At 43.0% G+C, this 71,463-nt stretch overlaps 2 protein-coding genes across 4 annotated transcripts; both read left to right on the top strand.

The window, feature by feature from the left end:
* Positions 1–11,549: 11,549 nt before the first annotated feature.
* Positions 11,550–38,142, top strand: RNPC3 (RNA binding region (RNP1, RRM) containing 3). 3 transcript variants are annotated; one of them, XR_010727463.1, is made up of 16 exons: positions 11,550–12,035; positions 13,737–13,784; positions 15,839–15,957; positions 16,796–16,879; positions 17,270–17,381; positions 18,495–18,563; positions 20,795–20,937; positions 23,127–23,255; positions 24,514–24,662; positions 27,556–27,717; positions 28,751–28,845; positions 28,950–29,008; positions 30,690–30,822; positions 31,522–31,593; positions 34,067–34,140; positions 35,163–38,142. XR_010727463.1 is itself a non-coding variant. In XM_066246498.1 (15 exons), the coding sequence occupies exons 1-14, from the start codon at positions 11,844–11,846 to the stop codon at positions 31,579–31,581; spliced, it is 1,554 nt and encodes a 517-aa protein (XP_066102595.1). In that variant the 5' UTR covers positions 11,550–11,843; the 3' UTR covers positions 31,582–31,593; positions 32,494–33,548. The 3 variants fall into 3 exon arrangements, 2 of the variants coding, with proteins under 2 accessions (XP_066102595.1, XP_066102594.1); XM_066246498.1 differs by lacking the exons at positions 34,067–34,140; positions 35,163–38,142 and adding an exon at positions 32,494–33,548; XM_066246497.1 differs by lacking the exon at positions 35,163–38,142 and having other exon boundaries at positions 11,551–12,035; positions 34,067–34,260.
* A 6,865-nt stretch (positions 38,143–45,007) lies between these two features.
* On the top strand, positions 45,008–56,366 carry LOC136315223 (pancreatic alpha-amylase). The gene is made up of 11 exons (XM_066246655.1): positions 45,008–45,160; positions 47,042–47,253; positions 47,606–47,752; positions 48,825–49,022; positions 49,911–50,141; positions 50,913–51,046; positions 52,001–52,123; positions 52,211–52,310; positions 54,664–54,782; positions 54,888–55,013; positions 56,137–56,366. The coding sequence occupies exons 2-11, from the start codon at positions 47,086–47,088 to the stop codon at positions 56,336–56,338; spliced, it is 1,548 nt and encodes a 515-aa protein (XP_066102752.1). The 5' UTR covers positions 45,008–45,160; positions 47,042–47,085; the 3' UTR covers positions 56,339–56,366.
* Positions 56,367–71,463: the final 15,097 nt, after the last annotated feature.

The following is a 71,463-nucleotide window of genomic DNA, read 5'->3' as shown; positions in this document are numbered from 1 at the left end:
TCAGATGGGCAGAGCATCGCCCCCTGGTGGGCATGCCAGGTGGATCCTGGTCGGGTGCATGCGGGAGTTTGTCTGACTGCCTCCCTGTTTCCAACTTCAGAAAAATACAAAAAAAAAAAAAGAGGCAGGTAATTTTTCATTTCCTTAGCATGCGCAATGACTCTGGATGTTTAGCAGAATTTTTTAACGGGGAACACCATAAATGAGGTGCTGTTCAGACTTTCCTTGATTTCTGCTTAGTGCAAGTAAAGACCTTCAACAATTAGCTTCCCCGCTCTTCCATTATTAAAATGTTCTGGAGGCTCAGGACTGGTACCTCTCACTCCAATTCTTCTCGACTGCATCTAATCTGCTAAGAAGAACGAGTGCAGTTGGATGAGTTGGTGAGGATTTTTGGCTTCCTCGCTCTCAGCGTTCGATAAACGAGGCTGCTAGCAACAGTCTTAAATGGAAACATTCGACGTGAAAATCTGACGCATGATTGCTTAATGAAATATGCAAATCCCAACTTGACTGGATATGTCAAATTTAACTACAAGATCCAGCTTTCAACAAAATTTAAATGTTACAGCAACACAGTAATAACCAAACGTTATTTAATTATGCCAGAGTTGATCCTTCGTTCATTACAATGATAGTAGCTAATATTCGCTGAGCTCTTACAGGCACTTGACATATATTATTTCATTAAACCCTCAAAGAAATTGTTGAGCTTGATCTTCTAATTATCTCATGGATGAGGTTCAGAGAAGTGCTTTCTCACGATCATAGGATGAGAGTGTTTCCTCACCCGTGTATGCCTAGCTGCAGCTTAGTATGATATCTTAAACATAAAGCTGCTTCTCTTCAATTATCAGATTTTTCAGGAAACAATAATCTAGACCAGGGGTCCCCAAACTTTTTACACAGGGGGCCAGTTCACTGTCCCTCAGACCGTTGGAGGGCTGTACTATAAAAAAAAACTATGAACAAATCCCTATGCACACTGCACATATCTTATTTTAAAGTAAAAAAACAAAATGGGAACAAATACAATATTTAAAATAAAGAACAAGTAAATTTAAATCAACAAACTGACCAGTATTTCAATGAGAACTATGCTCCTCTCACTGACCACCAATGAAAGAGGTGCCCCTTCCAGAAGTGCAGCAGGGGCCGGTTAAATGGCCTCAGGGGGCCACATGCGGCCCGCGGGCTGTAGTTTGGGGACCCCTGATCTAGACTGTGTTCCTAGAAATTATAATGCCCTTAATTATCCTACTAACATATTCATTGGCTACTAATTGAGCAGTTAGAATGTACACCCTCGGATTTGGAGACGGAGACAGACATGGAAAGGGAGAGGTGGGCCACAGCCCGCGTGCACCTGTTAGCCTAACGGGCTTTTCACCTGCACCGGCCAGTGAGTGGCTGACAGCGGCAGCGGCTGCCGACCTTCCTCTTCAGATTTGTGTTTCTTTACTGTCTGCTTGGAAACTGCACAATGCAGGCTTTCGAATTGCTCATAAACTAAAAATAGGTATGTGAATATAGAACTAAAGACCTCACCTAGGAAAAATCTAAATGCATGAGTTAGCTTTTTTTTTTTTGGTATTTTTCCGAAGTGAGAACTGGTGGAGCAGAAGCAGACAGACTCCCGCATGCACCTGACTGGGATCCACCCTGCATGGCCACCAGGGGGCGATGCTTTGCCCATCTGGGCCGTTGCTCCATTGCAACCAGAGCCATTCTAGCACCTCAGGCCGAGGCCATGGAGCCGTCCTCAGTGCTGGAGGCCAACTTTGCTCCAATGGAGCCTTGGCTGCGGGAGGGGAAGAGAGAGACAGAGAGGAAGGGGGGGGGGGTGGAGAAGCAGATGGGCACTTCTCCTGTGTGCCCTGGCTGGGAATTGAATCCAGGACTTCCACACACCAGTTGATGCTCTAACACTGAGCCAACTGGCCAGGGCCTTGAGTTAGAATTCTTTTGGTTGCTACTGGCAGGGAATGCAGCCAAGTCAGATGTCACAAGGAGGAGGGATCCAGGCTAACGCAAAGGTAGATCCGTCCTCAGGACAGAAACAAAGCTGCTCCATGATCAATTTTCAGGCTCTGCTGGTTTCGGAGGCCCTGGTCGTAGGCCACGCTCCCTAATTAATAAAACGCCTGTCTGTTTCCAAGACCCTCACTGTCATACCATCAGGTCTAGTGTCGCAGGGAGGGACTGTCCTGCCAGTCACGCACATGTCCTGTACGGCACGTTAATTGGACTGTCTTCTGCTCATTCCTGACACACGCTTGGTAGCCCGGGCTGTGACGGCTTCAACCAATGAGTCTATCCCTGAAGGAAAGAAGGGTCACTCGATTCAAGTCTCGTGATTGAGAAATGGCCAAGTTGCATGTTAGAGACTTTTGCTAATATTTTTTTGATAGGAGGGTAGGCTTTACATGACATGAAACAGGGTTCCAGTCTGCTAAAACGATCTGAAAATAGTTAAGAGTTCTTAAAATGTCATAGATAGAAGCAAAAGAAACCATTAAGCCAGCCTTTCCTTGTTGCTAGAAGTGGAGAAAAATGACTGTATTGTGCCTTTTGATTATAAGAAGGTAAGAGAAAGATTCTCTTTTGGAACAAGCGGTTTACAAAAGTGAGGAGTTAGTTGTTTTGTGGGATATTGTAAATGCTTCCTTTGCTGTGAGTGGAGTAGCATTAGCGTTGATTGTTTCCTTTATAAAAACCGATCTTTGCTCATTCTGGGATAAGACAATATCTCTTTCATTTGCTAATGAGTATAGAGCTTCCACAATAAATATGTATTACTTCAGAAAAATAGTAATGTATTATTCATTTCAACTAAACTATAGTTTTGGTTTCTTTTAATGTTAGTTCTTAGGGTGCCTAACTCAGATATTTGTGAGACTGTAAATACATTTGCAGTTTTTCTTGGAGGATGTCTCTGCACTACAACAGCTCTACTCAGGACTCCTCTCTCAAGTTGAATATAAAATAATTCTCTGAGTCAGGATTGAAGGACAAGTTTGTAATGGGGCAGAGGAATTAGAGAGGAAGTGAAGTTTACACAGGTCTCAGAATTCACACTACACCTTCCCGTGATACAATAAATTGCTGAACATTCTTTCCCAGTTTGAATCGTTTAACCCGAGAAAGACTCTCAGGACGCCTGAACCTCTCCCAACACTGCTCATGACAGCAAAGGCTGGGCTAGCTTGAGAAAAGTTAGTATTAACAAATGATTTCTATTCCTTTTATTTTCAGGCATTCTAACCAAGTACAGAATTAAATAATAGATAATTACCTTTCTTATTAAGCAAAGAATAGGAAAGAAAAACATTTTTCTTCAGAAATGAAAAAAAAAACAAGTTCTTTACTTTTAGTCAATAATCTATATCATATCAAGGCACAGAGTGAAAAAGAATAGAAAGAAATACATTGCTGTTATTCTAAATCTACTTTTTTAGTAGTTAATTTTCTCAGGGGACCAGGGAACATGCAGATACTAGTACTTTCAGCCTTTTGTCTAGTGCATTTCCACCAATGAAATCAAAGTTCGTTTTGCATCTCATTTGCATAATTGAACAACTTTCTTTGACTTGTCGTTTGGTTTTCTGATGTTCTTGTTTGATAGAAAATCAAATGCTTCTCTTTTTATCGCTTCATATTCATTTTGAAATATCCCCTAATTTTTGTGAGTAGTATAGACTTCCTAAATATTATTATAATGTAAACTATTATCACTGTCTTAAAGTTCTATTATTCATTTTTACGTATCCACATTTTGGGTGTATTTTGGTAAATTAAGTTTACCAAAGCATATATACACATTTATTCAATTTTAATTCATCAATATTTATAAAATTTTCAAAATTCAAAACATTTTATCATTTAGAGATTATCTGATTTGTAGACATTTCACCATTTTCCTTTCTTTCTTTTATACCAAGTGCCTGCTGGTAATTCTGCTAAGAACGGTAAAGTCAGACGGGCACATGGCATTGAACCTAATACTTTCTTTTCCCAAAATGGTATCTTGGGAGTCGGAAGAGAATAAAGACGACCTGTTGGTGACACCAACATGAGGGACCAATAATTGGAAGAAAAGAACAACGTTCTTGCTTGAGAAGAAAGGGCAGAAGATACAGAGTAAGTAATTCCTGTTCCAGCCAAAATCATAATAGATGCTGGAACCAGCAGGTCCAGGGTTTGAGGTTGAAAGAAGGAGAAAAAACTCTTGTTGATGATAAATACTGTAAGAAACCATTCTAAACATTGTTGTTGTTGTTTTAATAGAAAATTGTGACTAATGTAACAAGCTGTTAGAATGGCGGAGGGGCTAAAATGTATCGTCTGAGAAAGACCAGGGCGGACCTCCCTACCGTCGCCCATGCGCTCTGGGCTCCGGGCCTGAGAGGCGTGTCCGCTGGGCAGCCTGCACCCTCCTGCTCGGTCCTGCACTGAGCCCTCAGGACAGACAGGAACAAAGCCGCCACCACCCTCCTGGGGCCCCTGACCCAGTCTACGAGCCAGCAAACATGTTTTTCTGGAGGCCCTGACTTGTGATTCGTGCCCACAAGGACCACACGGAATCGGAGAACCTGGAATTTCGAAATCGAACATTAACAAGCAGCTTGAGCTAGGTGGAAGTTTGGACGTTGAAGAGGTCTCAGCTCTGCGCAAATATGTGTTTGCGCATCCTTCTTCAGCGCGCCCCGTTTGGAAAACCGCGCTGACGGGAGAAGGGAAAACTCCATCTGCTGGTCCTCAAGCGACTAGAAGGGAATGAGAACTTGCAGGAAACGGAAGAGCTGAGACTGAAGCATGTCCAGTTTCAGGCCCCTTGCTGGCTTTAGTGTCACTGTTTCCAAGACTTGGTCTCTACTAAACAAAGTGTCAAGGCCAGGCGTGCACAGAAGGTGAACCCAGCCAGGCTCGGCCCGCCCCTCGCCCTTACGGGGCCCTTTCGGCCCCAGATGCGCAGGTCACAAATTCATCTGTGAGTTGGACATGTAGCAGGCCTCCTGATGGAATAGCAGCTCTGCTCAGTCAGTGTCTCTGTGTGTGGCTAATTAAAAATATTTTTAAATTAAATACAAAACAAATTAAATAAGGACATAAATAAAGAAACTAAAAGATGAGCTGGTCAGAAAGATGTGGCACACAGTGCCATGAAGTAGAATAAAGCAGAGGCCATTTTACTTTGTGATTAAACTTTCATCTTCCTATTACTCTACCAGCCTGAAAAACATACATTGGAGGAATTCACCCATCTTCAATTTCTGAGAGCTTAATGCCACATCTGCCTTGCCTAGGACAAGGCTGCCATCTAGTGTCCATGACTGATAACTGCAGAATATGGGGCTGCGTTCAGTGCATACACAGCATGCGTTATTACCTTAAGTCAGACTTAAACCATTCTTTTCTGTTGTTGTTGTTCAACAACAATGTATTGAGTTCCTATTACAAACTGAGGTCTATAAATACAATGGTGGGTGGGGAATAATATGGTTCCTAAAAACCTAGTGGGGAAAGACACACATTACTCAAATTATCACCAATTAAATGAAAAAATAACAAAGAGAGAACCATTCTGTGCCATTTATATCAGTTCATTTGATGCTCATAACAAGCCTGTGAGGAAGACGGCATCTTCATTTTACAGATCAGGAAAGTTGTCAGAGAGGTTAAGGAACTTCCCCGACGTCACACAGCAGAACAGGAATATAAACCCAGGAAGTTTCACTCCCAAAGCTGTGCTTTTAAACCACCGCTGAACGTAAAACTGACACTTTGCTGTACGCAAGCAAGATTAATAGAAGATTGGACAACATTCTCTCATTTGACAAATACCTCCTAGAATGTGCCAGGTACTATTGCAAAGAAGCAATTACCATTAATTCACGTGGGAAAAATTTTTGAACATTCCCAGATCCTCAAACTACTCAACCAAATCACACACCAAATAACACAGAGTACCTAAAATATAAAGTAGCAGCAGCAGTGATAACACTACACAGCCGATCTCGAGCAGAAGTAGTATTAGCACAGCGAGGGTTCACTTACCGGCATGCACTGCGTCTTTGCGCAGCAAAGGCTAACGCGCTCGTGTTGCTTTTCACAGACGTGCAAATCCTCCTCTGACTTCTTTCAGGTAGCGGGAACAGGCTCCCAGGTGAGTCTTCTGTACAGTGAAGCGGGCGTGGAGCGGCCTTTGGAAAAGCAGGGGACGCCTGTGAACAGAAGGACATGGAGAGGTAGCTGGGGAGGGAAGTGGGAACGAGAGGTTCTCTTTATTATTATTTACTTGGTGTGTGTGTTTTAAACAAGATAAATAACAGCATACAGGATGGGAGGAAAGTAAGTTTACAGTTGTGAGTATGCAAAACAGTTTATTCTTGTTTTACTATTTATTAATCATTGTGTTATTTTCCATACAAACAACTGTAACCCCACTTTCGCTCTGCCCGGTATTTATACGCTGATGAGAACGCTCAATATAGCATCCATAGGAAGACAATCTCTTCACGAGTGAGAGGGTGAGTTCATCAAAGAGCTCAGATGAAGGACTGACTACTGATGGGAAAGAAGTCCTCAATTATTTAACATGGGATTAAGAAACAGGGTTCTCATCTAAGAGTCAAGGTGGAAAGAAGGTTCAAGGTTAGAGGAGAGGGGAGGATTTATGGAGCCAAAGAGTTAGGTGGCGTCAGGCCAGAGAGAAAGCTAGCTAGAATAGCAGACAGATGGTGTGCTTTGAAAACCAGGAGAAGATGATGTTTCAAAGAGAAAGGGGTCAATTGTTGCGGCTTAGATGTTAAAATGGGAGCTGAAAGAGCCCACTGGAGTTAGCCCCCGGAGGTCACTGCTGATCCTAACAAGAACCACTCTATGGGTTGATGGGACCAGAAGCCAGGTAAGAAGTGCTTTGGAGTGAGTACAAGGTGAAGAAATGAGCGCAATCTACGTCTCTCTCTAGAAGTCTGGCTGAGGAGGGACAGGAGACTGCTTTGGTAAGGAGTCATGAAAAGAACTCATACAATCAATAGCTAAAAGCAATCCAATTTCACAAAGGGCAGAAGATCTGAATAGACATTTTTTCCGAAGAAGATGTACAGATGTACAACAGGTACAATGAAAGATGCTCAACATCGCTAATCATCAAATCAAAACCACCATGAGGTATCACCTCACACCTGTTAGAATGGCTGTTATTAAAAAGACAAGAAATATCAAATGTTGCAAGGATGTGGAGGAAAAGGAGTCCTGTGCACTGTTGGTGGGAACATAAATTGGTATAGCTAGTTTGGAAAACAGTATGGAGGGTTCTCAAAAAATTAAAAATAGAATGGTAACTATCATATGATCCAGTAACTCCACTTCTGGGGACTTATTGAAAGGAAACAGTCACTATCTTGAAAAAAATATCTGCACCCTCATGTTCACAGCAGTATTATTGACACTAGGCCAGATATGGAAACAACCTAAGTGTCCATCATTTGATGAATGAAGAAAGAAAATGTGGCATATATACAGTGGAATATTATTCTGCCCTGAAGAAGAAGAATATCTTGCCATTAGCAACAATATGGATAGAGTCAATATCCATAGACCTCAAGGGCAATGTGCTAAGTGAAAACAGTCAAACCGAGAAAGACAAATACTGTATGATCTTACTAATATGTGGAATCTAACCCCCCCAAAAAAACCCAACCCCAAAACAACCCTCCCCAGAAAGACACAAGCTCACAGATATAGAGAACAGATTAGTGGTCGTCAGAAATGGGTGAATGTGCTTATAAAATCCCAGTTATAAACTTAAATATTAAGTCCCAGGACTGTAACGTACAGCATGGTGACTCTAGTTAATAATACTATGTTGCAAATTTGAAAGTTGCTGAGAGAGTAGTACTGAAAGTTCTTATCATAAGAAAAAAAATTCTTTTGTAACTACATGAGGCGAAAGATGTTAACTACCCCTATTATGGTGATCATTTCACAGTGATACAAATATTGACTTATTATGTTGCACACCTGAAACTAATACAATGTGATAGGTCATGTCAATTATTCCTTAATTTAAGGAAAAAAAATAAGTCAGGAGGAGGGAAAAAAGGAAATAAACTGCTTCTTATATTTTTGTTCTCCAAGTCCTTCCCTGCCTAGGTCCCAATATTTTTCCTGGTTTCATGGGAAAAGAATATGGAGTTTGGAGATAGAAGGGAACGTGTAATGAATGTCCAAATAGACACAGATCCGAGTGAGAAAAACTAGAGACACAATGCAAAGGAAAAGCCAAAGGAAATAAAAGAGCTGCTCTTCTCTGGAAAAGTCCTCAGTGAATCAGGGGGTCTGATGAAGATGAATCCCAGAAAATGATATTAGCAAAAGCCTCCATCAGCAGATAGAAGCAGAGAGAATCAGAGCAAGATGAAGAAACCAAAATTGGTCGATAAAGTAAGATACTGCCAACCTCCATTAACTTCCCCTCAGTCCCAACCCTTCACAGGGAGAAAATACCAAAAAGAAGGTAGAGTCACAGTTCTCACACTGTGTGCTGAGGTATCCCAGATGCCTCAGCCACCTCAAGGGAGTGTTAGGGACTAAAGTTTGTGATGGAAACACAACAATACTCAGTCTGCCGGACACTACATGAACTACTAGTCTGAGCTGTTGAGTCTGAGCTGTTGCTCGATTTCAAAACCAGATCCTGAGTACGCTGAGCTCAGGATGAGAGCACCCTGAGCTGCGAAGGTTTGGGAACCTCTGGGCTTCACACAGGAAAGGGACAGGGGGAGGGGCAGCCCAGAACAGACCACACCCACTTCCACTCATTCACCTCAAGCCTGACACCAGGAAGGGTGAGAACTGAGACCTTAAGGGAGTTTCAAGTTGACATCTCAAACCAACTTGGACTATTCACAACTGGAAGCGACCAAGAAATTATGAAAGCTGCCAGAGCTATTGTCCAGAGAAGGATAAGCGGATTTAATTGAGTGCAGCTAAAAGCAATTAAGTGGAAAGAAAATAAAATTGTCGTGTTACTATCCCACTGAGTTGTGATATCTCAGTTATAGTAGATAAGGATCATTAAATGTGTCTTCATGACCTATGTAGCAATTCTTGACCATAGGAGGCAGTGGTGAATATTAAAGTTAATCCATCCATGCATTCATTCATTGAACAGAGATTTATATAATGACGCTTCCAACCATAAGAGACACAGGGAAAAGCCTACAAAGGACAGTGGATGGACACGGCATGCCTGTGCCAAGCTCAGTCTATCTTTCTACCCTGTTTCTATTTTATTTTATTTTATCTTTACCAAAGCACTCATTATGCTCCAAAAGGAAACATTTATTTACTTCTCTACATGTTTTGGTCTGTCTTTACTCCTAGAATGAAGAGCCAAGAGGGGAAGGGGTTAATCGTGTTGTTGTTCCTCCTCTCCTCAATTCTCAACATTGGCATGCTCAAGGATAAATATTGGGACCTGGCCTCCACCTACGGTCTCTCAACCCTTCGATATAACTTTTACATGTGTTGTTGCTACATATGTACTCAGTGTTGGTCATTGCTCCACAATGACATGCTTACACATTCAACTGCCTGCTTGAAAGAGGAATACTGAATAAGTACTTTAAATTTAATATGTGTCCCCCCTCCCTACCCTCCACCAGTCTCTAGTTACACTTTTCTCCTGTTCAGTAAATGACGTCATCATCCACCTAGATGGTAGACTGTTTGGAGGCACAAGTTAAAAGCCCAAAACTTATCCTTAATTACTTTTCTTTATCTGCAAGTCTGGTAATTCTATTTCCCCAATACATCTCAATTCTACTTCCTTCTTCGCACGGCTGCTGTTAACAAACTACTTCAAGCTGTATCTTTTGCCTGGGCTATCGTAGTAGCCCAACTGGTCTTCCTGCTTCTACTCTATTTTACATACTGCCACCACCAAAGACAAATTTTCATGTTGAAAATTTAGTCATCACACACACACACATACACCTGCAGTGCTTCTAAAAAACGAAAATGTCAAGTTTCCAATTGCTCTTCAGACAATCAAGACTCCACACAAACCTGTAGGACTCTCGTGGTCTGGCGCTACACCCTGACATTTTGTGAGTTGTACCCATGATCTTTCTCGTTTTTAATAAAGCGTGGCCCTCCCCTGTTCCCCAGCTAATGCTCCCTGAAAGCAGAACTTTGACGTCTTGTTTATTGCTATGTCTTTAACATCTAATCAAGTAGCAGTCATGCGTTGCATGTCTCTGTCAACGACAGACCATGTATACAACTGTGGTCCCGTAAGACCAATGGGTCTGAAAAATTCCTGTCTAGTTGTGTCCTAGCCATCATGTCACAGTGGATAGTGTAAATAGACCTGCTGTGCTATCAAGAGGATAAAAGTATAGTCCATACAATTATGTATAATACTTAACAATGATAATGAATGACTGATACTGGTGTGTGTATTTCCTGTACTATATTTTTACTATTTTAGAGTCTACTCTTTCTACTTATAAAAATGTATTTTGCTGTAAAAGAGTATGTTGTTAAGCCAGCAGCAGCCTCATGGTTTGCGTTTACCACGTCTCTGGAGTGTATCATTTCTCTTGTGCTTGATTTAACCTCCGTTGTTTTGTACAGAAACCAGCCGTACAGGTTTGCAGCCTGGAAGCAATGGGTTCTGTCACGTGGCCTAGGTGTGTGGCAGGCTGTTCCGTCTAGGTTTGCGTGAGCGCTCTGTGCTGGTCACACAATGGAACTGCCTAAGGACACATTTCCTAGAAAGCATCTCTCTTGCTTTGTGGAGCAGGACTGTAGAAAGCAGCACGAGGTACCTTAAGGCCCCCAGGCGGTAGCAGCCGCATCAGGAATAACTTTCCTCCGGTGTCCGCCAGGCTTCCACTGCCTAGAGCGCGAGGGACGTTTCTGACTCTCCTGTTGGGGTGATCTCTGCTCTCTGCACCCAGAAACCCTGCAGAAGAGCGGCTCAGAGGGCACAGCTGGCACACTACCAGGGCCAGTACCGGCGCGGCCACTCCCTGGCCGCGGACCTTAACTGGAAGATGCAAGCGGTGCTGCTCCTGGGGGTTGCTGTGCGGAGTGTGCGAAGGGTGTGTGTGTACATATAATTTATGAGGCGCTCTCTCCCAAGACGCCATCAGTTCTATGAAATGAACACTGGCCCTATGCACGATTCCAGAAAAAGTGTCCGTTCCGACACTCTGTTCCCGAAACAGTTCTCCTGCCCGCGTGGGCCTCAGTTGGAGGAAGAGCTTACTGTCGCTAGGCTTCACCGTCCGACGGTCACTCCACCGCCCACATACACCAACCCTCCCGCCTCGGGCGGGCAGAGGAGCTTTGGGAATCCGCCAGGACCGGGAATCCAGCGAGCGCGGCGGACGGCGCAGGCGCGGCGCCCAGGCGCTTCCCGCCCGCACATGCGCAGCAGAGACTCCTTCTGCCCTTGGGCTTCCATCCTTTTTTGGCTCCATTGAGGCCTTTCGTCTCTGTTACTAATTTGCCAACTTTTTTTTTTCCGCCCTCAAGCCTTTCTCAGGTGCATTTCTGATTCTTATACCTTAAGCGGCTGCCTGGAATTTTAACCAGGTCACTTCCCAACCACTGCAGAACCTGGCCCTCCACTCCCAGAAAGTAGCCTCCCCAGAAGTGTCCCTTGTCCTAGGCCCCATCTCGCGAGAACGCGACCAACTATCGCGGTACTCCCGTGTTAACCAGAATCCTTAGCGCGAGGCGGAAACAGCACCCATTTAGCCGACCAGTTGGTGTATTTCTCCCCGGCTTCCCCGCTCGGCTTCCCGGTGGCCGGGTCGGCCAGGCGAATGGCGGCCCCAGAGCAGCCGCTGGGGATGCCGAGAGCCTGCCAGAGCTCTGCCGCGCTCTCTCCGCCGCGGGGCGACCGGACCCTGCTGGTGAGGCACCTGCCTGCCGAGCTGACCGCGGAGGAGAAGGAGGACTTGCTCAAGTACTTCGGGGCGCAGTCGGTGCGCGTCTTGTCGGACAAGGGGCGCCTGGTAAGGGCCCAGGGCTGCAGGCCGGGAACCGGGGCCGGGGCGCGGATTGGTGACAGCGGCGTGGACACGGGGACAGAACGGCGAAAGGGGGGAGCGCGGCTCAGTGTGTCCCCTATTCCGACCCCGCCTGGGAATCCCGGAACTCCCCCGAATTGGGGGTGGCGGGCCTCTCAGACTCCCTGCTCTCAGACACAGGGAACAGAGGACATTTTTAAACAAAAACCTCGCTTCATTGATAAGCCAGTGTGAAGACAAGTCAGTTAAAAGAGAAGTTGCAACTTTGAGTCAAGCAGATACAGAGTTTCTACTTTTGTATGTCTGAAGAGGGTGCCGATCGAATTGACTGCATTCAGAGAGCCCCGGCCGCTGTTAAGTTTCTGCAAGATGGCCTTGCGAGGGGCAGAAAGAACGTCAGTGGTTCTCAAGTGTTTCCAGGCGATTTCTGATACGCAGCCAGGGTTGAGAATTACTGGGGGGGGGGGGGGGGGGGGGGGGGCACACAAAAAAAGACCAGTTTTGAATCACATGCAGTAAGTCCTCAGAGGTGTTGATAGGTTCTGCAACTTGAAGCAAAACATATAAGGAATCCATTTTTTTTCTGTAAGTGATAAAACAATAGTTCCCGAGGCATCTCATCAATCCTAGAAGGAAAGAACTTTGAACGAAATGACATTATTCGAGGACTTGCTGCATACCAGCAAATACAAGTATTCTTTGTGATTCAGTTTAAGTACACTTAATTAGGTCATCTTGGGTCAGATTAGACAAAATACAATATGTGATATAATTACCCAGGCAACTTTAAATGCTTTATTTAGTAAGCTTTGACAACAACTCTTGCTTAGCACAACTCATTGACTTTTGACTTCTGTTCCTTTTCTGGAGGTTTTAAAAATACAATTTATAGTATTTAAAAATAGGTTTCTCCCATTGAACTCTATTACAAAAAATGATATTTTTTTGGTTGAATATTCTAAACTCTGCATTTGCCTGTCTGGAGGAAAGTGTAAGATCTTTAGATGTGTTATAAAACGGGAGATATTTTGTATTTTGGATGGTGTAAGGGAGGTCCTTCGGTACAGTAGTAGTTTTTAAACTTCTGGTCTGTTGGATACTTTTGTGTAAAATGTGCTGTGTGCTGCCTACTTTTCTGTGAAAAGGGCTACAGAGCTTCTGTCTCAAGGAAGTCTGACCCAAAAAAGATTCAAAACCACTGTATGAAATTAGTAGTAAACAGTCAAAATGATCTAGAGCAGGGGTCGGGAACCTTTTTGGCTGAGAGAGCCATGAACGCCACATATTTAAAAATGTAATTCCATGAGAGCCATACAACGAACCATGTACGTTATGCATTATCCAATAAAAATTGGTGTTGTCCCAGAGGACAGCTGTGATTGGCTCCAGCCACCCGCAACCATGAACATGAGCGGTAGGAAATGAATGGATTGTAATACATGAGAATGTTTTATATTTTTAACATTATTATTTTTATTAAAGATTTGTCTGCGAGCCAGATGCAGCCATCAAAAGAGCCACATCTGGCTCACGGGCCTTAGGTTCCCGACCCCTGATCTAGAGTTTTCATTCTTTTCCAAGATTTATTTTAGTGTGTCAAATCACTATTAACTAGTAAAGTATTAGACATCCTTATGAAAAACTAAAATTATATTAGAAATAACTTGTATTTTAATTCTTTTTCAGAAACATACAGCTTTTGCTACTTTCCCTAGTGAAAAAGCAGCTATAAAGGTATAACTTTCTTTACTATTAAAGTTATCAACAGTTTCCTATTATTCAATCTCGGTTCACAAATAAAACATAATGTTAAACTATAATTTTAAAAGCCAAAGAATCTATACTTTAAGGTTTTGCCCCATGGCTACATTTGGTTTTGTCAGTTGGAAGATCTTAACCAAAGTTTGTGTATTTGAAAATAAGAATAGTAAATTAATTGGAAATTAAATTATAGCCTCACATGTAATTAAAAATGAATTCTAAAGGATGCTAAAATTGATAACTATCTCTGTCACTGTTGCAAGGCAAGATGTTTTAACTATTAAAAGGGAAATATATATAAATAAACATATACACATTAAATGTATGTATACGAATAAACATAACACACATATCTTAAGTCCTAGGGGATCGTTTACAAAGGCAGTGACTGTTTATGTAGACCTCTAATGACTAGCTGGATACCGAGGAGAAAACGGAGCTGGGCCGTCCAGGTTCGGAGCACACGGAGTTAAGCTTTGGAGAGTGGACAGTTGCAAATGGAGCAATAGCTCTGGGTTGAAATGGAAACGGGACTTGCCAAATAGGTTCAGTCTAAATTTGGGAAGCAGGGAGGGAAGGAGGAAGGGATTGAATTTTGTCTAGTAGCTGTTCTAAAGGCACTTGATACTTTGAAGCTGGCCAGTAATATGGTCTGGGCTGTGAACCATGTATGGTAGAGTTCACGTCATGCCTTGGATGTGGAAAAAGGTTAGAAGTAGGAAGACCAGATGGGGAGCCAAAATGAGAACTGTTATCCAGAAGAGTATCATTCTCGTGCCAAGGCACAAGAAAGGTTCTCAGTGAGTTAGAAGACGGAGGAAGAAGTAGGCATATCCTGAGTGGGGACTGAGTGTGTAGGTCTTCTCATCCTGTAGATGTAGAGACTGAAAGAGGGAACACGCTGAGGTGTCTGGACTGAGTGAATTGGGTTGTTACGTTAGCTGACACAGAAGGCAGAGCTCAGAGGGTATTTGCAAAGGTAGGTAATGAATTCACATATCATCTGTTAACTCTGAGGAGTCAGTGGACTACTTTTGTGGAAATACAGTATTTTAAAACAGTTAAAAATAAGGCTGTAGAGTTGGGGCAAGGTAAAAAATGGAGTTTCTTCAACCAGGTGAACGGATATGGTTTCCCAGAAGCAGATGAGCCAGCAAAGAAGACTGGCAGGAAGAAGTTAAAAAGCAAGTAGAACTAGAAAAGAAGTTATCATGGATGCAAAGAGAAGAGCCTTTTAAGAGGATACCGTATGATGATACAAAATGAGAAATGAACACAGTGTATTTCTGTGTCAATAAAAAGACCCAAATTCTTATCAGAGAGGGAAGGGACATCTTAAATTATGTATCTGTACTCTGGACAGCTGTTGGAGACTGAGGTCAAATGAACATGTATTCTGAAGGAATGTAGCCCAGATTATACATGAATCAAGTTGCGAAACATTATATACAATGGTATGTGCGTTAGTTTATATGCACAGAAAAAACTTAGCAGGACTAGATAACAAGTTGTTAATAAATACCTTTGAGGGTGGAGTTATAAAAGATTTACGTATATGTATTCAGTTTATAGAAAATTTTTATTTCATAGAACTTTAATATAGCATAAGACGTTATAAATAAAACATAGTAATGAAACCTCCATTTCTTTTAGGGTCAAGATTAACTTGGAGGAGAGCTAGTGTCTGGCAGATGTTTGTAGGAGAGAGAAGAAGGGGAAGGTAGGAGCAGTGATGGGACTTGCGGCTAACGTGCAGCTGACTGATGGCTTCAGGAGAAAGGAGTCAACATGACAAGTGAAGCACCTTGAACAAAGAGTTGGGGTACAGCAGATGGTAGTTTTGCTAGGTGGCAGGACGCAGGCCTCCGTAAGGAGGGAAGGCCTGGCAGCCGGAGGTTAGCAGTAGGTAAGAGCCCGCCGAGGAAGCGCAGCAGCGTCCACAGAGAACAGGTGTGGATGCAGGTGGTCTCGGACGCGCCGTGCTCGGGGCAGTTACCAGATGTTTTCCTCTTTTCTCCCCACTGAAGGCACTGACGAGGCTCCACCAGCTGAAACTTTTAGGTCATACTTTAGTTGTTGAATTTGCAAAAGAACCAGATCAAGCTCATTCCCCATGTCCCTCTTCGGGCACCGAGAAAAAGAAAAGGTACGTCGATCAGTTTTCCGCACATTTCAAGTGCTCTTTAATCAGTCATGTTGCTGTGGGATTGTTCTCAGAGTAGGAAGCTGCAAGAAACGACACTTCTCTAATAGAATGTAGTACATTGAAACAGTATTTATTTTGGTTCCTCATGGTGCAGTAGTTTGTTTAAGATTAGGAATTAACGTGAGGGGGGAGAGCCAGGCTGAAAGCATTCAGCCGGAAGTGGCGGGGCGGTGCCCGGTCTGAAGTCCCTGCTGTTACGGGTGGAGGCGCCCTGGGCAGCCACAGCCCTGGAGACCAAGGCTGCCATGTGGTTCCCAGCTGGAAGTCTGCGGTTATACAGCTGTTACAAATGTACTTTACACCAGTGGTTCTCAAAGAGTAGCCCCTGGGCCGGCTCGTCCTCCAGGATTGATTGGAATACTGATTCCTGGGTCCTAAGCCAGTCTCCTACTGAATTAGACATTGGACACGGGGTGGATAAAGCCCCAGAGGTCTGAGTTTTACCAAGCCCTATAGGTGATTTTGATGCACATTAGAGAAATTTAAGTACAATTATTGAATACAATGTAAGCTTCAGTCAGTGAGATCTTATCTTCCTAGGGTTGCAGTGAAGAATTATGAAACTGGTGTGCCTTGTGTAAGGTCTGGAATAGAGAAGGTACTCAGTAGAGGTTGATTCTGTTCTCCTTCCTTTTCATTGCTATTTGCTGAAATGTTTGAAAGTTCTCTTACGGAACCGTTTTCCTAATGCCATGTGTGAAAAGATGTGTTTTTTCTGTATGTAGTTTTTCACTTTTTCTCTTAAAGACGAGATCAACTTTGATTCTGTATGTCCTAGGTCTGAGGACCCTGTAGAAGATGACAAAGAAAGGAAAGAAGTCGAGTGTTTAACTATAGAAAATGGGATTGCGCCAAACCATGGGTTAGTGTTGTTTGTATCGTGTTGTTCTTTTAGTTTTGTTGCTCTGGTGGGTGTGGGTGTGGCAAATAAGGTTTCTTTAAAAGTTATATTCTTTCATGTATATTTTTTATCTGCTGATTAAACACTTTGAGGTATAAGAGTGTGTCACTGAATTTGGTTCCATGAAAATGTTCAGAGCTATAAGGTAAGTCTGACTAGCATTATCTATTTTGCTTTAATTCAGTCAGAGGCAAGTTTCTTTTTAAAGTGCTTATTTGGATCTGGTAGGCACAGAGCCAATCTCTAGAGCACTGAAGTATTTGAACAAGTTTGTATGGTATCAGATTACCTGAAACCATTATTGATACAAAGCTCAGTAAAACATGATAAGCATTTTCAATATTTTTCCAGGCTGACCTTTCCTCTAAACTCGTGCCTCAAGTATATGTACCCACCGCCGTCAAGCACGATCCTAGCAAACATAGTCAATGCCTTGGCCAGTGTGCCCAAGTTCTACGTGCAGGTAAGCAGAGGCCACCAGCCTTCCTCAGACTAACGCTCAGATACCTTGATGTGGTCATTTCCACGCCAATTCTCCTATTTCTTCGTACCTCATTAACTAGGCCAGTTCCAACGGTAGGGATGTTACAGTATGTTAAGGGTGTCCCGGCAGCTCAGGCTGCTGTATCTAAATGTATCTAAATGCCAGAGCAGGTGGTTGATGAACCACAGCCAGTCACTTCCTGGTGTTGGAGTCTGGCTCTGGCGGGTGGAGGCAGGGCGCCAGCCAGGGGCTCCTGGCGGGGGGCTTCTCCAGTGAGATGGCTGCTGTGTCCTCCCGGCCAGAAGAGGGCGAGAGAGTGCACAGGGGTCCCTTTCCTAAGGGCCACTATCCCATTCCTGGGGGTTCTATCATATGACCCATTTCCCAAAGCCACCCCCACCTCCTAATACCATCACATTGCGGTCAGGATTCAACATGTGAACTGGGGACAGGGTACAAGCATTCATTCCATTTCAGATGGTAATAAGCTGCTGCTCCATTCAAGTAAGGCTTCTGTAAGCCATAGCATAGCAGACCCCTACGTTTAGTGTTGATACTAACAATCATAAGGTAACTCGGGAAATACCATTTCTGGTCATTCTTTGTTACTAGTTTTCACCTTTAGGTAGAGATTCTCGGAGGAAAACACACAGTGGACCCCTTGGCAAATGTTTGAAGTACAGATGGTAATAGGATACTTTCTGAAGTACAGATATAGCTTATGCGCATCTTAACTTCTCTGTATTTCCTTATTTCACAATAATCGAGGGGAAAAGAACATTTCAGGAGAGTTTAGATTTGAACAATGAGAATACCATTTGTAGACTTGAAGACGCCTTAGGAAGGCTTGTCCTGGGTCAGGGCCGGGTTAGCCTTGCCCAGGGGTGACGGAGTTGTCAGCCCTGCCTGGGGGTGACGGGGGGAGCCCTGCCCGGGGGTGACAGAGTTGTCAGCCTGCCTGGAGGTGACAGGGGGAGCCCTGCGGCCTCCGCGCTGTGTGAACCAGTAGCGCCGTTGCAGAGTTGGTTAGTGCAGGAAAAATGTGCGCTGAATCGTCCTTTATTAAGGGTTTTAAATGTTTATCTCTTGCAGGTGCTTCATCTTATGAATAAAATGAATTTGCCCACACCTTTTGGACCAATCACTGCACGACCTCCCATGGTAAGAAAGTCCTTAAGGTTTTAAAGATTCAGACTGTCTCCTCCGAGACGGGTTATGAGTGTGTGCCAGCGGCACCGCGTGTGCAGAGGCTGAGGAAGGGACAGAGCTGGGGGGACAGCGGTGACAGGTGGGGCACTGAGGGAGGGACAGAGCTGGGGGGACAGCGGTGACAGGTGGGGCACTGAGGGAGGGACAGAGCTGGGGGGACAGCAGTGACAGGTGGGGCACTGAGGGAGGGACAGAGCTGGGGGACAGCGGTGACAGGTGGGGCACTGAGGGAGGGACAGAGCTGGGGGACAGCGGTGACAGGTGGGGCACTGAGGGAGGGACAGAGCTGGGGGGACAGCGGTGACAGGTGGGGCACTGAGGGAGGGACAGAGCTGGGGGACAGCAGTGACAGGTGGGGCACTGAGGGAGGGACAGAGCTGGGGGACAGTGGTAACAGGTGGGGCACTGAGGGAGGGACAGAGCTGGGGGACAGTGGTGACAGGTGGGGCACTGAGGGAGGGACAGAGCTGGGGGACAGTGGTGACAGGTGGGGCACTGAGGGAGGGACAGAGCTGGGGGACAGTGGTGACAGGTGGGGCACTGAGGGAGGGACAGAGCTGGGGGACAGTGGTGACAGGTGGGGCACTGAGGGAGGGACAGAGCTGGGGGACAGTGGTGACAGGTGGGGCACTGAGGGAGGGACAGAGCTGGGGGACAGTGGTGACAGGTGGGGCACTGAGGGAGGGACAGAGCTGGGGGACAGTGGTGACAGGTGGGGCACTGAGGGAGGGACAGAGCTGGGGGACAGTGGTGACAGGTGGGGCACTGAGGGAGGGACAGAGCTGGGGGACAGTGGTGACAGGTGGGGCACTGAGGGAGGGACAGAGCTGGGGGACAGTGGTGACAGGTGGGGCACTGAGGGAGGGACAGAGCTGGGGGGACAGCGGTGACAGGTGGGGCACTGAGGGAGGGACAGAGCTGGGGGGACAGCGGTGACAGGTGGGGCACTGAGGGAGGGACAGAGCTGGGGGGACAGCGGTGACAGTTGGGGCACTGAGGGAGGGACAGAGCTGGGGGACAGTGGTGACAGGTGGGGCACTGAGGGAGGGACAGAGCTGGGGGACAGTGGTGACAGGTGGGGCACTGAGGGAGGGACAGAGCTGGGGGACAGTGGTGACAGGTGGGGCACTGAGGGAGGGACAGAGCTGGGGGGACAGCGGTGACAGGTGGGGCACTGAGGGAGGGACAGAGCTGGGGGGATAGCGGTGACAGGTGGGGCACTGCGGGAGGGACAGAGCTGGGGGGACAGCGGTGACAGGTGGGGCACTGCAGAAGGGACAGAACTGGGGGGACAGCGGTGACAGGTGGGCACTGAGGGAGGGACAGGCTGCCCTCTCCGCCAGTGTGCAGGCCTTGGGTCCAGGACACGCCGTCCCGTAGAATTCCAGGGAACAAACTCGATCATCTACAGTCCCCATTGTTCCGTTCTGTCACGTCTAGAGCTGCACAGGCAGAAGAAAGACACTAAATATGTATTTAATTAGGATTTACTATACAAATTCATTAGTAATTTAGATAATGGGCTTTGTCTGCTTTTGAATAATTCTAGTTGTTTTGCTGTAGTTTGGGGGGGGGTAGTAGCAATGAGAACGTATTTTGAGTGCTAACGTTTAAATTAAAAATGCTGCTTTTTATTATGTGTTGTGGACGGGCTGCTGGTGCTGCCAGCTCCATGGTTTCTCTGTAATGCTGCCACCTTGGAGCCTGGGCACTGCAGGGCACTGGGGAAGGCTGTGCCAGTTCACAGAGCAGACACACATCCTAGTCACCTGACACGGTGTGAGGTGTTCCTCGCCCATGTCCAATCCGTTCCAGAACGAGGGCAGAGTGATCGGCGCTCTGCTGGGTCACTCAGGAGAGCTCCGTGTGCCCGCTGCATGCACCCCAGGGTGGTGAGGGCGTTGCCATGCAGGCTGCAGAGAAAGGGGAAGAGGGTTTCTGTGTGCACAGTCTGTGTGCCCACATGGCGTTGGCCAGACTTAGGGACGTGGGGAAATCTCGCTGCGGGGCATATGGCAGCGGGTGCAGCCGGGTGCCCGGGAAGGGGAAATAGTGTGTGCTCAGCTGCGCCCGGCAGGCGGTCCCTGAGCCCCCGAGAGAATACCGTGAGCAGGAGAGTTGTGCGGCCGAGTGGAGCGCTGTCTGTCCCGGGATCACCCTGGTGGCCTCTGTCGTTTCTCCAGTTCGAGGACTACATGCTGCTGCACGCGCCTCTGCCGCCTGCGTCTCCGCGGCCCCCGGGGGAGCCCCCCCTGCCCGACGAGGACGAGGAGCTGTCTAGTGTGGAGTCCGAGTATGCGAGCAGCGACGAGGAAGACCGTCAGAGGTCCGGGGTTCAAGTGCTGTTGGCTTAGATCCTGGGAAACGCAAACTGCTGGGGAAAGATTCTCTTGCTCATCTTAATTTTACTATAATTCCTTTGTAATTTGGGGGCTTAGAACTGTTCATCTCCAGCCTGGCCCCTCAGCATATAGTAGTTACAGATTAACACTTGAGACTGAAGGAAAAACTCTTGGATTATAAGTAATATTTCAGACTCATGATTATGGTATTATAAAGTACAGTTGGTGCCTGACCAGGTGGTGGTGCAGTGGATAGAGCGTTGGACTGGGATGCAGAGGACGCAGGTTCGACACCCTGAGGTCGCCAGCTTGAGCGCAGGCTCATCTGGTTTGAGCAAAACTCACCAGCTTGAGCCCAAGGTTGCTGGCTTGAGCAAGGGGTCACTCGGTCTGCTGTAGCCCCATGGTCAAGGCACGTATGAGAAAGAATTAATGAACAACTAAGGAACCGCAACAAAGAATTGATGTTTCTCATCTCTCTCCCTTCCTGTCTGTCTGTCCCTATCTGTTCCTCTCTCTCTCTGTCTGTCACACACATACAAAAAGTAGTCCTTATTATTTGTGGATTCTGTGTTTAGTTGCAATGCTTTTTGGTCCTTTTGGACATGGGCACGCACAGAACGGTGACAGATTTGAGATGGACGAGCACACTCCTGGGTGAGGCAGCACAGGTGACAGCCCCTCTGCCTCAGCTCCTGTTCTGTAGACGTGTCCTTCCCGAGTCTATTCAGTAGCACATTTCCGCCATTTTTGTGCTGTTGGGTGATTTTGCCACTAAAAATGGTCCCCAAGCTTAGTGTTGAAGTGCCGTCTAATGTTTCCAAGATCGAGAACCGTGGGCTGTGCCCTATGGAGAAAATCCGTGTGTCCGGAACCTGTGGGGGACCTGGGTTCCAGGGCTGCTGACCGTGCACAGTGTGGACACATCGGCGCCTGCTGAGTGCACGCGCCTCCGCTCCGGCACACCGTTCACAGAAACGGCAGCTTGACGCGGTCCCGGGCTGCCGTCTTGTTCCTGCCGGGAGTGCGCCCTGGGTTACTGCCCTCTCAGATTATACCTGCTTTATGAAATAATGATAGTAAAGAATGATGTATGTAGACTGGCCAAAACGTTTGTTTGTTTTGTTCATTATGTTTACAGAGCTGTGAGGACAGAGTCTGCATGAACCCATCTCTGGTTCCATACCTCTCTCTTATCTTCTGGAAATGTTTTAAAATATTGTTTATTCAGCAAAAATTATTGATTACCAAGTATTAGCTTGCACTATTGTAGACAGTATAGTTTGGATGGGCAGTTTATGAATAGACTTGTTTGGTATAACTGGATTTATTCATAAAAGTTTTGGTTAACCTGTGTTTATTTTTCTTTGCTTCGGACAAAAGATTTAAAATTTATTTTAACCACAACCTTTCCCTCCTTTGTTTTGCTTTTAAATTGCACAAATGTTACTCTGGAGAGGCCGAGTGGTGAGAGGTTGGTTTCTGAGCCTCTGCTCTGGAATCCACCTGTCTGATTCTGTGGAAGATACAGAAGTGCCGCGCTAAGAGCTAGTCTAAGTATTCCTCACAGTGCAGGGGAGCTGGGTGCAGGGTACCCGCAGTCACGCCTGGTTGTTACTGGGAAGATTGTGACTTCAGAGTACAGTATTGGAAAGCTGGGTTGTCAAGTAAGTTACTAGGTTCTGTAATGATTTGCAACAATTATATACAAAATACTTTTAAATAAAAATACTTAAGTCAGTCCAGATTCTCTTTAATAATTGGAATATGAATCAAAATCATTTTAATCTTTGAAAGGCCTTTGAATAGCAGTCCAGAAAAGAGCAGTAGTTATACCGATTGTATTAGTGACTTCTGTTCATTCTTGTTGGCGTCTGGTCTAGCCATAGGGATGGAGGAGGACTAATAATTTGTATAATAAAAGTTCTCTTTAAAAGATAAATTAAGGAAATTCTCAGTTCCTTCAAAGTAAAATGAAAGTTGAGCAAGGAGATTTAGAACCTGTTCTCTGATCAAATGTTACATCTTAATTGATGGCTTAGAAATTACACTTACAGCATACAAGTTTTAACTTATAAACCCAAATACAACTTTAAGATTAACTGAAAAGTGGCAAATAGTTATGCTTCCACATAATGAAATATTTTTTTGACTTTCTCTTCCCCCAATGTAGAATGGCCAAACTAATGGAACTAGCAAATCTTCAGCCCAAAAGACCAAAAACTGTAAAGCAGCAACGCCACGTGAGAAAAAAGCGAAAGATAAAGGATATGTTGACTGCGTCCGCGTCTGTCTCCCACAGGTAACCCGTTCTGGGTCATGAAACAAGGGGTCTCGGTACTTGTCTGCTTGCATAACTCCCGTCTTTAAAGGACAGTGATGGCAGAAAGTTTACTTGCCTGTTTGCCATGAAGTTCTATGTATATATTTTAACAGCTTAATCAGATAAAATTACTATTCATTGCGATTTTCATTTCATCAGATTTTTCTACAATGTGAATTTCCCTTGAACCTGTAAGTAACTTAATAGAGGAGTTTAAGATTATTTTTTCCATTTTTAAACGAATGAGTCTAATCCTTCTTTTTTGATAGTTTCATGTAAGTTTGTTAACCTATCTGTGTATGTCTTGACACCGTGACCCCATGCATTTAATCTCTCTAGCAGCACTGAATGTTTAAAAATAAATACTGTGAACGAAATTAAATTTTCTAATAGCTACCCGAAAAGAATAAAAAGAAATGGATGAAGTTAATTTTAATAATTTATTTTACCCATTATGTAAAAAACATGATTCAGCATGTAATTAATATAAAAAGTTATTGATGGCCCTGGCAGGTAGCCAGAATGCCTGGACAGTGCACCAAGGTTGTGGGTTTGATCCCTGGTCAGGGCACATACAAGAAGCAACAATGAATGCATAAATCAGGGGAGCCACAAGTCAGTGTTTTGTTTTTCTTTTTGTTTGTCTCTCTCCCTGCCCTTCCTCTCTAAAATCAGTTAATAAAAAAATATAAACAAAAAAAGTTATTGATGTGTGCTCGCTTCAGCAGCACATATACTAAAAAAGTTATTGATGTTTCACATTTTTTGGAAGGTACAAAGTCTGGTGTGTATTTATACTTACACCATATTTTAATTTGGACATCAAGTACTCATCAGCGCCTCTCTTGGACAGCTTCATTATCTAGTATGTAGAAGACGCTGCATAAAAGTGTTTACATTAAATGTAGAATGAACTTTTCTGCATGTTGCTGAATATCCTTCAGCCCAGAATCAACAGCCCTCACGTACTGTCTCTGTCACTTACTGAGCGGCTTCATGCAGTTTCCTGACATTTATTCAATCTCCTTATCTAAACTAGGAACTTAATAATAATTACATTAAAACGTGTTAAGGTTTACTGAAGTATTAAATAGACATTTTACTTTATGTAATGCCTCTAGTGTTGAGGGCTTTATCACTGTTAGCTTTTTAAGTGCACAAATAAACATGAAATACTATTTCCCTCGGGATTTCCTTTGTGGTTACAAAGTAACGCTGCGATTGTTATGAACCTTAGTTTACACCCGGTGCTGTCGCCTTCGGATGTATTCGATCAACCACAGCCTGTAGGGAATAAAAAAATCGAATTCCATATATCTACCGACATGCCGGTGGCCTTTAAGAAAGATTTAGAAAAGGAACCTGATTGTGAAGAACAAAATCGTGGTAAGCTGAACTTTTTTTATAGAATTAAAACTGGTGTTTAACAATGAGAATGTCCCTGTTGACTTTGGCCAGTAATGAACCCCAGGGTGAAGTTTAGCCCGCTTTTTACTTATGCTTACACATACTGTATTTCCCCATAGATGCACCCTTTTTCAAAAAATTTGGGGTCTAAAAACTGGATGCGTCTTATAACAGTGATTGTGACATTTCAAATGCCATAGATGGAACTGAGGACGAGGCAATCTAGGAAGACAGTGATTCGTCATCAAACACAGATGAGGATAGCTAATAGATGGGAGTTCTGACAGTAATGAGGAGTTGTATGGATTTTATGATGAATAAAATTCGAGTTCAATAACTTTATGTAATACATTTTTTTTTCAAATTTCGGACCCCAAAATTAAGATGCATCTTATACATGGGAGCGTCTTATACATGGGAAATACGGGTATAATAGAATTTCTTGTGTTGACTTATTTTTTCATTGCTTGTTAAATGGGATGTTCAGTGGTCTTATTAGTAAAATTATATTACTGATTCAGAAATAGCTATGTAACTATCTTGTGAGTTGTAGATTTTATGTGAATCTTTTTTAAATCTAAAGAACATGGAAGATTGTCTACCAAGATACTATATTAATTTTAAAGATAATTGGTGAAATGTTTTTTCTTGCTTATTTTAGGCATTAATTTGGTAATATAATGACATTCCTTTGTTATTTTAATTTTGGAAGTAACACAATCTTATGGAAAATTTAATCAAAGTGGGCATATAAAGTAAAATACTAAAAGTTAACACTTCAAACTCCCCTCTCCCTTATTAGAAATATCCACTATCCCCTGTTAGAAATAAACAGTGTTGGTACATAAATCTTTCCAGACCTTATTGTATAACGTGTAACACATTTCATTTTCTCTTCTTTCTATGAAAGGGCGTGGTGTTTTACATAGTGCTCATCAGTAATGACTATTGAAGCATCGGGCATGGCGGGCCCTGGCCTGGGCCCTAGAGGGCAGGCTCCCCGTGGTCATGACCTTCTGCAGTTTAAAATCTAGTGGGAGTAGCTTATTATGTCAGAACTTAAAACATACATTTTACTTTTTTCTGGCTACATAATACAGTGGTACCTTGAGATATGAATTTAATTTGTTCTGTAACTGAGCTCGTAAGTCAGTCAACTCGTATAGCAAACTGCCGATACTGGACTCGTGCGCCAACTAGTGGCAGCTTCCTGAATCATCACTCGTATCTCAGAATTTCACTCGGATCTCGAACAAAAGTATGGACTGAGTCGCAGCTCATGTCTTAAAAAATTCATATTTTGGTCTGTTCATATCTCAGGGTACCACGGTACTCAGTACTGTATCACCTTTATTTACTTAGGCTCTGCTGTAGAGGTTTGGGTTGTCTCCACTTTCTTCATATTACAGAAACGCTGGACTAGACAGTTGTGTTCATCCAGCTGTGAGTATTGTGGACATAGGGTCGAGTTCTAGTGAGCACGGCAGACGTAGTGAGCGGAGGAGCTGGAGCTGCCTCTAGTTCGTCTCAGGGAGAGAATGCATTGCCCTTTCAGATGACTCCTTTGTTTCAATATTTGTATTTTTTCTTTCTGCGTGTTTTTCCTTCTAACCTCATAGCTAGTCACTCTTTGACACAGATTTTTACTCTTTTAAGCTTCATTTACCCAAGGGCCTAGAGGCCGGCGGAGGGAGACGGCCGCCCCATTCTGCGTCCTGGCCGGGTGACGCGGGAGCACCGTAGAGCAGCGTAGGTCACGGGTCTGCTCGTGCACATCCTTAGTTTCTTCGTTTGGCTGTCGGCAGTATGACCAGAATTTTTCTAGTGACCGTTTAACCTTACCCTTCCTAACTCTCTCCCCCGTGCCAGTTTAGTTTTGGCTGAAGCTAAAATTCATGTTTTGTTCATAAATCCATTATACGTTGCTATCTAAAATACAAAATTTGCAATATTTTTGAATTTTCCTAGTTGAATTTTTTGTTAGGTATGCATATAATTCTTTTTCCTTCTTGTAGGACTAAGGATAGGATGGGCTAGTGTGTGTGTGTGTAGGTTTAATGGATTTATGTTAGTATATTCAAATAGGAGTGTCTTATTTTATGATGTTTATTCCGCATTCTGTTAATATGAATCTTTTAATCATCTTTGAGAAGGTTGATCGTTGTTTGACAGTATTCTGATGTAGCACTATGAAATTTTTATACCCATTGTAGAAATAATCTTGAATAACCACATCCATTTTCAAAATGTCTTTTATAATTATGTAATTTTTTAATGAATTGGAAATTTCTTTTTACACAAAAAACTGTTCTAGGTGGGTAGGCTAGACAAAATACTGATTCCTGACCACCAAACACATTGAGCTTCTCTGTCTACCACCTAAACATTTCAGTGGAGACCGCCGACTGATTGTAATCTATATACAGGGTGGGGAGAAGTAGGTTTACAATTGTGAGTGACACTCTTTTGTGAAGTAAAGCTATCATAATAATCGTAACCTGCATGTCTTTCTCCATACCAACAACTGTTAACCTCCGTTTGCCCACCCGGTATGTTGAAAACGAATTCATGTTCTTTCCACTTTCCAAGGCCCCGAAATGGCACGCAGAGCAGCCCTCTGGCTCTCAGCTGTGTGTGTGGCTGCGTTCATGTCACGGTGGCCGAGGGGAATGGAAACAACAGAAACCACACGGCCTGCAAACCGGAAATCCTCTGTCTGAGCCCCGCAGATACAGTTTGCCCCTGTTCTGAAGTGCTGAGGAAAACACCAGGGTGCTTTCATGCCAAAGCACCCTTAAAAATTACACACGGAAGACTAGGACTGTTTTGAAGGGAGGGATTTTCAACCGCTGCTGTTGATGTTAACGCTCAGATACGCCTGCGGCTGAAGCGGATGCCTCCAGCATGGGCTTCGGGAAGATCTTCCCCAAACCCAGCCTGAGCGTCGCAGAGGAGAGCAAAGAAGACTCTGATGAGATGCCATCGGAGTGCATTTCCAGGCGGGACCTGGAAAGGGGCAGGATTTCTAGAGAAGGTAATTTCGTGAAACTGGCACTCGCCATTTCCTGGTTCTTCGACCCCCCCCCCCCCCCAGACAAAACAGCCTCTGCATGTCGTCTGCCCGCAGACACACACCTCACACACTTCCCACGTCGCTCAGCTGACGCTCCACTCCCTGCCCTTCGTGCTCTGACGGGGCGTCCACAGTCAGGAAGCCCTCTCACAGTACATCTCCAGGTCATGTTGTTTGGAAAAACCCTCCGTTTTCATTCCTAAACATCGTACACGAGTCGCGGGGGCCTGAATTCTGGAGATGGGAATCCCAGTGGGTAGACCATCCCAGTACTGTGTCTGAGATTCATACAGAGCAGTTGTTCAAAACATACTTTTAATTCTTTGGTGATTGGAAGTCTGCATGTTAGAATTTTATATTAGGATTTTATATCCTAGCATGATTGTTTTACTTCCAAAGGATTATTCCTGTTTTTGTACATTTTAGAAAAAGAGGTTTTAGATTGACGTGACGCTTTATAATTTTTCCCATAAGAATTGGAAACAGGCTTCTAGTAGGGTTTTTTGCATAGAGCGTCTCCGTGTCGGGAACATTACTGACTCCCAGTGGGAGTGCGGTACAGGGTGCGGGAGCTGCTGTTTGTCCTAATACTTGCTTGTTCTGTTTGAGGAAGTACCTATCCTCACACTGGACGTGCTGGCGTCTGGAGGTTCGGGAAACTGGGGTAGAGGCAAAACAGTTACACCAGCAATTGATTAATTTGGTCCAATCTTTTTATAAAGTAACTCATCTTAACAGAGCTTTAATAGATCTTTTAATGGATAAATTTTAGTTATTTTAGATGCCTGAAAATTTTAAACTTTATTTCGTATTATCAATTCAGATTTTTAATGAGTATTTTAATCTTATTAGTAACACTGTTACCAATTTTTATGGTTTTAGCATTTCCATAATTCTTATTTTGTCTCTTTAACAGTTATATGTGAATGTTATAGTTCTTTTTAATTGATAAAAAATATCTTAATTTTATATCCTTGTTTTGTTTTTAAATAAGAAATGGAAACACTTTCGGTTTTCAGAAGTTATGAACCTGGTGACCCAAACTGTAGAATTTATGTAAAGAATTTAGCTAGACATGTTCAAGAAAAGGTAGGTTGAAATTTATAAATAAATTTTATTATTTTACTTTTGTTTTTGCTGGACTTATTTATTTATTTATATATTTATTTATTTTTATCTCATTGAAATTCTAGGACCTTAAATATATTTTTGGAAGATACGTTGATTTTTCATCAGAAACACAACGGATAATGTAAGTCATATTTTCACATTTTAATTTTTAATATGTTATAAATTAACCCTCATTTATCCTGACATTTTTCTATTAGAGATAAACAGGAGTCAGTGAACTTCTTTGTAAATGGGCAGATAGTAAAAATTGAATATTTAAATTTATCGCAGGCCATATGGCATCTACTGGAACAACTCAGTTCTGCTTTTGCAGCAGGAAAGCAGCTATAAGCAAGACATAAATGAATATTCAGAGCTGAGTCGAGTGACACTCTGCTCTTAGACACAGGCCCCGCCCAGTGCCATCTTGGGCACGGAGGCTCCAGCGGCGGCTGCGCAGAGCCCCTGCGAGCTAGGTCTGTCCCCTGTTTCCCCGTCCACTTCCGGAGTTGGTTTTCATGGTGGACCGGGGCCCAGGAGTTTGTGTTTCTAAGAAGTTCATGGATGGTGCGCAGGCTGCTGTTCCAAAGTTATACTTTGGCAACTACGACTAATCACTCATCCAGCAGTATGTAGCAAGCAGGCGAGTTTCTTTAGCTGCTTGCCCTGACAGTGACTTCCCATCGGGCTGCAGTAAGCGCAGCTCCCAGCCTTGTGAGAGCAGAGAGGGACGTGGTTTGTAAATGACGTGAAAGCATTGTTTAATGCTTTCTATGCTCTGCCCGTCCTGTAGATGATCTAAACAGCAAGCAATACTTTACAAGTTACAGTCTGATTTTTCTGAGGAATTTTGAATATGGTTTTGTCTCAGAAGTGTTGAGAAATAGTACAGTACGGGATAGTAGAGCACTGCGCCCGGAGTAAGCAATCTGGGTGTCTCTGTCTAACCTCGCTCCCTGAGAGGCCCCGAGGAGTCACCCTCTGTAGGCACCGCCTGGGCAGCACTGGTTTGACGGGGTGGCTCGGAATGGCTCTTCCTGTGCTGCTGAGATTCTGGGCTCTCCTGTGGGGCTCGTCGGCCCTTGGGGGCGTTTTGTGTCTTGAGTAGACAGTATTGGCTTGGCTGCTTAAAGATTTTTAAAAATAGAGATAGAAATAAAAACTTGCACTTGCTTTTATAGTTGCTAGTAATACAATTTTAAATAGCATAAATACAAAAACTGCTTTAGAAAATATAGATATAAGCACATCCTCTACCTTGTACTAACTACAGGGGGTCCTTGGGTTATGACACAGTTCCATTCTTACGACAGTGATATAACCTGAATTTCGGTGCAAGTCGAAACACACCCTCGCCTAGCCTAACACAAACGGAAGGCTTGGGCTTTGAACAGTCCAGATGGTATAGGTAAGAGAACCGGGCCGCCAGTCCCGCATAGGCCGCGTTACTGCATATCCTTCTGCGGCTGCAAACTAGTTCACCCCATAGTCCGTAAGTACGACACTAATGGCTAAGACGGAACACCCAGGTCTCGGGTTTTTTTTAAGTTTTTATGGGAGTGAACATCATAAACTCGAAATGTCGTATGTTGAGACTGTCATAACCCAAAGACCCCTTGAACTTATAGAATCAAGTTTAGAACAAAATGCACTTCTAGAGCATGAGTAATTAATGTGCTAATAAGATCGTATAGTTTTTACTCTGAAATAGCAAAATTGAACTCATTCAACTCATTTCCATTCGTTTCATCAGAATTGTTTGAATCAAAACCTCTCTCTCTCTCTCTCTCTCTCTCTCTCTCTCTCTCTTGCTTGACGTCCAGGTTTGACATCCGCCTGATGAAGGAGGGCCGCATGAAAGGGCAGGCCTTCATTGGACTGCCCGACGAGAAGGCGGCTGCCAGGGCCTTAAAGGAAGCCAACGGCTACGTCCTGTTCGGAAAACCGATGGTGGTTGTATCCTTAAACCAGTCTATTCCAAAGACTGTTGTTTCTAGAGGGCGTAATTGAAGTCACTTTATTACCCTTAGAAAACTCAGTAACTGACATTCTGAATTGAGATACTCACTTATAAACATACTTAGCTAGTCAGATGAATGTTATTAGATTTTTATTGGAAATACAGAAACCTCAGCAACATGAGGTGATTATAGTTTAGCCAACTGCATACATTTCTCTTGTACAGCTCAAAAGTATGTATTCAGGCTAAGCCCGAGACTACAGTGCCCATAAAATACATTCGGAGTCATTAAAGGAAGATATGGTTCATTTTAGTTTTATTTTAATATTTTATTGTATTTTAATTCATATTTGTATTTTAAGGTTTTAATAACCAAAATATATCAATTGATTAACCATCCTGCTTTTAGTATTTAATGCTGTTTGCAAACTAGAGACCCGTGGGTTAGATGAAGGAGCAAAGGTCTAGGTATCAGAGATACTGACTGGAGAGAAAAGGTAAATTGTTTGCTTTTTCCCCAAAATCATGGACAGCATGTAGATAACAAGTATTTGAGAAAGTCAGAGAGTAGAAAAATAAATATAAAAGAGAAATTCAAAAACTGTATTCCCATCCTAAGTTAGAGAGTTCTTGATAATCATTTAGGAAAGATTGCTTTCATGTTTGTGAAGGAAACCTTAATTGTTAAATATTAGCAATTTGCTCGATCTGCTAGACCAAAGCAAGATTCTAAAGAAGGAAAAAGAAAGTATTAAAACTTGATAAAGGTAAGTGTGGATATGAATAATAAAAGGAGAAGAGTTTTTTGAGATAAAATTAAGAAACAAGAAGAGCCTGACAGGGTAGTGACCCAAGTATTTCCTGTAGTTTTAAAGGGTCAGTCACATTAATCCGTCCATTCATCCATCCATCTCTGTCTGTTCATGCAGTTATTAAACTTCTAAATTGTAACTACAGAATAAAGCCCATTTGTATGTCCGGGTTAGGTTTGTAGCATGAATTTCTAAGGGGCACGTGTCAGATTGCTAGGCTTCCTCCCCTCGCCTACCTGGAGTTCCTGACTTTAGTCAGGGTAGGGCGGGCAGTGGGGTGGGGGGAGGGGTGGGGGGGACAACCAGCCTTTCGTTTCCTGTGACTGGGTGTGTCGTCCAACCCATAAGTCCGTCCCCCTTGGTGACCTGAGAACGGGCATTACTGACTACTAACTGCGCACTGCAGAGAAACAGACATGTATTTTGTGAGTGAAATCTTACATCTTTTAAATATGTCATTTTAATGCAGACTTGAGTAGTTTTATTATTAAAATGGTAGAATTAAGCATTGCCAACTTTCAAGTTTGTGTTAACATCGATTTAAGAAAAATAAGTGGAAATGTATTCTTTTTGTGTTTTATTTAAAATCATGCAGCTTTTTATACTGGAAGACTGTGAAGTAAATGGGTCAAAATTGCTGGTGTTAAACTGAAAAAAATGATATAACTTAGAGAAAATTTTGCTCATGGTTTATTTCTTTTATGAGGTATTTTGACTATTTGAATTTTGTTTTAAGGTATCTATCTATATTGCTGTAGTGAGAAGTCCTACAAATACCTTAGTGGAACAGTTAAAAATAAACCATTTTCAGTGTGTGTTTTTTAAAAAAAACATTCATTTGTAAATTTACTGTAGAAAATAAGGAAAAGTTAAACGGCGGCCTGTGCCTCCTCAGAAGCATTCCTGCGTAAATACCGCAAATACCGCTCTAATGCTGCCACCCTGTATCCTTTCCGTATCCTTTTGGGGCAGTCCTGCGCTTTCGTTCTCCTGAGAAGTGTTCCATCCCTTCGCCCACTGGCCCAGACGAAGCGACACTTTTGGCAGTGTAGAAAGTATTTCTAAATAGCAGTGTTGATTGAACAAACCCTTGATGGCTTTTTTAGATTCGTTGCTCAGTGTTCTGTGCTGCCCGTTAGGTTACATAAATCTTGCAGGAAAGTTAGTGAATCAGGTCAGTTTATTTCCTTGTAAAATGTATGCATCTACTTTACTGCCGAATTTAGTCTTATTTCTTCATTTGAATATCTTCTAGGCTGAATTCAGAAACACATGTTTTCTGTTTTATGACATCTGGTTTAGACATTCTGTATAATGTGTTGTAAATTTGGTTGGGGAAAGGATTTTTTTTTCTTTTAAGAACTACAGATATTGAAAAGTGGAACTAGATTCCTGTGTACATCCCAAATAAGTGTAGCAGACCTCACATCTGAGGTGTTGTTATTGAAATCTCCTTTGAGATAGCGAGTAGAAGGATCTTTTCCCCCTTTATTTTTCCAAACCAAACCAAACCAAACAGGAGGAGGAAGAAACGAGTAGCAGGTGGAGGACAGTGTTGGCTCAGGGCAGCACATTAAGTGACGCAGCAGCGCTGGTGGGTATCGAAGACAGCGCTGTCCACCCTGCTTCGCAGCCAGAAGCACCTGCACAGGTTCGCAGTCTTGGCTGCCCATTGCAGTGACCGGGGAAGCTTTGAAAAATACTCATGAAAAAAGACAAAACAAAAAGATGTACTAAAAAGCTACTGATGCCAGGGTTTTGATCTGTCAGTCTGGTGTGCAACAGAGATCCTGGGATTATCAAACCTCCCCAAGTTTAGACTGACGTGCAGCCACGGTTGAGAATCACTGAGGAAGGACTTGTAGACATAAGGATTCCTGAACTCTATCCTAGAAATAATAAATTGGCATTTCTGACGAGATCGGGCGCGTTCAGGGTGGTATGGCCGTAGACTAAATTGGCATTTCTGAATAGGGGATGAAGACTCTCATTTGAAAAGTCTCCCTTGGTGTAGTTACAGGGACTGACCAGTTTGGATACTCTGTGAGATTAACATGGTCAGGTGCACACTACCAACCTAGCCATCCAGTCCATTATAACAGGAAAACTAGGTGGGTCGGGGTCTCACCATTTCCTTCTTGCAAATTCTGCTGTTAGTAGAACTGTGGAAATCATTCAGAAGTCCATTAATAATCACAGTCACCCTAAGAATACAAAAAATTTATAGATATTAAGATTGCTGGTTTTTTTAGTAGGGGCCGTTAAATGTTTTATTTTTTAATGTTATAAATCTTGCTGTATAAGCCGTTTTTTAGACAAAACTTTGTACTGACATGATTCACTAATTTTCTAAATATAAATCTTTTAGCTATTTTTAAACTAATAAGCTTTTTTATCATAATTTTTAATAACTTTTATGGCATTTTAGGTTCCTTTGGAATTCCATATCTTTCTCGTGTTTTCCATCTTTGAGAAGAAATTAACCACGTGGACTATGGAACTGTGCGTAACAGCTTTTAAAGTGTATTTACAAATTAAATTTATATGCACTTAAATCAGTTTAGCTATTATGTGTATTTTAATCAGCTTCATGTATAATAAATTATTTTCTTTCCAATAAAATAGTATTCTTAATTTTTTTTTAACATTTTTACACAGCTAGGAAAGCATAATTTGAGTTATATAACTTTATTAAGGTAATTTTACAGCACTACACCGAAATTTTATTTTAATATAAATAATACCTTTTTTTAATTCTTACTTGAATACCAATGCACTTCCAAGTTTTTCTTTAATAGCCTTATTTCTCGTCATTCTTTCAGGAGTTGTTTTGTTTGTCTGACTATGAGTTCTGTAGGGTTTTATTTGTTTGTTTTATTTTTTAAGTAGTAGTAGGGGGGTTGTTCCCGGTTTGGGGATTTGTGCCTTCTCTCCCCCTGTCAGAGACGGTTCTGGCTGTCCATCAGAGGCCGCTTTCACACACAGGCACTGCACACGCAGTCCGGACACTGGGGTTGGTCCCAGAGCACCCGTACAGCCAGTCACCCCCATCCGCTCAGTTTCCCAGTGCATCGGAGTTCTGTTTATACTATACTGCCGTCTGTTAAATTGCAGCAGCATTAGGTCGGATAAAACTGTACATACTTTCATTTAAAATTACTTCTTGGTAAAAGTGCGACTGTCATTTGAGCCCACCGCGAGTCAGTTTCCCGTTGGTGGCGGTCGGACCTGACGCTCACGGCGCTGACCGCGCGGGCGGTGGTGCTGAGGCGCTGGCCGCTGACTGAAACAGGACACAGTGAGTTCTGGCGTCCGTGGACGCTTCCTTTCCTGCTCAGTTTCTTCGTGGCACGTGAGGTCGGACAGCAGTTTTGTCCACGGTAGAACGAGAGACGTTCCTCTCAGTCCCTGCTGCTGCTTTTGTCACCTAAGTGGTCGCATTCCAAGCCTTCTGTTGTCTTTTCAGCAGTCTTCCCCGGAAGTAGATCCCATCTCAGGAAATGACGATCGTTGCTTATCCGTAGGAAGCAGCTCCTCGTCCGTGAACAGTGAGATCGTGAAGTTCTAGTGATTCACTCCGACTCCGGGCTCCACGTCTGGTCCTGGTTCTGGTGCTGTCCCTCTGCATCTGCAGCCGCTGCCGCCCCTCGAGCCTTGAATCTGAACCCATCCATGAGCGTCGGGGTCAGCTCTGAGACTCCTGTTAACGTTGCTGTTCTCACTTTTTATGAGGCACAAGCTGTTCTTAGTGGCATCTAGAGAGGTGACCCCTTCTCAGAAGGCTTGCACTGTATTAGGCCCCGATCCGCCAGCGGAATCGCTGTCCACGGCAGCGACGGCTTCCCGAGTGGATTTCTGAAGTAGTCAGAACTCCTCCCTGGACCCTGGGCTTCAGGGAGGGCGCTGTGTCAGCAGGCACGGAGACAGCATTCATCTTACACGTCTCCATCCGAGCTCTGGGACCAGTGCGTTATTGAGCAGGAATATTTTGAAAGAAATCTTTGTTTTCTGAGCAGTAGGTCTGACCAGTGGGCTTAAAATACTCAGCAGCCCCTGTGGTAAACAGACGCGCAGTCACCGGGCTCTGTCCATTCTCGGAGCGCAGGCAGGGGGGATGCAGGCTGGTCCTAAGGGTTCTTGGAATGGAAAATGAACACGGGCTTCAACGTCCATTCACCAGCCGCACTGGCCCCCGAGAGTCAGCCTGTCCTTTGACCTTGGAAGCCGGGCACTGACCTCTCCTTTCCAGCTGGGAAAGTTCTAGAAGGCATCTTCTTCCCACCTGGCCGTGTCGTCTACACGGACACCCGCTGTGGGGTGTGGCCTCCCTGTCTCACGGCTCAGCCTGGCCTTCGGGGTCACTCGCTGCCGCGCCTGCCGCAGCACTGGCGGCTTCACGGTGCCGTTCTGTTGTGGGGACGGTTTCTGCCCTGGGCCGCCGGCACCGCCCGGCCTCCGCTAGCCCCAGGCGTCTCTCCTGCCGCCCCCGCTTCTCTGTGTTCATCGGGCTGGAGAGAGCTGGGGCCGTGCTCTGGCGCAGGCTTTGGGGTGAGGGAACGCTGGGGCTGGTTCTAAAACGTTCTCCCTCTTCTCAGCAAGAGGCCATTTCTCTTTCTTCCCCTTCATGTGTTCACTGGAGAGGCACTTCTGACTTCCTTTAAGAGCTCCTCCTCTGCATTCACAGCCTGGCTGTCTGGTGCGAGAGGCCTAGCTTGTGGCCAGTCTTGGCTTTGACATGCCTTCCTCACTAGACTTAATGGTTTCTAGCTTTGATTGTAAATGAGACGTGCGACTCTTCCTTGCGCTTGAACACTTGGGGGCCACTATAGGGTGTTAACTGGCCTGGTCCCAACACTGCTGTGTTTCAGGGAGCAGGGGAGCCCGAGGCCAAGGACACACAGGCACTGGCCGGTCGGTGGGGCGGTCAAGCATAGCAGGCACAGCACTGCGTAATGTAAAAACCTGCCTCCCGTCAGTGACAAGGACAGTCTGTGCCACCCTGCGAGGTAAATCATCAAACAAGGGCAGTAGCATTCAAGCTGCTGTTTTAGATGATTTGGAAACTATTTACCTTGCAAATGAGATGCCTTCAAAATCAATGTTGAGAGATAGTAAGGCTTTCAGAGGAAGTAAGGGGGAAGGAATCACACCTAATACACACCTGAAATTCAGGAGGCAACTAAGTGCTTAGATGTAGGAAGTATGTGATTTTTTTTCCTCGCCTATAAGAAAACACTTCCCTTTGTGAGTAATGGAGATTTTCACAAACTTCAGCTGTAAATTAGTAAGACCCTTTGTTTCAGTTTCCTTAACTGATGCATATATACAAAAAATAGCAACCTGTTCTTGTTAGGGTCGCTCAGTAGACACGAGAGCTGACCAGTGTGCCAGGCACATGGGGGACGGAGCGGGCGGTTCCTGGAGGAAGAGGGCGCCTACCCCAGATTGTACGCTACCCACACTGCTGAGACCAGCTGTGCGGCAGGGGCAGCGCCCACATGAAGGGCAGCAGGGACTCTGAATAGACGCCTGGGACTCAGCAACACAGAGACGGTGTCGGGAGAGACCCTGTGCCCCGCCAGCAAGCCCAGCCGCAGTTCCTGGGGAAAAGCCAGGAGGTCAACAAGACTAGAACAGCTGTGATTAATATGCAAACATCTAAAGGGCATGACAGCTAGCAAAAATGTCTATCAATTAGAAGTGAGAAGAAGGGTGTCTGACAACACAAGAAGACACTGTACTTCTTTAAATTCGGACATGTAGTAGCCCCAGTATACCACTTACATAGAAGTTACTACACCAGGATCTTTGAGGATTCAAGGAGAAAATCTGAGGAACAGGTTAATCTGTCCTATGAGACTTAGCAGAGCTGAGGAGATGGGGACGTGATGTGATGTGTGTTGTGTGTGGAGACACTGACGGACGCACCGGGGCGAGGGGGCGGGACGAGCTGGCGTAGAGCGCTGCACGCTGTGTGTTGTGTGTGGAGACACTGACGGGCGCACCGGGGGGAGGGGGCCGGACGAGCTGGTGTGGAGCGCTGCACGCTGTGTGTTGTGTGTGGAGACACTGACGGGCGCACCGGGGCGAGGGGGCCGGACGAGCTGGCGTGGAGCACTGCACGCTGTGTGTTGTGTGTGGAGACACTGACGGGCGCACCGGGGCGAGGGGGCCGGACGAGCTGGCGTGGAGCACTGCACGCTGTGTGTTGTGTGTGGAGACACTGACGGGCGCACCGGGGCGAGGGGGCCGGACGAGCTGGTGTGGAGCGCTGCACGCTCTGTGTTGTGTGTGGAGACACTGACGGGCGCACCGGGGAGAGGGGGCGGGACGAGCTGGCGTGGAGCGCTGCACGCTGTGTGTTTCTTTAAAGGACACGAAGAATATTTTGGCAAAATGTTCACATCTCTTAAATCTGGGTCTTGGGAGTCTTTTTTTTTAATTACATTTTTCTGTATAAACAAATATATATTACAACTAAAATGAAAATAAAACAATACAGTAGTGGAATACCTCTAAACCAGTTTTTCAGCTATTTTTTTATTATCGTCCCTCCCAAAAGAGCATTTTTAAATAAGACTTTTTTAATCTACACAAAATTTTAAAATCACAATATATTATACCTGTTTTTAAGCTGTGTGTATCTGTCCCGAGGATATAAGAGTACAATTTTTCTTCCTCCGCTAGCCTGAGAGCTAAAACCAGTGGCAAACCACTGGGAAGACACGTGACCCTGTACAAGGGACATTGGCAAGTCACATGGTGTGTTCTCTGGCCTAGCCGAATCCAAGTAGTGAGCAGGAAAGGGAGAATTTAAAAACTTTCAAATTCCTAGATATTAACCATTTAAAAATAACATATACATCAAAATAGACTTCTTAATGGAAATTAGAAAATAAATAAATTTTGATGAAAATGAACATACAGGCCCTGGCCGGATGGCTCAGTCGTCGAGTGTAGACTGGCATGTGGAAACCCTGGGTTTGGTTCCCAGGAGAGGCAACCCTCTGCTTCTCCATCCCTCCTCCATCCCTCCCCCTCCTCTCTCTCTCTCTCTCTCTCTCTCTCTCTCTCTCTCCTTCTTCCTCTCCCACACCCCAGGATCCATTCATTTGAGCACATTGGCCTGGGCACTGAGGATGACTCCATGGAGCCTCTGCCTCAGGTGCTAAAAACAGCTCAGTTGCAAGCAGCCCAAGGTGGGCAGAGCATCGGCCCCAGATGGAGGCTGCTGGGTAGATCCTGGTCTGGGCACATGTAGGAGTCTATCTTCCCTCCTCCCACTTAGAAAAGAAGGACATCTCACTGGCAGCCAGTGCACAAAACAAAAACGAGTAGCCCTCAAACTGGAAATGAAGAAATCCAAGTGTCCCTATTCAGAGATGACAAAAGCTTCCTATAACTAATAAGTGAGTTAAACGAGGCTGCAGAATTAAAGGTGCAGAAATCCATCGTGCATGTATATACTGGCAATCAGCCACTAGACTTTGAAATGTTTCTAAACACATCATTTGCAATGGTACTGAAACTGAAATAATTAGGTATAAATTACCAAAATAGGTACTAAACAAGGATAGTGGAAACCTTGCACCCATTTTTGATGATAAATAAAAAATAATGGGGAGAGATAATGTGGACATGGGTCAAAGGCTCCTGACTTAAGATGTCAGCACTTTCCAAGTTGATTCAGTCCCATGCAGAAAGTTTATTTTGTTGATGTTGCCAAACTGATTCAGATTTCTTTGGGAAAAGACCAGAACTAGAATAGCTAGTTCTGCCCTGGAAGAAATGCTTAAGGGACTCTTGCAGGGTGAAATCATAGACACTAGACAGGAAAATAAAGCCCAGTGGAGAAGTATGGATTGCAGTAAATAAAACAGGCACTAGCTGGGCCACTTGGTTGGTTCAAGTCATCCCGACATACTGAGGTTGGGGGTTTGATCCCAGGTCAGGGCACATACAAGATTCAACCAAGGAATGCATAAATAAGTGAAATAATAAATGGATGTTTCTCTCCCAAAAACAATCTTAAAAAATTTTAAACATAGAGGAAATACATGGGCAATTATAAAAACTAGTATTTTAACAGTGCTTTATAATTACAGTTTCCTACATTGAGACATATTTAAAAACACTAATCTGTAAGTTTGTTTAGTAACTGGTTTATAACTCCACATGTTTTCTACATAACTTGAGACTATTGCATTTAAAATAATTATGTGTGGGGTCACACAGTGTATAAGATGTCATTTTAGGGACTTTCGACAATGAAAAGGAGGGGAACAGAAGTGTAATGGCAGTTTTTCTATATTGTTGAAGGGAGGCTGGTATAAATTTCAAATACATGTTATGATTTTAAGATGTAAACCCCATGGTAACTACAAAGAAAACAGCTACAGAATATATACAGACGGAAATGAAAAAGTATTTTAAACATTTCACTACAAAAAAATCAACTAAACCAGAAAATAAAGGACCAAAAAACTAATGTATAATGGAAACAGCAAAATCGCAGGTAAGTCCCTCCCTTTCAGTAACTTAAGTGTAAGTGAATTACTCTTCAGTTACAATGCAGAGATTAGGAGACTGAATACAAACACAGGATCACATTATATGCGGTCCACAAGACTCATTTAGATGCCAAGACAAATTGGAAAAAATATTACATACACGTAATAATAAGCAAAAGAGGGTGACCATACAGACAAAATAGACTTTAAATCAAAATGGTTGCAAGAGAGGACATTTGACATTAATAAATGTTTTAATAGAGCAAACGGATGTAACAATTACAAACATTTATATATCTAATGACAGATCATAAAAATGTATGAAGCAAAAATGGACAAAATTGAAGGGAGAAATAGATAATTCTACAATAATAGAAACCAGTATAATCGTTATGAGGGTTACAATGAGAAGATAAATAAGGAAATAGAAGACTTAACTAGATCTAACAGACGTGATATGCAGAACATATCCAACAACACATGTTCCTGTCAAATGTACATGGGACATTTTCCAGGATAGACTATACAGTGTGTCCGTAAAGTCATGGTGCACTTTTGACCAGTCACAAGAAAGCAACAAAAGACGATAGAAATGTGAAACCTGCACCAAATAAAAGGAAAACCCTCCCAATTTCTGTAGGATGATGTAGCAGCATGTGTCCGTGAGCAAGTGATGACGTAACACCGTTTATACAGCGGAGCAGCCCACAGCCATGCCAGTTGAAATGTGGACAGTACAGAGGAAAGTTCAGTGTGTTCTGTGGCTCGCTAAATTTGAGTCTGACCAAAGTGCAACGGGAATATCGGCACATTTATAACAAAACGCCACCACATAGGAATAACATTGCTCGGTGGGATAAGCAGTTGAAGGAAACTGGCAGCTTGGTGGAGAAACCCCGTCCTGGGAGGCCATCAGTCAGTGACGAGTCTGTAGAGGCTATACGGGATAGCTACCTAAGGACCCTAAAAATCTGTGCGTGAGCCCACATCGAACTGCACTGAATAGGTATGAAACTGGGAGAGTTCTCCTTTTATTTGGTGCAGATTTCACATTCCTATTGTCTTTTGTTGCTTTCCTGTGACCGGGGTCAAAAGTGCACCATGACTTTACAGACACACTGTATATCAAGCTACAAATTGTTTCAGTGGATTTTTAAAGAAATATACAAAGTATCTTCTCTGGTTGCCATGGGATTAAGTTAGAAAGCAATAATATACCAAAAACTATAAAAATTCACATTCCCATTGAAATTAATGCATCATTGAACAACCAATGAATCAAAGAAGAAATCACATGGGAAATTAGAAAATACTTAGAACTGAACAAAAACACAATGCACTAAACTATGGGATGCATTGATAAAGTGGTGCTGAGGGGAGAATTTATAGTTATCATCACTTAACAGCAAAAATCTCAAATCAGTAACCTACTTTGCAACTTAAACTAGAAAAAGAACAAACTAAACTCAGAGTGAGCAGAAGAAAGATATGATAGAGATTGGAGACAAATGAAATACAAAATAGAGAAAATCAATGAAACCAAAAGGTTGGAAACAATCAAATTGACGAAACTTTAGTTAGGTGGACAAAGAGAAAAAGACTCAAATTACTAAATCAGAGATGAAAGTGGGGACATTACTGCATATTCTATAGAAATAAAAATTATAAGAGTACTATGAAGAATTGTACACCAACACCACCATATTTTCCTATGTATAAGACACTCCCGTGTATAAGACGCACCTTAATTTTGGGGCCCAAAATTTGAAAAAAAAAACAACTGTATTGTATGATATAAACATTGAACTCAAGTATTATTCATCATAAAATTCATACAACTCCTCATCACTGTCAGACCTCCCATCCATTAGCTTGTCCTCATCAGTGTCTGATGAGAAATCACTGTCTTCATATATTGCCTCGTCCTCAGTTCCATCTATGGCATTTGAAATGTCACAACCACTATGTAAGATGCACCTAGTTTTTAGACCCCAGATTTTTTGAAAAAGGGTGTGTCTTATACATGGGGAAGTACGGTAGATACCTAGGTGACAGGGACAAATTCCTAGAAGTACACAACCTTCTATGAAGACTAAATTACAAAGCAATGAGGATTCTGAATAACCTACTAGGAAGGATAAAAAATCAAACAAAGGAAAGCCCCTACCTGGTGGCTTTACTATGAAATTCTAACAAACATTTAGGAAAGACATAATACCAATCCTTCTTAAACTTTTTTTTCCAAACATTGAAGAGGACGGAACACTTCCTGACTCCTGCTGGGAGACTAACATTATTATCCTGATAGCAAAGCCAGGCAAACACTACAGACCAATATTCCTTAGGAATATTGATGCAAGAATCCATGTTAAAGCACTAGTGAGCTGAGTTCAGCAGCATAGTTTAAGGTTTATACATCATGATCAAGTGGGATGTATTTCTGGAATGCCAGGATGGTTCAACATATGACAATTTATCAATGTAATACACATTAAAAGGATGAAGGACAACACAACGGAATCATCTCAATTGATACAGAAAATGCATCTGACATCATTCAGTACCCTTTTGTGATGTAAACTGTTCAACTAGGAATGGAAGGCAACTACCTCAACGCAATAAAAGACAGTTACTACATGTAAAATCCACAGTGAACACTGTCGGGACCACCTCCATCATCTCGTGTATTTGCTAAGTTCCCTCAGCAAATTTCAATTATGCAAGAAAGTGTTATCAACTGTAGTCACCATGTTATATATATATATATTAGATCCTTGGACCTTACTCATTGTATAACGGAAAGTTCGTACCCATTTACCAACCTTTTCATATTTCCTCCATCCCCTGGTCCCTAGCAATCACTTTTCTACTGTCTGGCTTAAAAAGTTTGACGTTTTTAATTTTTATTTTTTTAGATCCCCCGTGTAAGAAACACCTGGCAGTACTGTCTTTGTCTGCATTATTTCACTTAGAATAATGTTCAGGTTCATCCAGGTGGTCACAGACAACAGGGTGTCCTTCTTTTTAAAGTGCTGAAAATATTTTACTTATATGTTTTAATTTATATTTTATATATTATATACATTTTGTATTATGTATATTTAAATATATGCATATGTCTTGAGTGTGCCCCTCTCAGGGCAACTCCCCTGGGTCCTGAGACCCTACAAGCTCTCCCCACCGACTCCACATGCATAGGTGGGTGGAAACTTTTCTTCTGTCACACGTGTCCAATTAATTGTCAGTTTGTTTAATGTAAATGCTACTTGTCTCCTTCCTAGCTCTTATATCAATAAAATTAAGATTAGATTTATAGAAGTAGTTCAAAATGACAAAAAGAGACAAGTTCAATGTATTAATGGTACATTTTTCTGTAAAGCTACATTTCATAACCTTTGTGTTAAAATATTTATTTTTTGAAATTTTACTGATTTTTTTTTTTTTTAGAAGTGAAACTCTGGAAATCCCTGGATTAGCTTATTCTTATAGTCTCTTTTCATGTTAATATCCTCTGGTCCTGTGATGTATTCCACCCTTGACTTCCTACGTCCCAAGAGAAAGCAGATGGCATACAGAATGTCTTTTGAATCAAAGAATTTAAGGGAACTCAAGGGTTGTATCAGAAAAGAACGGGTTATGGGCAGTAACAGAATCCAAAATCCTTAGTAGCTTAATAACCAGCTTTATCTCCCGTGTTCATCTTAGGTCAGGGAGGGACTGACTTTTCTCATTGGCCAACTTGACAATCTGCCGCTGAAGCTTCATTCTGACACAAGCTTGCACAATCACAGACACCCCAAAGTGAGACACACTAGGTCTGCTGGCATTTCATTACCAAACCGGATCACAGGGACAACAGGACAGGGTCGTGTATTTCACCCGAGGAAGGAGCCTTCTGCGGGTGCATATGAGGTCAGGAATAAAAACTAACGGGAAAATTAACTTTGTTTAGAGTGACAATTTGAAAAACAACAACAAAAAAACCCACACAAGAGTTTAACCCTTCCTCCTCCTGCAATCTTCTAAACATATTAATATTGGCTGAACAAGTTTCCAGCTTCCAAAATATCTTCACATATGATATTTTATTAGTTTTTTTCTCTCTCTCTCTCTAACCAGCCAGTGACAGAGACTAAGACCGTGTAGGGCTAAGCTCACTGTGGAGGCTGACGGCTGGGTTTTGATTTCGCATTACGTCATTTCTCCGCAGCACATTCCTGCTTTTAAAACCGAGTTCAGTCGGAACTCGACCTTGCAGTTAAGTATGTGTGAGAAATCAAAGTGCAAATACGTGGAAATGTGACACAGCAGTGCTTAATGCACATCGTTACTTGTTTCTCCGTTCTCATTTTTATCAATACTACTTTAATCCCATTTCCTAAATGAGGATCAGAATGTAAACTCCAGACTTCAAAGTTTTCTTTAAGGTTCACCTAGTCCGATGGCAAATCTTAGATTCAAAATTAGATAACTGATTTAGAGGCTTCGTTTACATTCTGGTCCCACTTATGTTACTTAACTAATTTCACACAATTGTATTCTAATCTGTCTTTAAGGTTATTTCAGCATTTTCCCCCCCAATAGATTAACATAAATTGTTTAGAAAACAAGAGTTGTTGAGTTTGGGAGAGGCTAATGAGAAAGAGAAAGGAAGACTGAGAGAAAGCAAACCCGGAGGGTACAGTGTAATTAAGGGACGTCACAGGGCTGCACACTGGACCCGGGCTGGGGGGCGGGGAGGGGGGCGGGGAAAGCCAGGGATTTGCTCCGGAGAAAGGAGTGAGCTGCTATCATTGTGGAACTCAGATTAGACTTTGTACAAATCCGATTTGGAGAATTCAAGCAGGGTCCTAAGAGCACCTACTGAAAGGAAGAGAATTATACAAAATTTGGGAAGTCTAACATTCAGTATCTTTTTCCTAAGTGAAGAGAAAAAAAAGAACATTTTTAAAAAAAATTTATAATTGAAAAAGGAATCATTGAGAAGTTGCTGATTTAAAGAAGTTGATGTGGTAAGTAATTTTAATTAGTACTTTTTTGAGTATCATAGAACCCCTTCTCCCCTTTTTGTCTTGAAATAAATGGCTATGGTCATATGACTGCAGAGTTTCACAATCCATTTTAGGCTCAATGACCACTCTGGTTTCAGTTTCCAACAGTACAGAATACTATTGATATCCGAAATGTGTGTGAACCTGCCCTCAAAATGTTCCTCTGATTTCGGAAATCGGTAAGCAGACTTGATTATCTGCACTTTTCCCTCCCCCTTCACACATGACTTACTATCCTGGGCTCAGGTTCATCTGTCACCACCTTTCCTGGGTGGGGGAGGGGGCTTACAGGCAACGGGGTATGGTTTTAAGAAAACTGTACGGCCCTAGCCAGTTGGCTCAGTGGTAGAGTGTTGTCTGGTGTGTGGATGTCCTGGGTTTGATTTGTCCCAGTCAAGGCACACAGGAGAAGAGACTATCTGCTGCTCCACCCCTCCCCTTTCCCTCTCTCCACCCCCCACCCCAGCAGCCATGGCTCTATTAATTCTAGTGTATTAGTCTGAGGTGCCTCGTGGAGCCTCTGTCTCAGGTGCTAAAAATAGCTTGGTTGTGAATGTGACCCAAGGTGGACAGAGCATCACCCCAGATGGGGGTCGCTGGGTGGACCCCAGTTGGGGCACATGTGGAAGTCTTTCTATCTTCCCTTCTCTCACTTGGAAAAGAAAAAACTGGGCATGAGATTCAATATAAAATTTAGAGAGATTATTACTTTTTTTCAGTAAGAGAAACTACTACTTTAATCAAGTACTATAGTAAATTACAATGGAAAACTTTAGAACATTGAAAACTAGGGAAATAGAAAAAAAATAAAAACACCTAGAGAGAAATATCAGTGATAAAATAACAGACAGATCTGACATAGAAAGTATTTTTAATGATACTTTCATTAAATTACTTGCTATAAAGATATTTATGAAGCATCCAGACTAATAACCACAGATGACAAGAGAAGATAACTTGTCTCTTCTTGGTTAACATTAATTCATTTACATGTTGAGTGATATATTCGTATCTGCCTGAGGCTGCCTGGATAGGCATAAAGAATAAACCAACACTGATCACACCTACTGCCCCAGTCACTGTTGAAAGCATATGATTTGATGGAGGGAGAAAAATGGTCTGTTTTCTCAATTCGTGGACATTCAACTTCCAAACAGTATCTTAAACCTTAATGCAGAAATTGAAGTAACTGAAGAGTTGGTAGCCTTGGATGGGTAGCTCAGTTGGTTAGAGCAACATCCCAATATGCCAAGGTTGCAAGTTTGATCCCTGGTTAGGGCATATACAAGAGTCAACCAGTGAATGCATAAATAAGAGGAACAACAAATCAATGTTTCTCTCCCTCTCTCTTGCTTTCTTAAATTAATCAATCAATAAAAAAATTTTACTTAACACTAAAAAAAGAAAGAAAATTTGGACTGGGAATGAAAAACAACCAAATTGAATATCCTGTTTCTTTTTGAAGTTGAGATTTTAAAATGTTTGCAAATAGATGGCTAAGGCAATATTTTGACCATGAATTTAGCTGGCTCTGTTTGTTATTTTCCTTGTACCCTTGAAGGACTTCAGAAATAAAATCTAATCTTAAATAAATAATACATGATTAAGGACATTTTTTTATATATATATAAAATGCCAGGTGTTTAAAAAGGTTAATATTCCCTCAATAAGGAACATATTAAGTTCTAATCTAGAAGGTCATTCAGGTTGTTTTCCTGGAAGATTTTTATGAATGTTCCTCACCTGTATACACTATTGATTATACTTTTCAGATTATGAATAAACATTCTGTGCTCTGATTATTCATGGTAACATTTACTTTGTAAAATATGCTTTTTACAGGAATATAAATAGTTGCTGGAAATAGCAGAAGCCTTCAGAGCAAAATGAAGTTCTTTCTACTGCTTTTGGCCATTGGATTCTGCTGGGCTCAGTACGCCCCCAACACCAAGCCCGGGCGAACCTCCATTGTCCATCTGTTTGAGTGGCGCTGGGCGGACATTGCTCTTGAATGTGAGCGATACTTAGCCCCGAAAGGATTTGGAGGGGTTCAGGTGGGTACCGGCCGTAGCGTCAATTGTGGAGTGTGCTGTGCTCATAGTAAATGCTATGATCTGTGTCTGTGAGGCTGGGGGCTTTACATCATGAATAAGGACTCTAAGTAAAGTGTTTCCTGGGGAAGAGTAAGAAATTTAGCAGTATTGGGGCAACATTGTGTTTTGTTACTGATCTCTTCTTTCTTCAACACGACTATTTCCAAAGAACTGTTCATAATTTCAAGGGGTTATAGAGAAATGTAGCGGTTTATACAAAGATTCAGGAATGATTTTAGATCCTTCTTTTCTAGAGTACCCAATGATAAAAAGTAAGCCATGATATTGATACCTAACATTGCTTTATTTGTAGATCTCTCCACCCAATGAAAATGTTATAATTAATTACCCTTCCAGACCTTGGTGGGAAAGATACCAACCAATTAGCTACAAGTTGTGCACAAGATCAGGAAACGAAGATGAATTCAGAGACATGGTGACTAGATGTAACAACGTTGGTGTAAGTGAATTAGTTTTCATTAAAAATATTATGTAAAGAAATAGAAGTTCTCCCTCCTGTCTCTTGCTCCTTCAGAGCAGAACATTTTCCATATTTTTAAATTTATACTTTAGCTATAACTAAAATTTAATTGTTGCTTACTGTTCGATTTTGTAAATTTTTGTATATGTGCCATTTATCTACTAAAGATGTAAATCGGCCTGACCTGTGGTGGCACAGTGGATAGAGTGTCAACCTGGAACGCTGAGGTCATCAGTTCAAAACCCCGGGCTTGCTGGGTCAAGGCACATATGGGAGTTGATGCTTCCTGCTCCTCCCCCCACTTTCACCACCGCTTTCTCCTCTCTCTAAAAATCAATAGATAAAATCTTTAAAAAATATTAATTTAAAAAGGAATAATTGAAAAAAATATAAATCAGAGTTAAAGCCATCTTACTTTTCTTAGTAATAAACCAAATGGCAATTTAAAATTTTTTTATTTATTCATTTTAGAAAGGAGAGAGAGAGGAGAGAGAGAAGGGGGGGGGGGAGCTGGAAGCATCAACTCCCTTATGTGCCTTGACCAGGAAAGCCCAGGGTTTCAAACCTTTATTCACTGCGCCAAATGGCAACTTTTAAACATTGTAACTGGATAGATTTCTGGGGAACATTTTCTTGTTAGGAACTGGAGATCCGGGTTACAATATTGGCTGTCACTTTTATGTGCCTTGCTTGTGCCTTCATCCATAATTCCCGAGTCTTCTTCCCCATAGGATTTTTCTCTTTTTGGCGATAAATAGATAGAACCCCTGAATGCGGAACATAAGGAGCGACAATATTTACCGTCCGGTCTTCAGATAGCGTCTGAAGTCGGCAGAGGCTGGCTGCTTTCTGAGCCTGACCCACGGAAATGTCGAAAACCAGGAATCTCTCCCGAGGAAGGCTCTTTAAATGTTGTCCCAGTGAACGGGTAGTTTCTCTGCTTCTGTCGATTGACCACATATGCAGACACGCAGCTAGAAGGCATGTAGGTCTTGACAGATCCCGACCTCTCTCCGGGTCGAACTGAAACCCAACTGTCACTGCCTTTCAGGTGCACATCTACGTGGACGCGGTGATCAACCACATGTGCGGGAACGGCGTGACTGCGGGCACCCACAGCACCTGCGGGAGTTACTTCAACCCGGGAAGCAGGGACTTCCCCGCAGTCCCTTTCTCCGGGTGGGATTTCAATGATGGCAAATGCAGGACGGGAAGCGGAGACATCGAGAACTACAATGATCCTTACCAGGTGATTAAAAAAAAAACTAAATAAATAACCCACTCATCTGAATAAACAGCTACCTGTGCCTTTGCCTATACCTCTCACAAAAATGAGGGGGTATTTCAAAATGAACACGGAGCGATCAGTTATCCCCTGGTTCTTGTGAGCAGTGTCTCTACGTCCAGCTTACTGTCCCTGTTTAAATATTAGCTTAGTTTCCTGAGGAAAACAGGATTCCAGGTCTGACTGTTGAAATATAAGAATCTCAAACTGATATTTAAGGCACTTTCCCCAGTTAGAAAGCTCACCCACTTGACTGCCTACATTCTCCATTTTCTTTTTTTTCCCTTTTTTTTTTTTTTTTTTTTGTATTTTTCTGAAGCTGGAAACGGGGAGGCAGTCAGACTCCCACATGCGCCCAACCAGGATCCACCCAGCATGCCCTCCAGGGGGCGATGCTCTGCCCATCTGGGGTGTTGCTCTGTTGCAACCAGGGCCATTTTAGCGCCTGAGGCAGAGGCCATGGAGCCATCCCCAGCGCCCGGGCCAACTTTTCTCCATTGGAGCCTTGGCTGCAGGAGGGGAAGAGAGAGACAGAGAGGAAGGAGAGGGGGAGGGGTGGAGAAGCAGATGGGCGCTTCTCCTGTGTGCCTTGGCTGGGAATCCAACCCGGGACTCCTGCACGCCAGGCTGACGCTCTACCACTGAGCCAACCGGCCAGGGCCTCTCCATTTTCTTCATAGAAAGTATTTCAAAGGTATGTCCATACTAGAAGGTCAGTGTCCCCAGGGCCCGAGGCAGAGAAGACACCAGACAGAAACATCTGTTATTGCAAAAATGAGCAATGGATCACAGGGATCCCCAGGGGGGAACGTGATGCGTTCTGGGTCAGTCACACAGGCCGCCCCTCCCCAGGTCCGAGACTGCCGCCTGGTGGGCCTGCTGGACCTGGCGCTGGAGAAGGACTATGTCCGCTCCAAGGTGGCGGAGTACCTGAACCACCTCATCGACATCGGGGTGGCCGGGTTCCGGATCGACGCCTCCAAGCACATGTGGCCGGGAGACATGAAGGCGGTTCTGGACCAGCTGCACCCTCTGAACGCCACCTGGTTCCCCGAAGGAAGCAAGCCTTTCATTTACCAGGAGGTACGTGGGCGCGGATTCGTGCCTAGGCCGTCCCGTGTCAGCCCTTGGAAAATGGCAGATTTCATCAAAAACAGAAGTCCTGAAGGTTAATAACCGAGTCTTTGCTACAGAACAGGAGTCACTTGTCTAGAACAGCATTCTTGAACCTCCTTTTATTCAGAGGCTGTTTATCAAACTCTTGAACTCTTGATCGCGTGGCGTTTGAAGGAAGTGCAGAGAGCTAATTATTTAGGCTGCAAACACCTGTCGTGGGCCGCCGCCCAGAGCCCATTAGAGAACACAGGTGACAAATACAGTTGTCTTGAGCCAGTCTGTCTCAGTTTAACTCTTACCTACAGCGCTATTAGCTAAGTTCATGTAAGCAAATTGAGGGACCTCCCACTGCAACAATTTTTTTCGCGAGGAAAAGCGATAATTGTAGTAGTTATGTCTTTGTTTCTGTCCGAAAACCAGATGCGTTCCTATTTATCAAGCACTTAGAAATGTTGCTGGCCAGATACTAAGTGCCACGTGCGCTCGGGTCACTGTTCTTTATGTGCAAGACTGGCGAGGTCCGCGCCTCCGCAGGACACCGGGGCCTTGTCCGGTTAGTTGATATTGCGGCACATACTCGAACAGCAACAACGAAAGTGAGACTCTGGGGATAAGGAAAATCATCTGGGGCATTTCAAACAACTAGTTCAAAGCCATTTTCTATATCACTTCTTTCTATATTCACTTGTCGGTTCAAATTCCAACCCCGCATGGTGTCTCCCGCTGTGTTTCTTGTAGGTAATTGATCTGGGTGGCGAGGCGATCAAAAGCAGCGACTACTTCGGCAACGGCCGGGTGACGGAGTTCAAGTACGGCGCCAAGCTGGGCACGGTGCTGCGCCGCTGGGGCGGGGAGAAGATGGCTTACCTGAAGTAGGTACCGGCGGGCGCCCTGGGCAGCACCTCGCGGTACTGCACATCCTCCCACCCGCACGATATTCAGATCTCACTGCGACCCCTTTCCGGGGCTCCGTTACGAACAACAAGTTTTAAACTTCCCCCCTACTCAAATCGATCATCTTTATCATTTGGAATGTCAATCACAAGGAAGTATCTCCAGAAACCCAAAACATAACCTGCAGATTTTAACCTATGGCTTCTATGACGACCGTAGATTGGACTGTTTGCATATCACCTGTGAAGTCCAGGTGGTTATTAAAATGATTACCTACTCTCTCATTTACAAGGTCCCTGCAACGTGGCTGTGCTGTGGAATTTACATATATCAGCTGACTTCCACTCTCTGAATGCTTTTATTATAAAAGTATAATGTTAAAGCCTTATTATAATTCAGATTGCCATTCTGCATAATATGATCTTTATAGATGTTGGCCCTCCTGAAGTCCATCAAAATGGTAATACATGAAAACTTCTAAAAGGACATTTTTGACACCAGCAAACATACCTGTAACAATGAATGCAGTGCATGGCATGCATGCACATATACATTTATGGAATGCGTTTATAGATAACATAGCTGTATCTATGGAACATATTTACAGGGATGTGCAAAGCTAGGTTGACAGTTGTGAGTTTATGCTTGTATTATTATTGTTATTTATTTGTATTACTTCCATTCAAATAACTGTGAACTTACTTTTGTCCACCCATATATATATATATTTATATATATTTTAATATATACTATATATATATTTTATATATTTATATATATATAAATCTTCCAGAAAAATCCTCTTCATTAGAGAATTTTATTTGAGGATTCTGTACTGATAGAAATACACGCTTAGGTCACTCTGAAGCCACGGTAAAAGAATCCTTGTGTGTGTGTGTGTGTGTGTGTGTGTGTGTGTGTGTGTGTGACAGGAGCTGGGGAGAAGGCTGGGGCTTCATGCCCTCGGACCGGGCGCTGGTCTTCGTGGACAACCATGACAACCAGCGAGGACACGGAGCGGGGGGAGCCTCCATCCTGACGTTCTGGGACCCCAGGTAGGAAACCGTGTCCCCACCTTTGCCCACCCTCTCCTAAGGCTCAGAACAGTTTCTTTTACGCTGACGCTGTTTGGTCACTTTCAGACTGTACAAGATGGGAGTGGGCTTCATGCTCGCTCACCCGTACGGCTTCACACGCATCATGTCGAGCTTCCGCTGGCCAAGGTATTTTGAGAATGGAAAAGTAAGTTTTGGTGTCGTACGAACTACCTTTTTCTCAAAAAAAAAGGCAGGCAGTTTTGTTCTAATGTCACATGGTCTATTATACTTATTATTTACTTATCAAGTATTTAAATGTAAACCTGATGTAGGACTCTTAGCAATGCCGTGGATATTAAAAGCTAAAATTCTTCATTGCCAAATGGTATGCAAGTGATTTCAGAAATGAGAGACATACCTTTCATTTGGGGAAGTAAAGGTACTTCCCCAAAACACTTTAAAAAGAGGAGATGGTGAGGATATGTACCTCTCATGAGTACCTAATTGATAGGGCTGGTATGTCAGTTACAAATGAACACTTGTACAGAACTTAAAGCAATACCTGCCCATAGTACAAGCAATATAAATACTGGTTAAATACTTAAAAAAGGAAGTTCTATGGAAGACTATATGTATATATATATATATATATACACACACATACACACACACACACACGTATCTAGTTGAACTGATGTTAAAACAGACAACAGTGTGGTGACGGCCAGAGGTCAGGGGGTGGAGGGAGGAGGCGGGGGGCACAGAGGAGAGTGGGGACAGAGGAGACTTTTCCTGGGGCGACGGGCACACGATGCAGTGGGCAGACGAGGTTGTGTCGAGCTGTACACTTTAAACCTGCATGGCTTTCTTAACCGATGTCACCCCAATACATTCAATCAGAAAATAAAAGAAGAAATTTGTAGACTGTATGGGAAAGATAAGGATGAAAAGAATATTTGGTAAAGACATTAAACTGAGTAAAAATTTTTAAAAGGAACTGAAAAGTCAAATCTTGAATGTATGTAGAAAGTGAGTAGGAAGTTTTCTTTTTAAAGCGATGCTTGCAGGTGCTACACCATCCAGCAACTTCATGCCTGAGGTAGAAATCCTCTTCGTGACAGACAGATGGTTATCCTGTTTCTTCTCGATTCCCTCCAGCTGGGAAGCCGCTGCTTTGGAGAGCAGCTCATTCTCCTGTTGGGCAGCTTTACTATTTAAATGTCCTTTTATACTGAGCCCACTAGTTGTCATTTCCAGGGGAACTGGTCGTACTCCTGATGTCAGGAGTCGTGGGCCATGTCCACGTCCCTCTTTCCTGTAACAGCTCCAGCTCTCCAAACTTGTGTATGCGAAACACTCTTCGCTGGCTCCGCTCTTCACCGTGTGACATGGCTTTTAAGACAGACGCTGATAACCTTCCCAGACACAATCTGGTTTTTTTCCCTCATGTTTCTCTGCAAAGTACCAATCAGGAAAAAAAAAACAAACCAATTTTAAACATCTGGTTCAATTCGTAAAGAATATTGTGATGTGTTGCTTAACACATTCATCCAAAAGGGGAAGAATGAAGGACGCTTCATTCTTTTATTTAGCAGTTATCATATTCAAGGCACTTTCCACATGTTATTTAATTTTTATAGCATCTGAACGATTGTTCCCATTTTACAGACGGAGTAATCGAGGTGCAGAGTAGTTATGTACAGTGACTGAGTATTGTTAGTAGTGATACAGTGTTTGGACCCTGCTGTTTCTGACACCGACCTCCTAGCTGTGTCATGGCTAGTGCCCCGCCTACAGGGTTATGAAGAGGCCACCGCAGTGAGAAGAAAACGAGGGGGAGACTATGTTACCGTGAGAGTGCAGCACTGGAGAGTGAGACGTTTGGGGGAGGACAAGATCCGGGGGAAGACGAGATGGGGAGAGGACAAGATCCGGGGGAGGACGAGATCTGGGGGAATACGAGATGGGGGAAAACAAGATCAAGGAGGATGAGATCCGGGGGAGGAAGAGATGGGGGGGACAAGATCCGGGGGAAGACGAGATCGGGGGAGGACGAGATGGGGGGGAGGACGAGACCCGGGGAGGATGAGATCCGGGGAAGACGAGATCCGGGGGAAGACGAGATGGGGGGAGGACGAGATGGGGGGAGGACGAGATCTGGAGGAGGACAAGATCGGGGGAGGACAAGATCGGGTGAAGACGAGATCCGTGGGAGGACGAGATCCCAGGGAGGACGAGATCCGGGGGAAGACGAGATGGGGGGAGGGACGAGATGGGGGGAGGGACGAGATGGGGGGAGGGACGAGATGGGGGGAGGGACGAGATGGGGGGAGGACGAGATCCGGGGGAGGATGAGATGGGGGAAGATGAGATCCGGGGAAGAGGAGATCCGGGGGAAGGGCTGTGCGGCTACTGAAGGAGTTGGACTCTACAGGAGACAGTCTGGAGACACAAACAGGACAGACGGCGTGGTGCAATGGAGAAGGCAGAGGCTAAATGTTTCGTATTAAAAACCTGAGCATTTTAAAATTCTTTTTCTTTCTCTTTTGCTCATAAAGGATATTAATGATTGGGTTGGGCCACCCAATACTAACGGAGTAATTAAAGAAGTGACCATTAATCCAGACACGACCTGCGGCAATGACTGGGTCTGTGAGCATCGGTGGCGTCAGATAAGGTGGGGCCCCTTACTTAGAACACCCTCTGCTGAGGAACCCGCTGGGCGTCTGCCTTTCCGCTGCCCAGGGAGCCCGAGCAACCGAGCTGTGTTCTCTGTTTCTAGGAACATGGTTATGTTCCGTAACGTCGTCGACGGCCAGCCTTTCACAAACTGGTGGGACAATGGGAGCAACCAGGTGGCTTTCGGAAGAGGAAACAAAGGATTCATTGTCTTTAACAATGATGACTGGTACGTACAGATCAATTAGAAATTATATTTTATGCTAATATGTCCTACGTTTGTTTGATTCTTTAGTCAATGGATTGAAAAAAAAAAAAAACAGAGATCAGAAAAGAGCCAGAAAGAAAAGAAACAGGCTGATGGCTCCTTACACTTCCGGTCTCGTCCTGAAAGGGCTTTCTGCTCCCAGCAGAGTGATTTCTGTGCACCTTGCACGCACAGGTGCACAGGAAGCTCGTGTGTGCTCACATGTCCACCTCACACACAGTACAGTTGCCAGGATAAAGTGTACAAAGCACATAGAAAAACATGTCGGATTGACCCCCTCTTTATGTAAATAATTGGAAAACCACAGCCCCAGCACCGAAACACATTTTTTCCAGCTCTTTTTCTCAACCACTCTTCTATCTGGTTCTTTGGTTTTTCCTTCACTTCCCTCTCTCTGTGACAGTAAAGCATTTGTGCATCTCCTGCCCAACGATTCCGCTCAGGAGAGCTCGGGTCTCACATGGGTGGAGACCGGGGACTGTGGCTTAGGGACGGGCAGTGTCCACCATTCTTAGCTCTTTCTAGTGGACATTGTGTTTAACTGACAAAAAGTAAATCAAATGTATTGCTTTTTTGCCAAAAGAATTCACGGCTAGTCCTTTAATTTCCATTTTTGTGGATGGGAGAGCCTAAATAAATGTGAGAGACAGCTTTATATTTAACTATATGCTTCTTCAAAGAAATGTTAGACTATTTTTATCTCCAGCCCAAATTCACTTTAGCCTTTTGAAGAAATAATCAAATTAAATTTTTTTTTAAAGTAGTTCTTATTTTCTTAATGCCCTCAGATGATTTGTGTTTACTGCAGGCAGTACTTTTGTCTAAGGGGGAGTAAACTCAGATCTTCACTGACAGTCCTCCCCAGTGGCGAGGGAATGGCTGAGCCTCCTACAGGATTACTCTGTTCCTGAGAAAACGACTGCCCCCCCCCCCCCGTGAGGTCTAGGCGTTCAGATTCTCTTCTCTCCGAGACCCAGGTGGCTATGTTCTGCGGCCCACAGCGGGGCGTGGATCTGCGAGATCGTCTGTATGCTTGCTTTCAAGTGTGTGGAACTCAAGCTAAGTCTTGACTTGTATGTTACAGGCCACTGTCTCTAACTCTGCAAACGGGTCTTCCTGCCGGCACCTACTGTGATGTTATTTCCGGAGATAAAATTGACAACAAGTGTACAGGAATTAAGATCTACGTTTCTCGTGACGGCAACGCTCACTTCTCTATCAGCAACACTGCCGAAGATCCATTTATTGCCATTCATGCTGAATCTAAATTACAGAATTTGAATTAAATACATATGTTCCCAGAGAAATAAACAAGTGTATTTTTTTTCTTTTTTGGTACATGTATAAATTCTTATAATTCATTAATTTTTTTGTAAAACCTATAATAAGTTATCAACTTGGAAACTCAGAGAAGCATTAAAAAAATCACATAATTATACAATTATAATTACAATTGACATTTTGTTATATTTTAGAAGCCATATTGGCTGATTTGTTGGGGTTGGGGGCTAGTTGAAAAAGGTGAAGAGATTAAACAAAAAAAATTTAAAAACCACTTAGACACAGACAACAGTGTGGTGATTACCACAGTGGAAGGGGGAGGGGGGTAGAAGAGGCTAAAGGTGGATATGTGGTGATGGAAGGAGACCTCACCTGGGGTGCTGGACATTCAATGCAATAGACAGATGGTGGATTACAGAATTGTACACCTGAACCTTATATAACTGTATTAACCAATGTCACCCCAATAAATTCAATACAAATTTTAACAAGAACTAAGAAATTTCTAAGATTTCAGCTATAGGCATCTTGATAAATACATCTGTTGACAATGGCTAGTGTAGACCTGTACGTACTTCTCCCATAGAGTGTTTCTAGCAATTAGTGAAGGACAGCTGATTTCATGATACTTCCTGTAAAAGTTAATAACCTTTGGGTGTTTTTATAACAATAGGAGAGCCCATTTACAGTGAATGAGTTAAAAAATAAGTTCTGCAATCTGTAACTCTCAATTATATGGAGCCCACAGACGCCTCTTTCTTTCTCGACATTCTTTGTTTTTTTTTTCCTTTTCTTTCTCTTTCCAGTGGCTCCCACTGGATGCTGCTGTCGGGCTTGCTCCACCCTTCACCCCAGTGTGGAGGGATGTTTGTTTAGGGCTTTCCTGACACAAGCTGCTCCTCGTTTTCCTGCTCATTACTAGCGAGTCACTCTCCTTCACCTTGACTTTAAATGTGGAATTTACTAAGGATGTCATCGAGGTCTTTGTGTAACTCCCAGTTATTGTTCTTGTGAAAAACATATGACAAAATAGAAGCCATAATTTAGAAACTTTCTTCTTTTTATCTATAAATCTATCTCTCCCTTGCCCGACTGTGTTCTCCGTCACGCCGCCAACAGGAAGAAAGTGCACCCCATTCTACTGCTTGTGGTCCTATCACCCTGCCATTCCATTCTTGTCTTTGTGAGGACATCATTTCTGTGTTGTTGTTTTTTTTTTTCTTTCTTCTTGTTGTTTTTGTGACAGAGATAGCGGGAGAGAGAGAGAGGGACAGACAGATAAGGAGAGATGAAAAGCATCAATTCTTGGTTTGATTGCTTTCTCAGATGCACCTTGATGGGAGGGGGCTACAACAGAGCGAGTGACCCCTCGCTCAAGCCAGTGACCTTGGGGTCATGTCTATGATTTTATGCTCAAGCCAGCAACCCCGCGCTTAAGCTGGTGAGCCTGTGCTCTAGCCAGATGAGCCCATGCTCAAACGGCGACCTCGTGTTTTTGAACCTGGGCCCTCTGCGTCGTCCCAGTCCGATGCTCTACCCACTGTGCCACCGCCTGGTCAGGCAGGACACTATTTCTTAGATTGTTTTTCTCTTCTGATTTGTCTTTCCCATTCTGCTACATTAGTCCTTTCAGATGACATCTAGGAGAGTCCCTCAAACACAAAATTCGTGATCCTAGACGTATTCTAGGTAGAGGCCGTTCATTTGCTCCCCTGCCCAGTCCGTGTGTGTGTGTGTGTGTGTGTGTGTGTGTGTGTGTGTTTTCATCACCAAGTTAACAACACTTGGGTGGTTTGAGCAATATGAAAGCCCCTTTCCAGTGCAAAACCTCCACCCTGGTCACTGTCACCTCTTTACTGTCCCGATTCCAACATCATCACATCATTGGATCTTCTCTTCTCAACATCATCAAGAACGCTTGTTCCTATCCATGTGCTTCTCTCCCCGCCTCTTATGTTACTTCACTGCTCAAGACGCTGAGCCACACCCTCCTCCTCTGCTCCTCTGGCCCCTGTGACTCGTGTCCCAGCCTTCCCTGTCCCCCACGGATGGCTCTTTTCCAGATGTTTCCACCGGCACATCTTCTGTTTGACCCAGGAACTCGTGTAGACCCACATTTGTACTGTTTCACTCCCGCGGTCTGTTAATCCTGCCGTCACAATGCAGTGTTTGGCACATATTATACAAGAGCTCAATGACTCGGTAAAATTAATTGCAATAAGGAGAGGAAGGAAAAAATATATCATTTTTGAATTATTAGTAAAGATATGGCCTTTGAATACAGATACTCTTTTCATTCCTTCTCCAGTTCTTCCCAAGTTTAATCAAACTGCTCACAAAAATTAGGGGATATTTTAAAAATAAATATGAAGCGATAAAATATCCCCTAATTTTTGTGAGCAGTATAATTCCAGGTTAACCCTGATTTCTCAAGTCATAAATGTCACGGAATCTCAACAGAAACAAACAAAAAGTATTTGACAAAATTCAACAACCTTTCCTGGTTAAAAAAAAATCACAACTCTCAGTAAGTTAGATATAGAACAGTGGTTCTATATCTAACTTAACCCCTCCGGGGTCGCGACCCACAGGTTGAGAACCGCTGATATAGAAGGACTATCTCAACACAGTAAAGGACATTATGACAAGCCCACAGGTCACATCGTATGCAATGGTGAAAAGCTAAACGTTTTTCTCTAAGGTTAGGAACGAGACAAGGATGCTGCCTCTCACCGCTTCTACTGAGCGCAGCACTAGAAGTCTTAGCAAGAGCAATTAGGCACCCAAGTCGGAAAGGAAGAAGTAAAATTGTCTCTGGTTCCAGATGACATGGTCTTATAATGGAAACTCCTAAAGGCTGCACCAAAAAAGTGTTAGAGCTCACAATAAAATTCAGTTTAATCTGCCAGATACACGTATGGTTAATAAACCAAATCTCTGAAAAGATCACTTTCTGTGATATAAAGAGGTTAATGAGACAGTTTTTTGCAAAGGATAGAAAAATATCTCTTTAAACACAAGTTTTTGGAACATTGGCATTTTGTTTCTATGGCTCTATCAAAGCAAATTCCTTCCAATTTGAAAGTGACTGGAAAACTTTTATACGTCTTAACTCAGGGCTAGTTTAACCGAGTCTCAATTTTCCTGGTTTTGTTTGCCCCTGCAAATGTCTTTTAAAAAACAGATCGAAAGGGAGAAGCTAGATATATTTGATGTAGGTTATAATTTGTTGCAGAAAAATCACAAGGTGTTAGAAGAAATCATTTAAGAACTCTTATAAAAAACAATACTTTAAAAAAAAAACAGAAGGGAAGTGATATTAAAAGACCTTTAAAGGTCTTTCACAAGAAATTGAACAGATGGGCAAATACAGTCTGTTTGCTCTTTTTGTCCTTGAACATAAACTCTGGGAAAAGAAAAAAAAAAAGAAGTGAGGCTCAGGGTCACTTACATAACCTGTTTTTTGGTAGAAAAAGGTGTGTTGAAAGGCTTTAGGTACAAAGAACACCACTTAAACTAGAGTAAAAAGTGGTATTTATTATTTCCCTATAACTGAAAATCTGCTAAGTTCAATTCACTGCCTTTTGATACTTGTTTTTTCCTTTTTCTTTTTTCTTCTTTCCTAAGTGAGAGGAAGGGAGCAGAGATAGAGAGACAGACCCCTGCATGTAACCCAACCAGGATCTACCCAGCAACCCCCATCTGGGGCTCATGCTCTGCCCATGTGGGGCCATGCTCCCAACCGAACTATTTTTAACACCTGAGGCAGAGGCTCCACGGAGCCATCCTTAGCACCTGGGGCTGATGCACTCGAAATAATCGAGCCATGGCTGTCGGAGGGAAAGAGAGAGAGAGAAGGGGGAGAAGGTGGGGTGGAGAAGCAAATGGTCACTTCTCCTGTGTGCCCTGGCTGGGAGTCAAACCCAGGACAACCACAAACCAAGCTAATGCTCTACCACTGAACTAACCGGCCAGGGCCTCTTTTAACACTTTTAAAGATGTTTTTCAGTCAAGAAACAATTATATTTTCATAATTCAATCAATGGACATTTTCAAAACACCTCTCTGAACCTTAGTTTCTCATCTGTCCAATGAAAATAATATCTCCTTTTATTAGTTTGGTGTATTGAATGAGAAATTGTTTATAACATAGTAACTGCTGTTTCTGGTTAAATGCACAGAACGTTTCCTCAGTAAAGATGTATTTCTCATTCCAATGCTAGCAATTTGAGATTTCTCCTAAAAATCTGAGAGAACAAAAATAATCACAGTGCATTGGAATTGGAGCAGAAGGTAACATTCCACTCTCATCTGAAAACGTGCCAGGTTCAACCTGTGTGCTGTTAGCAGAGAGTTAGTTAACAGAAAATCCCCCCTGACTTCAGTGTTGCTAATTCAGTTCTGGGTCACAGGCTCTGCGGGCATGCCGCTCGCTATCAGGAGCTCTGCCTCAGCTCCCTGGGCTAGAGGGCCACAAGTCAAAAAAGATTAAGTAAATCTGCACGTTACAATAAAAATAGATATTAATCAACCCATCATATATTTACTAAGTGCACAGCGCTCTCTTAGGTATTTTGACATGTTGCCCAGGCTTAAGTACAAAGGATCCTGGGGAAAACAAAATACGTATTTGATACATAGAGGAAAACAGCTCAAGTTATGCAAATTCAGTACGGAGAGTAAATTGTTTGATTTCAAGGGAGGGAGACGCTGTCTGTGCCAGGGGTCTGAGGAAGGCGTGTGGGGTGGAAGGTCTTGATTTGGACCAGGAGGATTTGTAAGGAAGGGGACTGGGCGTGGGGGGAGGGGTATTCCCGAAGAAGATAAGTTATGACGATAAAGGCACAAAGGAGAAAGAGACCGTGGTGGAGGTGAGTTAGACTCACCGAGAGGGGCAGGGGGCGTTCACAGCATACTAGTGGAAAACAGGTTGGAAAGGCAGAATGAAACTAACCAGTAAAATACATTTTCCGTCGAGACTCCACTATTAGGTTTGATATATTGATACCCGCAATGGCATTTCTGAATATAAAGGATATTACTATCCATGCAAGATAATGATATGTTACCACTGGGAAATTATAGGAACTAGCATTCGCTGTGATATTAGCACAGAATTAGTTTACTAAATTTCGGTGCTCATTACCTTTATGGTTTGTGCGCCCCTCCCACCGGCCCCAGGTGTGTATTTAAGTGGCCGTGAATCCAACTGCTGTCCCCACTGGTCTGCCAGTCCCCCCCCCCCCCCAGTTCAGATGGCAGGGACCTGTCTTTGTCACTCCTCACTCCTGGCTTCTACTGTCATGGTAAAAGAATTGATTTTGAATGACAACTTGCTTCCTGTTCCCTATTTTTATATAACCAGGGATGGAAATAATAGAAGTATCCCCTTGATTTAACTGTCAGTCAAGTGACACCTCAAATATATGTTAAAATTAAACAAAGTATCTCACTCTGCCAGGAGCTGATGGTTTTAGAAATACTGCTGGCTCTGTAGAAAAGAATTCAAATATAAAACGCTTTCCTATATCATACAGATTACTGATGCACTTTAAAATTAAACTATAGAATTATAGCCAGCAAAATTCTCTTTTGATGAGAATAAACGGTTAAAATTTTCATTTGAAAGAGAAACATCATTTGGTACAAAGTATTTTCTGCTTTTTTATTTTAAAGGTACCGAACCAATGAAGAAATTTGTATCCATGTAACAAAAACAGCTGAAAAAATAATTTAAAAGATTTATATCTCAGTAGAAATTTTTCTGAGAAAGAGAATATTCTTGGAATACAGTGATACCTCAGTTTTTGTTGGTAATCCGTCCAAGAACAATCGGCAAAATCCAAAACCGACAAGAACCGAGGCAATTATTTCCATATGAAGCCATGTAAATCCAATTAATTCATTCTAGACACTCCAAAATACATACCAAAACACATTTTATAGAGAATAAATGTAGTGTTTAATACCAAAACAATATAAGAAATTACACCGAATACTGTATATGCAGTAATCACTCACATGTAATTGTAGTATTAGCACTCGCAATCAATAAAAAAAAAAAGCACAAACACTGGAAAGCAATGGAATTGTTTGGCTAGACGCTCAGGGTGATGCTCACACAAGGAGAAACAACACCACACCGAGCAGGAGGACACGTGGGTCGCCCTTTGTTTTTGCAAAATTTGCAGCCAGGTCATGTGGGCACGCCGACGAAATCTGAGGCAACCGACAAAAACCGAGACAAATTTTTCGCATTTGACAAATACCAAAACAGCAGGTGATAACCGAAGTCAACGAAAACCGAGGCATTACTCTAATACAATTTTACAGAGGGTTTAATTTTAGAGGAGTGTATGAAAGCATTTTTAGTGTGCAGGCTTAGCAACCTCCCAATATATGTAAATATAATGCATTTTTTTCCCCTAGGCCTTGGGGTTATACTAATTAAAATAGCAAAAAAAAAAAGAAAGGAAGAAAGAAAAAAAAGAGTATTGAAGATGGAAACCAAAACATCATCTTTATTAAAAAGCTGATAATAAAATCCTGGCCAGGTAGTTCAGTTGGTTAGAGCTTAGAGCGTTGGCCTGATACACCATGGTTGCAAGTTCAATCCCTGGTCAGGGCACATAAGTAAATAAGTGGAACAACAAATCAATGTTTCTCCCCCTCTCTAGCATTCTGTCTCTAAAATCAATTAAAATGTACGTATAGGAGAATCCGGGCTGTATCAGAGGACAGGTGGCACTCCCAATCGGAACCTAAGAGTCAGACAGCGTGCCCACTCACAGCCTACCTGAGGCGGAGGTCCCCTGGACAGGGCAGGGGCTCTCCAGCAGGAAGAAGCTGGGCTATGTTCCGATATTTCCTTCCAAACCCATCACAAAGATGTCACCCACTTGTCCAGTGGTGAGGTAGCAGGGTGAGGCCACAGCGTTTTGTAAACGTAGCTATTCCTCAGGAAAAGGAACAGGGACTAGGGAAAGATAAGTATTGTATTTTTAAACTGACAATTTTAAAGGAGAAAAGAAGAAAGGGGAAGAAAAAGAATGTGAAAAAATAGCTCAGAATTACAGTTTCTATATTTCCCCACTATTCTTTGCTCGTCACTTTGTAACCGACATTCAGATCTCTCTCTGTGACTTCGCTTTGGAATTCCGGACCCACGTCCAATGAGGCTCTTGTTCTCCTCTTTGGAACTCCCTACCTTCACGCAACCTTTGTTCATCGAGAACCTGCAAGGAGAGCATCCTGCAGTTCTATAATTTTACTCTTCAAAGTTGTTCTGTTAAAACTTTTTGTGTGTGTGTATTTCTCTGGAGCTGGAAACGGGGAGAGACAGTCAGACAGACTCCCGTATGCGCCCGACCAGGATCCACCGGGCACGCCCACCAGGGGGCGATGCTCTGCCCCTCCGGGGCGTCGTCGCTCTGCCGCAACCAGAGCCACTCTAGCACCTGGGGCAGAGGCCAAGGAGCCATCCCCAGCGCCCGGGCCATCTTTGCTCCAATGGAGCCTCGGCTGCGGGAGGGGAAGAGAGAGGCAGAGAGGAAGGAGAGGGGGAGGGGTGGAGAAGCAGATGGGGGCCTCTCCTGTGTGCCCTGGCCGGAAATCGAACCCGGGACTTCTGCATGCCAGGCCGACGCTCTACCACTGAGCCAACTGGCTAGTGAAAACTTTTTTTGTAACTGATCTCCTAAAGCAAGGTATTTTTAAGCACCCAGCTAACATCACACTCAAAGATAAAAAGCTGACATTTTTTCCCTCAGATCAGGAATTAAGACAAGGGTGCCTACTTTTGCTATTTTTATTCAACATAGTATTAGAAGTCCTAGCCAGAGCAATGGAGTAAGAAAAAGAAATAAAAGGCATTAAGTTGTAAAGGAAGACATAAAACTGTCACTGTTGGCAGATGACACGATACTATAAAGAGAAAACCCTAAAGACTGTTAGATCTAATAAATTCAGGAAAGTTACAGGATAAAAAATCAATATACAGAAACCTGTTGTGTTTCTGTGCACTAACAACAAACTATAAAAGAAATAAAGAGAATAATTCCACTTACAATTGCATCAAAAAAAGTAGATATCTAGAAAAAATGTAGCCAAGGAGATGAAAGACCTATAAATTAAAAACTGTAAGGCATTGATGAAAGAAACTGAACAAGACACAAGTAAATGGGAAGATATTCCATACTCATGGATTGGAAGAATTGATACTGTTAAAATATATTTATACATAGTATGGAAAGTGATCTACAGATTCAATGCAATCCCTGTCAAATTACAATGGCATGTTTTCATAGAAATAGAACAGACAATTCTAAAACTTGTATGGAACCACAAAGGACTCCCCAAACAACCAAAGCAATCTTGAGAAGAAAAACAAAGCTGGAGGCATCACACTGCCTTCTGTCAAACTCTATTACAAAGCTATCATAATTAAAACAGCATGGTGTCGGCATAAAACAGACACATAGATCAATGGAACAGAATACAGAGCGCAGAAATAAATCCATGCACTTTTGGTCAATTTATGATAAAGGAGCCAAGAATATAATACAATGGGTAATGGAGATGCTTTTCAATAAATATTGTTGGAAAAACCTAGTAATGAGCCTTCTCTGTTTAAAGTTGCAAGGGGTGGGGTGGGATGAGGTGAGATGGGGTGGGATGGGGTGGGATGGGGTGAGATGGGGTGGGATGGAGTAGGATGGGGTGGGGTGGGATGGGGTGGGGTGGGATGGTGTGGGATGGAGTAGGATGGGGTGGGGTGGGATGGGGTGGGGTGGGATGGTGTGGGATGGAGTAGGATGGGGTGGGGTGGGATGGGGTGGGATGGGGTGGGATGGGGTGGACGAAGAATAAACCTAACAGAGTTGGAAATTGACACTATAAAGGCAAGTTTAAAAATTTTTACTGCACGTAAGAATGAAAATGAAAATATACTTATACATAGGAATGGAGTTCTTGAAATTAAAGCTATCATAACTGAAATAAGAATTCTTTAAAAGTGTTAAAATGTAAACTGAGGAATTCTTCAGAAAATAGAGGAAAAAAACGAGAGAGCGAAAACAGAATAAGAAAATTGTTCAAGGAATTTCAACATCTAATTTTGATGATTTCTGAAGAGGTTAAAGGGACAACAGGAATGAGGCACTTGTGAGCCCCAGGATATAAGTATGTAGATTAAACATCAGTATGTTGAATACAATGCATATCACTAATATTTCAGAAAACCGAAAGGAACAAAAGGTGGTGATAAACACGTCCATAGGAAGAGGCTGACTCTTTCTCATCTGGTGGATCAAAATAAGATTAGCACTAGAGAAAAAAAAATTTAAAAAATTAAAAAAAGATTAACACCAACATGCCAATGCAAGACGCCCGATAGCAAGGATTTAGATTTTGGCTCTAACACATATTTGCTACGGAACCTGAGAGAGACTACTGAATTTCTTTGGACCTCACTTTCCTCATATGTCATTAGTATTACTTTTTCCTGGTTTGTAATAAGGCACAAATAGGCTACTGCAGAACCTGGTATACAGGAAGTGCTAAATTAATGTTAGCTGTTACGAGAAAACATATTAAGAGCAGCACTGGACATTTCAGTACAGCAGAACAGTATCTTTTCTGCTGCGACCCACGCGATGAGTCTATTTTAGGGTCTCGAGCGGAAATGGTACGAAATGAAGAAAATAGACTTAAAGAAATAAAAGGATGGGTTCGGGAGGATGCCACAGCTCCTTGCCAACAGTAACTCCTGCCCTGGCTGAGCTGCAAAAACATAGCCGCCCCCAGAAAACATCCTTCTTTATTTACTGGATGAGGTGGGCCATTAGCAAGTCAATCACATGTCCAAGGTAACACAAAAAAACCACCAGGTGCAGAAAAACCCCCACCATCTTAACTTTACACAAAGTAACTAGCTTCCAGTCCTTCCCAGGAACATGGGCAGGCAGGAGGAGTACTGAAGCACAGCCCTTTGCCACTTAATCAGGCAGGTGAGGTGGACAATTGGGCAGACTGTCAGCTTACAGTCAGCTCCCAGCACCTCTGTTCAAACTGCAAAATACCCTGTTGATTTTTCGGTCCCCAACAGATCCCCCTTTTCTATTTTTTAAACTTCAATTCATGCACTATGATTCATATGCATCTGATTTCCCATGTTTTGATTTGGTGGCAGACTGGAAAAATATAAAATAAACAACAAAATTAAAATAGCCAATGCTAACAAATACCAAAACAAGTGTCTTAATGCAATGAAGTGATTAAAGCCTATTAGATTATCAAGCAAAGTCTTAACTAATACAGCAGGATTTAAAATAAAATCTTTGCAGTTTTGAATGTCCTTAAACCTGTTCACCAAGTCCATGTTGACACCATCATGGCTCCACATTATTTGTAAATGCAACCCAACCCCAATTCAGTATGAGAACTGTCCCAAGGAACAGGAGTAATACACATTCAGGAAAAGTCCTCAAAGCATTGGAGTTGTGGTCACATTTCCACACTTTGCAGCTAGAGTCCAAGTCCCTATGATCACTGCTTCTAGCTGCAATGATTCAGGTAGACTGGAAAAGCCATCTGCAGCATGTATGGAGATGGAGCTTCTGTTTTCTTTAAACTGGAAAGATGAACCCAGGGGGCCTTTCCCTGGAGCTTTGCAGCCATGGGGTGGTGAGAAGAACCTTGGGATACACTATGCTGGGTAGCAGAGGTAAATTCATAACAGAATTTGGCAAAAAGGAGAGAGAGAGGGGCTCTAATTAGGAATAGGTCCCAGCCTAAAATAGGAATGGGGCATTGAGGCAAGGAGACACTATATATTAAATAAAGCAGTGGAAAATAAGACCATCAACACCCACAACAAAGATCTTCAAGGGATGAATAAAACCTGAATATTTAGGCATATCTATAAGAAATGAGATCAGCTTACCTGCTACTTGAAAGAAATACCTTAGGCTCGTCCACAGTAACGTGAGATGGGGCCCATGGCCATGAGGGGAAGGTAGAGCACCTGTAGCTAAAACATTAAGGTGCTTCACCTTTAGCCTTCAGTGGCAAGTCCCAGCAGGCTGGGCAAGGTTAGGTCACAAGTGGCTGGAGTAGGGCTGGGAGAGACTGAACCCTCCCTTGGAGAAAAAAGAGGGCAGCCTACATTCCAGTGTCCCTTTTTCCCACAGCAAAGGTATGGCCCTGGCGAGGGCCTAGAAGTCAGACAGGCTTTATCCCAATGACCTTCCTTTCCACTCTTGAAGCAGGGCCCTGATGGAGGCTTATGAGGCCCCATGGGGCATTGGAGCTTTTATGGGCATATGCCAAGAGCTGATATTTTGCCTGATCTCTTTTTGGGATGTCTGCCTTTTTCTGTTCCTCTTGGTCATTATAGAGCTTAAAAGCCATGCTCAGAAGATCTTGCTGAGGGGTTTGAGGGCTCTCATCCACCTATATAAACTTTTTCCGTATTATCTGGTGCTTATTGGAAAAAAAAAACCCAAAAACAAAAAACAACGTTATTAGCTGGGTCAAATAAAAGAGAGTAGAAGTGTGCAGGAGAAAGAAGTTTGGCTTCTCTTGTAGAATTCCAGAGTCCCTGGACTGCTGAATGACCCTGTACATCAGCATTCAAAAGAAATTTTTTAAAGTAAAAAGCATGATAAGAAGATTTATAGGAGTTCCAGGATATGACTCCCCCCCCTTTTAAATTTTATTTACAATTGACCTTTAAGCATTGTTGGGTACACTTCATAATACTTTGACTTTAAAGATTGTAAGAAATATTTGTCTTTATGTTGACTTCTAAAGTTTGACAAAATATAGTAAATGCTTTTCTAAGTAGCATTCTAATATTTTTTAAAACATTTCTACCCCTTTAATTAACAGGCAATTTAAAGAGTACATTAAGGCTAGAAAAATCCAGTATGACTTTCATTATCTTCCTATAGTAAAAAATATTTACACTTTTGTTAGGTAAATCTACTCTGCTTCAAATTTTTAGCTGCAGTAAACAGCCTGAAGTTTGAAGCAGTTTAGCCAAATTAGCAAGATCCACATTTCATTCTATTTAAATTTAAATGAGCACTCTGTATAAGTTCCAATTAAAATTTAAAAAAATTTAGGGATAAAACCATTTTATTTTTTCATTATTAGAGCTAGCATTTCCAATTTTTGCATGCAAGAACTTAATACAGGCCTTAGACAACATTAAACAAAGACTAGACACTAACAAGAATCGGATAAAGTAGACAAATCAGACAAATTAGAGAGAAACCCAGGATTTCAGAGTACAATTATATTAGAAAGTTGCCTGCTTGATTTTACTCAGGGCTATTTTTTAAGAGGGAACTTAAATAGGATAAGACCAAACAGAATTCTCTAGAGAAAAAGTCTTGAGGTGGCCGCATGAGATTCTGTTTAGCTATACCCAAAAAGGCGTTCCCTGACCCAATTTCCAGGCAAAGAATAGGAAAAGACAAAGTGATAGTTCAGAGGATTGTAGCTAAAACATTAAGGAAAATTAGGCAATAATAAGAAAAAGCTGTAACTTTAAAAAGCATCTGAGTCTTCTAATCATTCTCAAATTCTAAGAGCTGCTGCAACCGGCAGCTGAAATCCTTCCATCTCAATCCCAGCTGAGCGGCAAACATAGTTTACCAAGGCGGGGAAGGCTTCCCCATTCACCTCCCTGCTCTACCTTCCCCTCAGCAGTAGCTGCCGCTCCGCCCACTTGCCCGCACCCGGGCGCCGAAGTGCTGAGCAGAGCCGCGCCGCCTCCACAGCCACTCCCACAGCCACTGCTGCCTCTCTGAATCACTTTCGCCTCGGCATTAGCCTCTGCCCGTCCGGGCTGGACTCAGCCTCTAGCCAGCCTCTACCTCCGCCGCCTCTCTGTCTTTCCTTCTTTCGTTTGTCCTGACTTTTATAAAAAATTCCTGGAATCCTTGCCTTAAGTGCTGTGGCAAAAGCAAGACTTTGCATGTGTGAAGTCCCAACATTGGCACATATTCTAATACAGACTTGTCGACCACCATTCTTTCAACTGCCTAAATCGGCCGTGAAACAAATTCTTGAAATTGCTCGTCTGCACCTTGTCTAATTTTACTAAATTCTTCCGTTTTGGTCCCCGTATCTGAAGCCTGATCCAAAGCTCATTGAAGCGGGGATCTCCAAGGGTCTGAGACAAAGACTTTGGAGCAGCTCGATCAGAGGGCTGCAGAGCTGCAAGAGCTGCAAAGTCTAAAATGGCCACAGCGGCGATAGTTCATCTCCCGAGTTATTCTCAGACTCAATTCTTCTCATATTTACATTCCTCTGTTTCTACCTCATTCTGATTAAACAACTTCTCAAATAAAAACATTTGTACACAAAGAAAAAGGTCCCTTCCTTTTGACCCTAACTGTCCCATAATTTTTTACTCCCAAATTATACTATTATACTTCCCCCAAACTGTTTTCAAGCTTTACTTCTCAGCTTTACTTGCTTTGCGCGCACACCTCCGGGGAGAGTGTCGTTACCTACTTTCTTTTGTTTTCCCTTTCTCGTGCCCCACGTTGGGCACCAACTGCCACACCTGCATGAGGAGTCTATTCCAGGGTCTTGAGCGAGAATGGTATGAAGAAAATAGACTTAAAGAAATAAAAGCATGGGTTCAGGAGGATGCCACAGCTCCTTGCCAACAGTAACTCCTGCCCTGGCCAAGCTGCAAAAACATGGCCGCCTCCAGAAAACATCTTTCTTTATTTACTGGATGAGGTGGGCCATTAGCAAATCAATCATGTTTCCAAGGCAACACAAGAAAACCACCAGGTGCAGAAAAATCCTCACCATCTTAACTTTACACAAAGTAACTAGCTTCTAGTCCTTCCCGGGAACATGGGTGGGCAGGACGAGTACTGAAGCACAGCCCTTTGCCACTTAATCAGGCAGGTGAGGTGGGAGGTTGGGCAGACTGTCAGCTTACGGTCAGCTCCCAGCAACTCTGTCCAAACTGCAAAACAGCCTGTTCATTTTTTGGTCCCTAACACTTTCCAGTCTAAGAGAAACGATACCCAATTCAGAATTCTGTAGACAGCCACACTCTCAGTAATAATTTGAGGGGAAGAAAAGATGATGTTGATCACATGCAAAAACACAAAAATATGTAACTGCCATGTATTTTTCTTTTTTTTCTTTTCTTTTTTTTCTTTTTTTTACCAAGATGAGTATGTTAACCCAGAAAGAGGAAAATAAAGTTTCTGAAATAGAGAGAACCCAATACAGAAGAGAAGGAAAGAGAATTCTCAATATAGTGACAATATAAATATAAGTCCCTGGACAGTAGGGTTCTAGCAGGCCAGAGATGAACCAGTAACCATTAGATTAGGACATTAGTGGGATGTGTAAAAAGGTCATTTTAGGAAAAATAAAGTCCATACATGACTTTATAGGTTTGGCCTGTAATTGTGAGTAATTTGATTAAAAAACATTTTAGATAACTGTTGTAAGTTTGGGAAGACTAAAGCAGATATTTTTTAAATGCCAAAAATAAAAATTTAAGAAAAATAAAAACTATTTGCAGTGGTCGGCAAACTCATTAGTCAACAGAGCCAAATATCAACACAACAGTACAATGATTGAAATTTCTTTTGAGAGCCAAATTTTTTAAACTTAAACTATACAGGTAGGTACATGCCTTATCGAGGTAGCGCCCGCACGTGGTATGTTGTGGAAGAGCCACACTCAAGGGGCCAAAGAGCCGCATGTGGCTCGTGAGCCGCGGTTTGCCGACCAGGGTGCTAAGGGAATGACTGCAATAATTCTTGGCTCAGAATGAAAAATGTTTACACAGATATAATATTGAAAATTGTAAATTTAGATTTTTACTAACAAAACCATAGTGGAAAGATTGAGACAGGAAACGTGCATGTGTGAAGATGTTACAGTGCTGAACCAGAACCTTCTAAATTTAGAAGTCAATACATAATATCTACTAGGGTGGGGGGGGGCGGTTCTGAATAGATAGCATGGACAAATATAGAAGAATCCTTATTTTTAAGTTTACATTTATTTTTGAATAACAGAGGTCACCTGAATTAGAGTGCCGAAGCCAGTGGTAGAATCGAACTTATAGAGTTTTTAACTACTA

Source organism: Saccopteryx bilineata, chromosome 11 (genome assembly GCF_036850765.1).
Source record: "Saccopteryx bilineata isolate mSacBil1 chromosome 11, mSacBil1_pri_phased_curated, whole genome shotgun sequence".
Lineage (NCBI taxonomy): Eukaryota > Metazoa > Chordata > Mammalia > Chiroptera > Emballonuridae > Saccopteryx > Saccopteryx bilineata.
This window is presented reverse-complemented; position numbering and strand designations above follow the sequence as displayed.

What these genes read in the sequence shown, in the direction of transcription:
- RNPC3 (XM_066246497.1), top strand. Translation starts at nt 11,844, where the DNA reads ATGGCGGCCCCAGAGCAGCCGCTGGGGATGCCGAGAGCCTGCCAGAGC. An exon ending in TGCCCAAGTTCTACGTGCAG is followed by an intron (nt 17,382 to 18,494) that starts GTAAGCAGAGGC and finishes TATCTCTTGCAG; the next exon opens with GTGCTTCATCTTATGAATAA. An exon ending in TCGGAAAACCGATGGTGGTT is followed by an intron (nt 30,823 to 31,521) that starts GTATCCTTAAAC and finishes GTTAAATATTAG; the next exon opens with CAATTTGCTCGATCTGCTAG.
- LOC136315223 (XM_066246655.1), top strand. Translation starts at nt 47,086, where the DNA reads ATGAAGTTCTTTCTACTGCTTTTGGCCATTGGATTCTGCTGGGCTCAG. An exon ending in CATCGGTGGCGTCAGATAAG is followed by an intron (nt 54,783 to 54,887) that starts GTGGGGCCCCTT and finishes CTCTGTTTCTAG; the next exon opens with GAACATGGTTATGTTCCGTA. An exon ending in GTCTTTAACAATGATGACTG is followed by an intron (nt 55,014 to 56,136) that starts GTACGTACAGAT and finishes TGTATGTTACAG; the next exon opens with GCCACTGTCTCTAACTCTGC.